Below are 52,300 nucleotides of genomic sequence, written 5' to 3' on the forward strand. Positions count from 1 at the left end.
GGTTTTTGCAACAAATAGTTTTTGGATTTTTCTGAGAAGGAAGAAAGGTTTGGAAATGCAGAAGAGAGAAGATGCAGAATGATTTCGAATGAAAGGTGGTGAATCCTGGAAATTGCCAACCTTATTTATACGTAAAAGGCATAAAACGATGTGGACCGTCCGATCAAAATAGTGCAAGATCCGAGGATAATGTTTCGAAAGATGAAACGGCAGCAAAAAGTTGGCCAGACCATTAATGCAATCCTCAAAACCCGAACAGATGCCAATTGTGGCATTCCACATGTCGAGTACTCAAGTAATGGGAAAACTTGGATAATATCAACAGGAGTTTAAAAGTCCCCACCGTGTAAGTCAGATAATGACATCCTACAACACGAGCAGGGACTTGGGGGGCAAATGTACATCCTGAAATTCAGCACGAGCCTTTTAGACAGCCCGGGTATAGCTGGCTAGCCAAGTTCATATTTCCTCTATAAAGACACCGCGATTCCCCAGGTAAATAACACGAGCTCACGCTACCCTCAGCTCAGGGTACGCTGGAGATCTGCCATTTCCTTGGATCTTTATAAACCTGGATACGTTATATAGACATGCATTGACAGGCATTACATGTCCACAAATCTCTGAAATCCTGGACACGTAAACTAATCGTGCATGATCAGACATCACATGTCCGGTTATCCCTGATGACCCATGATAAGTTTTACCTAATGATTAGACCATACCTTAATATAAATTGTAATATTCATCATTAGTGTGAGACAGGTCACACGAGGGATTTGGATTCACGTGATGACCCCAATGCCTATCCAGGGAATTTTCTCTATAAATACTAAGACCTTGGATAGGGAGAGGGGTGATTGTTTTTCTGTAATGGAAAAACTCTGTCAAAATAGAGAGAGATAAACAGTAATAATACAGACTTGTGGACTAGGGGGATTTTAACCTTCGAACCACGTAAAAAGGGACGAGTATTCTTGATATTTCGTTTTTAGTGTTTTTAAGTATCATTTTCTTATTACGGTTTACCATTAAGGACTAATTCATCCCAGCTATTTTCATAATTCATTGTTGGCGAAAAATCGCGTCAAAAAAATATATATGTATGATAATGTGAGTATAATTATATGCATGTTTATGAGTACTAAATGTTCATGTGGGCCCATTCTTGATAGTTGGGGCATATTTGTAATATTTGCCCGTTCCGAGCATAAATGTCAATATATGTGAGTAAATGATTGAGACCACATTATTATGTGGATATATTTGCAGTGTGAGCGGATTGGCAGAATAGTCACAACATGAATTAATACCCAGCTCAGGGCGAGCCTGTGATTATTTTGGGAAGTTAATGTATATTTGAGGTTTATTGAGTAATGAGTAAGTATTTGGTGATTAAATGGGCATGTTGTGATTAATTGGAAATTTATACGATTACTCGAGGAATTAGCGGGAAATGTGGGAAATGATAATTTTTCCCTTGGGACCATTTATGGTTAAGGGTATACTTAGGGGGAAACTTTGTCTTTTACTGACAATTGGATGGGTCTTGGATGGGGCTGAAAACTTTGAGAAACAATCAGAAAGTATCTAAGAGACACACTCTCTCTCTCTCTCTCTCTCTCTCTCTCTCTCTCTCTCTCTCTCTCTCTCTCTCTCTCTTGTGTTGGAAGCCTTGAAGTGCTGAAGGGAGGAGCTTGATTTTAAGCTAGGGAAAGTTTGGGAACTGAAGCTTAGGTGTTCAGGAGCTGAAGTTGGTGGTGGGCAAGAAGTCTCTAAGGATTGAAGTTTTAAATAGGGGTAAGAATCTAACTTGTAATAGCTGAATTCTGATGTATGGTCATTTGAGTTTAGAGTATGCATGAGAGTGGATTCTAAGCTAATTTTTGGTGTTTTTTATGTAACGCCCTGGATAGCCAAGACCGTTACACTGTGTGTTTATAAAGGTGCAAGACTTGCTAATCAAGTCATTCAATTAGAAACGTGTTACTGAAACTATAATTGAACTAGCGTTAAAAGATTTTGGTCATAAAGGATACATTCCATTTAAATAAACATTTCGTACATGGGATCCCAAAAGAAATAGATTTTAAAAGATAGTTTACAAAAATTTCTAGGTTATATATAGCTACTGGCCTCTTTAAAGGCAAAATAGACATTTAAGGTTCTCTTGTCCTGTACCACTCCTCGACCGTGGCAGTCGATCAGCTGACTATGTACATTCAGCCTCAAAGCTCTCCAACTCAAGACTGGTCCACCTTGCCCTTGCCTTTACCTGCACCACGTAGCACCCGTGAGCCAAGGCCCAGCAAGAAAACTATAATGCATAGCATAAGCGACAACCAACAGACAGATAATTCACAAATCATCAATCAGATATACAACAGATCATACTGCTCACATAAACAATGATACCAACCTACAAGTCATTAATCAGTTATTCAGATAACAAACTCGTCACAATCATCAGTTTAAACAACAGTAAACATATCACACCCAAATCTAGGGTCGACGCCCTTAGGCTGCACCCTATGAGTATCCCACTGACTCCGGCTCGCTTAGGCCAAGCTCAGTGATTATGTACTTAACCTCAGCTACCAGTGGCCGAGCCGCGCCCTGTGCCTAAATATTGATTACGACACTCTTAGGCCATTTATCACATGTCCCCATGGCATAATACCATCTCATGACATCACATGCAAATATAGGAAACCCTTAGTCCCAATACAATCACATAACCGGGTGCAGTTTCTTACCTTTGATTCTGAGCACTTTGCTTAATTGAAATGATCCTCGAGCACGATCCCGTCTGAGCCCTAGTGTACACCTAGTCACAAATGTAACATAGAATCCTAATTAGCCTTCAATCTCGTAACCTAACCTCGGGACCAATCCCGAGCCCTCGGGAAGCCCTAATTCCACCAAACAGGGTGGTGGAATCAAACCCTAAGCCCCCGAGCGAAAACCCTAAGAAAATACCCAAAAATCCATTTTTGAAGGCAGGATAGCGCTACAGCACCACAAGGTGGGCGCTACAGCGCTACAAACAGAAGCAAAAACACCCAAAAATGCCAGGCCTAGCGCTGTAGCGCCCTAAAGCTAGCGCTACTAATAGCACCAGAACACCCTGAGTTTTTTCCTTCGAATTTCCCTGAGCAAAAACTCTCTAAAATCCCTTCAAACCTCAACCACACTTCAAATTAAGCCTACCATCCACTACATCTCATCCCACATGGCTCAGTAACATCAAACTTGGCCACATGCACCATCAAACACAGAAGAACAAAGATTGAGTTTGAAACTCAAGAACTCATCAGAAAAACCATAAACAACCCAGAAACTTAAATGAACAAGTCCAGAATTGTTACCTTTAATGGGAAATTCGACCCTAGGTTTCCCTTTAAGCTCTTCCAGCCTTTAACTCCTCAGTTCCCAAAGCTCAACTCCTTGAATTCCCATCCAATGTTCAGATTCAAAGATCAACACAACAGAATTCAGCAATCCCAGAAAAAGCTAGAAACCTTACCTTAATTGAACACTAACTCCAGCTGAACCTTCTAGCTTCACCAAGAACCAAGGTCCCAGCTCTAGCCTAAGCTTCCTCTAAGTTACAACTTCAGAAATCCTCAAGGGAGAGTGAGAGAAGAAGTGATTGATAGGGAGAAAAATGAGTCTCTGTTTTTCCTCTTTTTTCTTTCCTTCAGTTTCTAACACATTCCACAAACCCCCCACTAAGTCTAAAAGAAGAAATGACCGTTGTCCCCTTTTAACCATCAAATGACAATTTTCCCCTCACATTTAAACCAAAGCTTTTAAAAACATTCGAAGGGCATTTTGGTTATTTGTTCCCAATTCCCGCTAATTCCTCAAGTGTTCCTAATATTTACCACTTAATTCCTGTCATCTAATTAATCACCAATTATTTTCCTCAATGTCAAATAGTCCCCAATATATTTTCCAAATTCCCAGAAATACCCCCAGGCTCCCCCGAGCCAGATATAAATCACCACCGTGACTTTTTTCGCTAAACTGCTCACTAGGATTGGCTCGAGTCACCAGCTGCAAATATATCCACATAATAATGTGGTCTCAACAATTTATCACAAATAATCATGTTTATGCCCTCAACGGGCCAAAATTACAAATATTCCCTTATAAGATAAGTAGGGCCTACATGCATACTAATACTCATAATCATGCATCTCATATATCCATACAATCATATAAGCATGCTTATCACATAATCATGCATTTAACCATTTAAATCACACATAAACCAATTATGCCCTCCCGACACACTAATCAAGGCCCTTAAGCCTTATTAGGAATTTTGGGTCATTACATGTGTAAGTGTAAGGAATGGTTTGTAAGCTAGTTATGATGTTTAGGTTATAGGGATAGGAACTCTGGGTTCAATTATGAGTTTGGCTGAAGATTGGGGTTGAATTTTAAGGTTCAGGCTCGAGTGAAACGCTGGAAAAAGGGTGGTTTTTCTGGGTTTGGGGGCTCGGGTCACTACCCTGTTCTTCAGCCATCGTGGCCCACATGCTCGAAGGGGCTGGGATGCCTCTGGTTTGCCCAGACGTGCCACGACCCAAGGGGTGCAAGTCGAGGCCCGTGTCCTCCAGTAGGGACGGCCTGGCATCTGTCTAAGGGGTGGGTCGCGACCCTAAAGGGCAAGTAGTGACCCTAAATGGGAAATAAAGGGAAGATAAGGTTTTTAGGCTCAGGGAATTTAACCAAAGCGCTTGAGACGATTTCTACTACCCGGTTTAGTAGAAATCGAGGTCCCAAAGGCTAGTATTTGATTCCAAAGCTTTTAAATGGTTTAGAATCTTACAGTTCTCCATTACCACAAGGGCTCAGAAATTAAGGATCGTGCTCGGGGCCATCATACACTAGCTGCTCAGGATCTGAGGTAAGAAAACTGCACCCGAGTTGTGATTGGGGCTTAAACCCCTTGTATCAATATATTATGAACATAAACATATCTGTACCTGAGAATATATGATTGGGCAGGCTTGTATACGCTGCCAATGATTACTTGATATGCATTGTGCATCTGTGATTATATATGTTTACAGGCCGGCCTAAGGGCTCGGGGGCCGATAGCAAGCGTGTGGAACGCAGCCCGGCCTAAGGGTGCGGAGGTCGGCTATAAAGCCAGTGGATTCGGCCTAAGGGCATCGGGCCTAGACATTATACAATAAACAAAAGTGTGGTTCACGCTTAACAATTTGTATTGATTCGTGAGATTGATTTATACACTTGATTAAGCTGAGTACATATATTGAGTTTGTTGTGTATATTCTATTGTTAGTTGAATCTGGTAAATTATATTACTGCTTTTATATTTTTGCCCGGTTGTGCATGTTGTTTTAAGTTTTCTTAATGGGCCTTAGCTCACGAGTGCTACGTGGTGTAGGTAAAGGAGTTGATAGTTGGACCAGCCATGAATTGGAGAGCTTCAGGGGTGGTGTGTACATATGCAGCCTGCTCGATCACCACGGTCGGGATAGCTTGGGAGGAACTAGGGTTAAACCTTGTTTTTGCAGCTTAGGATGGCTAAATTGTATCTGATTATCTTTTACAAGTCTGTAAACTAATTTTTGGGATCCCGTGTACAAACTTTATATTTTAATGAAAAATAATCATTTTGTTGACCAAATCTTTTATTACTTGACCTTGACTTAATCGTTAATAACACATCTAAGTTCAAATGACTTGCTTAGCAGGTTAATCACTATTTTAAACACACAGTGTAATTGTTGACAGTGAGAACTCGTCTACGAAGTTAAATTAGAAAAATCAAAGTGTAGAGCTTATCGATGAAAAACTTCAAAAAATCTAAACAGAAACTTAGAGAATAGTTGCCAAAAGAAAATGGTGTCAAGAACTTGTATTTCTTATGGTCTGATGCTATAGTTTTTTTCCAATCCCTTTGTTGGAGGGGTGAAAATCTATTTATATTGGGACTCTAATGGCTCCTGATACATTGTGGTCCCAGGGGACAAGATTGTACATAGGTACATTGTTAGGGTTGTGGCACAGGTCGTAGTGGTGTTGGAAGAGTGGTGGTCGGCTCTAGTACGTGTCAGGGGTTTGCAAAAGTACTTCTGTACTGGTACCACATTTCACCTCCACTACTTGTCGGGTATGGAACTCATAAGCGTGCTGAGGGAGTCATTATCATGTACCATTCTTGTACTACCACTACCTGTCTGGCGTGGACATTGTATCCATACTCTAACTCTTCTTGGTCTGTAGGTGCGCTTCGTACTTCTTCTGATTTCACGTTGAATTGTTATGAGGCTTCCCATATCTTTCCTTAATCGTGTGTTAAAGAGGTCCTTGATTTTACCTCTCGTGAGACCCTAAGGATGAGGGACACTTAGTGGAGGCTATGTCTCGCAATGCCCCCTAAGGACGAGGATGTGGCAAGGCCGTCTCTCACGAGGCTCCATGCGAAGGGGTTCAATAGGTCCCTATTTGGTGCCTCTTGATTGTTCTTATAAGATATATTGACCCCTTGGTTTCTAGTTATCCTTTTATATATTTTTGCTCGCGCTTATTATTTCTTGCGAGAAGCGTCCTTCTCGTTATTATTCATAGTACTATTTTTGCAAAGGTCTCTTTTAGGACCCTTTTTGGCTAGACGGCTTGGTGGCCGCTCCAGGCTTATTGGTGGGTGCTCTTCCTAAGGCCTTTCCTCTCATGGGAGCATCTTCCTTTATTTGGAGGCTTTTCTTGTAGGACCTTTTGGCCTCCTTAATGTTCACAAGGGTAGCTAATCCTTGTGAACTCAAGTGATGCCTTGCAAGGGTTTCTTCCTATTTATAAGGGTTCATCACACATTTTATATATATATGGGCCTCGTTTAGGGTCCTGATATAAGGGGTCCTTTTAGGATCCTCCTGATAGGGAGTCCCTTTTGGGTTCCCTCTGATATGAGGGGTCCTTGTAGGATCTTCCTGATAGGGGGTCCTTTTGGGTTCCCTCTGATATGAGGGGTCCTTTTTAGGTTCCCTCTGATATGAGGGGCCCTTTTAGGATCCTTTTGATATCAAGGGTCCTTTTCTTTGCTGTATATTTTTCCTCCTGTCCTACCCCTCCAAGTGCTTGGTGAAATTTATTTCAGCGGGCACTTTGGTGGATGCTATAGAGAAGAAGAATAACATGTGAAGTTGCGAACAGTTTCATTCATAGTGTGCGGGTTACAATGACATACATGAAAGGGTTACATCTAATTGGGAGGTTACCTAGGTAGCCTCTTTGATTCTTACCCACTAAGTTAACATAACAAGGAACAAACTAAACATGGGCCTCCTGTGCATCGGGTGCAGAAGTCTCACTAGTAGTATTTCTTGAGATGTTCTGCATTCCATGCTTGAGGTATAACGGTGTTATCCATGCGGGCCAGTTTGTAGGTGTTCGGTGGTATGCATTGAGCGACCTAGTAGGGTCCTTCCCAGTTCGCCCCTAGTACCCCCGCCCCCGGGTCTCGCGTGTTGGGGAGTACTTTCCTCAGTACCAAGTCTCCTACCCTAAACATTCTCTCTCGCACCCTTGAGTTGTAGTACCTCGCTGCTCATTGCCGATATGTGGCTAACCTCAGCTGTGCCCTTTCTCTTTTGGCTTCCAGCAGATCCAAATTCCCGACTAATGCTGTGATATTAGCCTGGTCATCATATGCTTGCGTGCGGATGGAGTTAATCTTCATTTCTATCATAAGGACAGCCTCGCAGCCGTAGGCCAAGGCGAAAGGCGTCTCCCCAGTGGTGGAACGAGGGGTGGTCTTGTAGGCCCAGAGTACATTGGGGAGTTCCTCGATCCAAGCCTCTTTCAACTTTTCCAACTTTGTTTTCAAGTTCCTTTTCGGGATCTTGTTGATGGCCTCTACTTGTCCATTGCCCCGTGGGTGTACTACTACAAAGAAACTCCTCTTGATTCCTTTCTCCTTGTAGTATTCCTCAAATACTCCTCCTTCAAACTGCGTTCCACTGTCGGAGATAATCTTGTAGGGTACTCCAAATCTGCAGACAATATACTTGTTGACAAAGGTAGTGATTTGCTTAGTCATTATGTTGACTAAGGGCTCTGCTTCCACCCACTTAGTGAAATAGTCGACTGCTACCACTACGTACTTAGCTCCTCCTCTTCCTATTGGCAGTGCTCCAATCAAGTCAATTCCCCACACAGTGAAGGTCCAAGGACTGGTCATGCTCACCAGCTCATTTGGTGACTGTCGGGGGTAATTCGCATGTCTCTGGTACTTGTCACACCTTCTTGTGAAGTCGCTCGCATCCTTCTCCATGGCTGGCCAATAATATCCCTGGCAGATGGCCTTTTTTTCCGTGGATTGCCCCCCAGCATGATTTCCACATTCCCATTTGTGTATCTCTTGCAAAAAATTTAAAGCCTCTTCCTTGTCTACGCACCGCAGGAGCGGGGTAAAGAAGCCTCTCTTATATAAGGTTCCATCTACTAGGGTGTACTGAGCAGCTTTGTAAGCCAGTTTACGGGCATCTTTTTTGTCCAAAGGCAAGGTCCCGTCATTTAATTACCTCACGATGGGTGCAAACCATGACTCCTCAGTGCTATTGACCATATTGATTCTTTCTTCTACTATGCTCGGCTTGGGGAGGTATTCGACCAGTATGGACTCGAGCATGTCCTCGTCTCGTGTGGAGGCAAGTTTCGCGAGTGCATCGGTGTTTGTGTTATGCTCCCTTGCGATCTGTTCTATGGTGTATTTTTCAAACTGATCCAAATACCCCTTCACCTTGGTGAGATATGCAGCCATTTTTGGACCTCTAGCTTGTTATTCACCCTTCACCTGAAACACTACCAGCTGTGAGTCACTAAAGACATGCAAGTGGGTTACCTTTAACTCCTTAGCTAGCCACAGGCCAGCCAACAGCGCCTCATATTCTGCCTCATTTTTGGAAGCTTCGAATCCAAATCTCAAGGCACAATACATCTTGTTCCCCTCAGGTCCCGTCATTACTATGCCAGTGCCGGCTCCACCTTCGTTAGATGCCCCGTCTACATGGAGGCTCCATTCTTTAGGGTGCTTTTCCTCTTCATGTGCCGGTTCATTCTCTCCTATTTCTCCCTCCTCATGGGGTCAGTATGCAAACTCGACTATAAAATCTGCAAGTACCTGCCCGTTGATTGAGGTTGTTGGGGTGTAAGTGATGTCGAACTGACTCAATTCAATCGACCATTTTAACAGCCTTCCCGAAGTCTCCGTCTTGTGCAAGACTTGACACAGGGGGGTGTTTGTGAGCACCTTAATAGCATGAGCATGAAAATAGGGCCTCAACTTTCGAGAAGCCACTATCAAGGCATATGCTAACTTCTCTATCTCTGGGTACCGAGCTTCTGCATCTATTAACCGTTTGCTCACATAGTACATGGGCTGCTGGTGCTTCTTTTCCCCCTTGACCAAGGCGACGCTTATGGCATGCTCTGACACAGCTAGATACAAATACAACTTTTCCCCTTTTTCTGGCTTGGCCAAAAGGGGTGATTTTCCAAGGTGTTCCTTTAGCTTGGTGAAGGCATCCTGGCATTCATCATTCCAAGCGAACTTTTTGTTCCCTTTTAGGATGTTGAAGAAAAGGAGGCATTTTTCAGTAGACCTGGAGATGAACCTATTGAGGGCTGCTACTCTCCCCGTTAAGCACTGCACCTTCTTTTTGCTTCGTGGTGGGATCATTTCTAGCAAGGCCTTGATTTTTTCAGGATTAGCTTCGATACCTCGGGAATTCACCATAAAACCCAGGAACTTTCCTGACGAAACTCCAAAGGTGCATTTGAGTGGATTCAGCTTCATTCTAAACTATTGAAGGGTGTCGAACATTTCAATGAGATCGTTGGTGAGCTCTTCCGCCTTCTTTGACTTTACCAACATGTCATCCACGTATACTTCCATGTTCCTTCCTATCTGATTTGCAAACATTTTGTTCACCAGCCTTTGATAAGTAGCACCTGCATTTTTTAAACCAAAGGGCATCACTTTATAGCAATACAGCCCCTTGTCTATTATGAACGAAGTGTGCTCTTCATCAGTCGGGTTCATGGGTATTTGGTTATACCCAAAATACGCATCCATGAAACTAAGTAGTTCGTGTCCCGCTGTGGCATCTACTAACTGGTCTATCCTAGGAAGCGTGAAGTTGTCCTTAGGGCAAGCCTTATTGAGGCTAGTAAAGTCCACAAAAGTCCTCCATTTTCCATTGGGCTTCGGGACTAGCACTGGGTTTGATACCCATAGTGGGTAAAATGCCTCTCGGATTAACCCATTTGCCTTCAACTTGTCAACCTCCTCTTTTAGGGCCGCGTATCTTTCTAGGTCCAACGCTCTCCTTTTCTCCCTCACAGGCCTTGCTTTTGGGTCGATGTTCAGATGGTGGAAAATGACTGCTGGATCTATTCCTACCATATCCTCATGATTCCAGGCGAATACGTCGAGGTTGGCTTTCAAGAATTCTACTAGCTTCTCCTTCACGTCACCCACAAGGTTTTTTCCTACCTTCAACTTTCTTAACAGCTCATTCATGACCGTGACTTCCTCCAACTCCTCTACTGGTTCAGCCCTGGGTTCTTCTGCAACTCGTGGGTCTAATTCGTGCGGGTTCGCGCCTTCATGCACAACCATTGCCATAGGCGTTGATGGCTTTGTGGCTGTGCGGAGGGATGTGTTATAGCATTCCCTCACTTCCTTCTGCTCTCCTTTCATGCATGCTATTCCCCCGGGAGTTGGGAATTTCATAGCTAAGTGGTATACAGAAGTTATCGCCTTCAATTCTCTTAGGGAATGTCTCCCTAATACCACATTGAAGGCTGAGGCGCAATCTACCACAAAAATTTTTGCCATTATGGTGGTTTGTCTGGGCTGTTCTCCCATAGTGAGGGCTAGCTCAATCGCCCCTAGGGGCTGTATTGAATCTCTCGTAAATCCATACAAAGAGGTATTACAAGTCTTTAGGTGTCGTATGTTTAGTCCCATCTTCTCCAGAGCTAGGCGATACAAAATGTCCACAGAGCTTCCGTTATCCACCAAGACCCGATGTACCCTCATGTTAGCAAGCTAGACAGTCAATACTAGAGGGTCGTTATGGGGGAAATGTACACCCCAGGCATCTTCCTCAGTGAAGGTTATTGAGTCATTTTCACCCTTAAAACTCTTCAGAGGGCATTGCTCCAGACTTAAGACACACGGTGGTGGACTTCGTCTGGCCTCTTTAGCATATTTGTCTCATCCCTTCCTTGATTTGCCCCCAAATCCTGGCCCTCCAAAGAAGGTCCTGACCTCTCCTTGTACTTCAAGAGCCACCTCTCGCGCCCGTGGCGAGGATGCTCCTTCTTCCGGCCTTTGGTTCTCCTTGCGGACATATCTGCCCAAATGTCCCCTGCGGATAAGCTCCTCAATTTCTACTTTCAAATGGTTGCATTCCGCGGTGGTGTGGCCGATATCTTTGTGATACTGGCAATATTTGCTGGGGTCTCTTTTGGACCAGTCTTTTTTCATTGGCGAGGGCCTTCTGAAAGGGGCCTGTTTTTCGTTCGTAACAAAAATATGCTCTCTCGCATGGGTGAGGTCAGTATAAAAGGTGCAGGGGCCCTGTCTGCGCTCATCAGTGCGTTGATGCTTCCGGGGTCGATCCTCCCTCGTTCCCCCATATACCCTTTTCTTCTTTGTACCACTTTGTCTTTCTCGGATTGAGGGCTTCGGTGGCGACTGGCCTTTTCCGGCCTTGAGGCTTTCGTGACCATCTTCCACGCAAATATACTTCTGCGCCCACCCGTAGAAGTCGTCCAAGTTTGTGACCTCCCTCTTGAGCATGTTATCCCATAACTTGCTTCCCGGGCATACTCCAGCTGTAATGGCCATTTTCAGCTCTCTACGGGTCAAACTCCCTACTTTGGCCGCCTCCATATTGAACCTATGAATGTAGCTCTTTAGACTCTCATTTTCTCCTTGCTTCACGTTGGTGAGGCTGGTGCCCAACATCATGTAGTCCCGCATAGCGTGGTGTTGCTGGAGAAACTCATCGGAGAATTGTTGCCAAGATCTGATAGACCCTGGTCTAAGTCTCTTAAACCATTTGTACGCGGGTCCTTTCAATGTGACAGCGAAGCAATGGAATCTGGCCCCGTTACTAATCCCCCTTAACTTCATTAGGTCGTTAAATGCATCCAGATGGTATTTAGGATCTGTGTTTCCTTCATATGGGGTCATATGGGGCTCCTTGAAGTTGGTCGGAAGTCAGATGGCTTGGATCTCCTTGATGAAGGGTGACTCATGGTCGAACTCATCCTCAAAGGTTTGTCCTCCAGAGGCGGTGATGATTTTGCTTCGTAGGCTCCTCATTTCTGTGTCCAGGACTTGTCTCCTCTTGTTCAAGGAGTCTCTCAGCGTGGATGGGTTAGGATCCCCCTTTCCTTTGCCTTCCCAGGGTGCCATAGGAGGCGTGGTCCTTTTACCCGCTCTCCTTTTGTTGAGTTCCTCTCGTAAATCTGAGGGTGTTCTCCTTGAGGTGACCTGACATCGTTACGAAGGGTAGCATTGGTCTTCAGATCTGGCCCCTGGGCAGCTTCGGTGGTCTGAGATGTTCGTGCTGCTTCATCCGGGGGGTGTTACTGGTGGAGAGTCGAGTCCTTCCGTCGTCTACTAGGACGGTGGTTTCCACCCCCTCTTGGCCTCTCTCTTTCCGCTTAGGGAGAGTTACGTTTGATCTCCCCTGCAACAGGCCATTTAGCACCTCTTGCATGTTTTCCAGGGTGGTTTCTAGCCTCTGATTCTTACGGTGAAGTTCCCGTATCTCGTCTTCGTAGAATCGAAACTTAGAACTCGAGCTCACGGAGTGGTCCCGAGGGTGCTTGTGAGGCCTGCGCATCGATGGGCCTGGATCCTTCCGACCAGAGTTTGGCACCTGCGGCGGCCTTGGAGGAAGGAACTCACCGGCACCCCTTGCTGGGGCAGCCATTGGCCTTGGAAGATCCTCCTCAAGTGGGACCGCCGGGGATGAGGCCTCCCTTTCATCTCCGTAAACCTCGGGCTCCTTTGGGGCCTCCACATTTGCAGGTGGAGGAGGATCCTTCATAAAGGCTTGTAGCTGTTCTCCGTCGAGATGGAGCTCCACCTCTCGTAGCTCTCTCAATCATTTCGAACATCATGGCATCTTTTTCTTATCGGAATCAACGGAAGAACAGTGGCTTGATACTTATTGTAAATGTTGAGTAATATCCTAAGAAATATTTGAAATGGTGTTCATTCTTGAAGGCTTTGCAAGGTCTGATGTGCCTACGCTAGGGTGATAAGCTCAAGTGTCGAGATGCATAGACACATGCATCCAAGTATAAGTCTTCAAGGGCTGTCATGTGAGGAACTCGCCATGTAAGGCTACCCTATGTCTCACTATGCGAGGCTGCCTTGTCCCGCGCAGTGCGAGGCTCCCACGCACACCCTAGTACCCGAACATGGGTACCCCGAGGCACCACCCTCGCTATACGAGGTTCAAGGCTAGCCTCCCGCGCACCGTGTCCACTCGAAGCATCGCACCCACCCTCCATGTGATCCGCATAGGCCAGCCTCGCTGCTTCTCACGGGTCCCGCGCCCATAGGCGCACGTGTCCGTGCCATTGGCCAGCCTCGCTATGCAAGGGTGCAGCCTCGCTGCTTCTCACGGGTCCCACGCCCATAGGTGCACACATCCGCACCATTGGCCAGCCTCGCTATGCGAGGGTGCACCCTTGCTACATCTCATGTGTACACTTTTCCCGCCACAAACACCCCGCACGCCTTGGTTTCTCATGACATGTAAAGTTTGGAGCCTCCTCGATATATGTACGAGGAACACATGGAAACACCAAACGGGTATGTTAAATAATCATTAGGCGACAAACATGAATTGATGAGGACGACTGGGTACAAGGTACATACACTAATATAGGATGTACGATCATGAAGAGGTCAGAGGCGTGGCCCTGTCATCCGCATCTAACGAGTAGTGGCGGTACGAACTTTTACGGAGAGTGGAGGCACTACCTAAGCACCCCCGACAATATTCCAGAGTCCACAGTACGATGTCCTACACCACTACTTTGGCATTGTCAGGGTAAACACCACTATGTCCTGAGCCACTACCCTAACCCTATACATGTATACGTCCATGTCCCTTGGGACCTACTTGTATCAGGGGCCAATAGAGCCCACCTATAAATAGGTTTCGACCCCTTAGGTTAAGGGGTTGGAAAACTAATTGTATGGGGAGACGTTTAAGAAATACACGACCTTTGTTCCATTGTAATTCTATATTTTCTATTGATTCAAGTTCTCTCCATCTTATTCTTAGCTATCTTTAGTAGAATAATCTGAGTTTTCTAACCTTAAATCGTTGACGAGTTCTTACCATCAACACTTATTCTTCCCACACACGGCGCCAAACTGTTGACAATGAGAACTCGTCAACGAAGTTAAATTAAAAAAATCAAAGTGTAGAGCTTATCGATGAAAAACTTCAAAAAATCTAAACAGAAACTTAGAGAATAGTTGCCGAAAGAAAATGGTGAAAAGAACTTGTATTTCTTATGGTCTGATGCTACAGTGTTTTTTCCAACCCCTTTGCTGGAGGGGTGAAAGTCTATTTATATTGGGGCTCTAATGGCTCCTGATACATTGTGGTCCCAGGGGACAAGATTGTACATAGGTACATTGTCAGGGTTGTGGCACAGGTCGTAGTGGTGTTGGAAGAGTGGTGGTCGGCTCTAGTACGTGTCAGGGGTCTACAAAAGTACTTCTGCATTGGTACCACATTTCACCTCCACTACTTGTCGGGTATGGACCTCATAAGCATGCTGAGGGAGTCCTTATCATGTACCATTCTTGTACTACCACTACCTGTCTGGCGTGGACATCGTATTCGTACTCTAACTCTTCTTGGTCTGTAGGTACGCTCCGTACTTCTTCTGATTTCGCGTTGAATCGCTATGAGCCTTCCCCAATCTTTCCTTAATCGTGTGTTAAAGAGTTCCTTGATTTTACCTCTTGTGAGGCCCCTAAGGACGAGGGACACTTAGTGGAGGCCATGTCTCGCGATGCCCCCTAAGGACGAGGTTGTGGCGATGTCGTCTCTCGCGAGGCTCCTAAGGACGCAACTGGTGTGTGAGACGAGGCCACCACGAGGACCACAGCGTGGCTGTTGCACGTGGTGTCTTGGGGCATCTTGGGGGCCGCGAGATGCTTGTCTCCTTCTGGTGTTGTGAGGCAAGATCCACGAGTCCCTACTGGTATCGTGGATCACCACACGACGTGAGCCGCGGGTGGTGTTGAGGCGTTGGCACGCGAGGCTCACAGGGTGTGCGAGGCACTGGCACAGAGGGTTCTTGACGAGGACCTACTGGGCGCGCGAGGCGCTGGCACGCGAAGCTCCTGACGAGGGCCTACTAGGCGTGCGAGGCGCTTGCACGTGAGGCTCCTGACAAGGGCCTAGTAGGTGTGCGAGGTGCTGGCACACAAGGCTCCTGACGAGGGCCTACTGGGCGCGTGACGCGTGGGCACGCGAGGCTCACTGGGTGCGTGAGGCGCTGGCACGCGAGGCTCCTGACGAGGGCCTACTAGGTGTGTGAGGCCGAGGCACCTTCACGAGAGCCAGGCGCGAGGCTCTGGTCATGGTAGAGGCATCTTCACGAGGCCCAGGCGCGAGGCACTGGGCGTGGCCAAGGCACCTTCACGAGACCCAGGCGCGAGGCACTTGATGCCTTGTGTGAGGGTCTTGCAATGCGAGTGGGTCGTACGGGGCTTTAGACTTGATCCCTTTGGACCTTCTACCGGTGTGGAATTATTGTCCCTCATTTGGCATGAAGTGACTTTGTGAGGCTTAGGGCCTTGCAAATATGTGGCCCCTTGGTGGCACGTGATGACCCTCTGACTCTATCGCGTACTTGGCGCCTTTAGTGCCCCTTAGCTGCTCACTTCAATAAGGGACTAGAAACTCTTTTTTTTTTGTGGATTTTTGAGCATCCACAGTAATGGTCTTGGTTATCCAGGGCGTTACATCTATCCTAGGCAAAGGATATTTTTTCTTAATGGTGACCTTATTGTGTTCTCTGTAATCGATGCACATTCTCATGCTTCCATCCTTCTTTTTCACAAGCAGCACTGGTGCCCCCCATGGCGAATGACTAGGTCTTATGAACCCCTTTTCCAACAATTCATGTAGCTGGGTCTTGAGTTCCTTGAACTCTACAGGTGTCATCTGATAGGGTGCTATAGATATTGGTTCTGTTTATGATGCAAGTTCGATCACGAATTTGATTTCTCTGTCATGCGGTAAATCTAATAATTCCTCAGGAAACACCTCCAGAAATTCACAAATGATATGAACATTCTCTGATTTCAACTCTATCTCCTTGGATTTATCCACCACACTAGCCAGATATGTCAAACACACATACTGCATCATATTTCGTGCATCTAGTGTTGATATTATGGGTGTATGAAAACCCGCCACTTCTCCCTTAAAAGAAAAGAGTTCTCCTTTTTCTGGTCTGAACTCCACGGTTTTTTTCCGACAATCAATCATCGCACCATATTTGGATAACCAATCCATGCCAAGTATGGCATCATAGTCTAGTAAGTCTAATTCCATAAGATCTGTCGGGCACTCCCTGTCCTCTATTGTTACAGGTGCTGACTGTAACCACCTAGTTGACAAAATCATGTCTCCTAACAGTAACATTGTACTAAAACGATGCTCAAATAGTTTGCAAGGCATACCCAATTTATCAATCACATTCATAGAAACATAAGAGTGAGTTGCTCTAGAATCAATAAGGACTCTACACATCATACCAAAAATAGGGAGTCGACTTGTGACCACGGTGTTACTATTGGTTGCCTCCTTTTGGGTCAATGCAAAAACCCTAGCTGGTACTTGGTTGTGTTACTGCCCTACCCCGCTTTCCACTATGGGCAATCCTTCTTCAGATGGCCTGCCTAACCGCACTTGTAACATTTGTTGGTGTCGGCCTGACATTCTCCCAAGTGTTGTCGCGAGCATTTAGGGCAGCTGGGGTGCTCAACTCTGTTGTTCTGGTGATTCGTGTGGTTAAGATCACTTCTGTGACTGTTGCGATTGTTGTGGTGGTTATGACTGTTGTGATTGATGTTATTTGTGGCCAGGGGTCTAGGCCTCTTGTCAATTCCACTGTTCTACCCTCATTTGCCCTCCTCTTATTGCCCTCATGGAAGCCCTTGTATCTGTTGGCCTCCTTTCTGGAAGCACTGTCCTTCCATATATGTTCCTCCGAGTATTCTGCTTTGAGTGCCTTATCCAATACCTCAGCATAACTAACCACCTCAGCACTGGTCATCTTGATGTCTCTACCAATCATGTAACAGAGAGGTTCCCCTTAACCAAAGTCACGAACTCATCCACCCTGGTTGCCAATACAGCTGCACTATAGTACTTCTTGCCAAATGCCTGAACAAAGTCTGCCTAGGCCATAGTATTCAGGTCACGAGTCTGCTTTACCACATCCTACCATATTCTTGCATCGAACTTGAGAAGGTGGGCTGCACATGAAATCCTTTAATGATCGTTCAACTCCATGTGATCAAAGATGGCTTCTACTGATTTCAGCCAATCCTCTGCCACCATAGGGTTAGCTTTCCCTTCAAAACTAGGTGGGGCTTGCTTTCTGAAGTGCTCATAGACTGGCTCAAATACATAAGCCAAAGGCAGTGGTGCAGGAGGAGGTGCTGGAGGCTCAGGCTATGCCACCGGTGTTAGAGAATATATGTTATTGCTCAATGGAAAAATGGAAAAATCAAAATACAACTCTATGCAAAAAAAAATACAATAGACAAGGTAATTGATTAAATAAATATTACAACTCAATTGCTCAAAATACAAGTAAATAGAAATAAGAGAATGAAGAGAATTATAAGACCTAAAACCCTAAAACAAAAGATACCAATGAATATTTAAATATAAATAGAAGTAGAGGATTACAAACTCAATACACTAATAATACAAGAAGAACAACAGAATGAAAAGAAAACCAATAAAAGGGACAAACTCTCACACAGCCAAAGTGTAGAGTAGTGGGGATCACCAACTTGAACAAGGTTCAAAACCTTTGTCCAAAAGCTTATTTCCCCCTATTCTCTAAGCACTAAGGGATCTCTCTAGGAAATAGATCTCTGGAATTATCAAGCCTCTATGGTGTATTTTCCAGCCAAGTGCTTCGTGGATGGAAAATGATGTGTCTTACAAGTGAGCATTAGGCTCCTATTTATAGAATTTGAGATACCCCTTTGAATTTCAAATTCCACCAACCCCCATGGCTGTTACCAATGTTTAATTGGATGTTTATGGAATTAAAATGGAGATTTGGGAGTTATTTGGGATGTTAGAACTGTTCAATTTGGAAAAAACTAAAAAACCATAACATTCAAAGTTTGTTAAAAAATTATTCCAAAATTCAAACATCCATAAAGTGTTTAATAACCATAATGAAAGCCAAAAGTTCTTAAGGGATCTTAAGAGAAGTCCTATTTTATTCGTTAACATTTATTGAAAGGAAATTCAAGACGGACTCTAGTCCTCAATCGTGGTTTTGTCCCCTGAGTTGTTGTCGAAAACATCCTCTGAAATGTGGAAGTAATCAAGAGCGTTACCCAACGTTCTAATCCTAGCGCTCACTTTTGGTATGGCGTGCACTACTTCTTGACACATCGTCTCCCCTTCTAAAATGTGCACCATCTCGTATCGTTCCTCCATCTCTTTGTCATCCTTCTTTACCGTGACTGGCTCCAAACGACTAAAATCGTAATTTCCAATGAGGTCGTAAATCGTGTATTCGAACGTACTGAATTCCAAATTGTATCGCCCCGCGTTTAGGGCACTGGGTAAACCCTAGTTCAAGTATTTTAATTCCCTGTATTATGTATTATTTCAGGAGAACATTTTTATGTTACAAGAAGTTATGATGTTTGAATGCTAGCCATACTATGGTAAGTGCGGTTTTTAAGAAACCGAGACCTTTGGTCATGGACCGGGTCAAAAATCCTAATTGGGTAAAAATCTCAGATTAATTAAATAGGAAATACTATGGCATAAAAATATTAATTTTTATGGCACTAGGAATTTATAGTCGAGCCAATAAGTTTAAGAAACATTGATTGAGGTTTGAACTTCAATCAACCGGGCATAAGAATGAGAATTTCTTGCACGAGCCTCTAAGGGCATTTTGGTCAATTTGATAAAATTACCAAAATTATGTGTTATGTGAAAAAAATTTATTTTTGGATCACATTTAATTTAATTAATTAGGCTTGGTGATATTTAAAAACTATAGGGTAAAATTTTAGGGAATTTTAGATAAGTAAAATTACCAAAGGGTCATTGAGTGTCTAAGGAGAGGGTAAAAGGAGCAAGGACATTAAGGTCTTTTCCAAGGGAGGAGAGAGAAAAGGGGGAGCGGTCAAGGTTGTGCCTAGGGCTCTCAAGAGCCAAGGACACCTTCCCTAGGAAGGGTAAGAGCCTCACCCACTCATTGGCTTAACCCTAATCATTCCACTCTTACACATCTAATCATTTTTTTTTTAATTTCCTTCTCTCTCATAAAAAACAAAAACACCTCTTCTATTTCCTCTCCCCCAAAAATGAACCCTAGCCCCATCTACTCTCCATTGCTGCCATTTTCTCTCCATGAGCCAAGGACACTCATTCCCCATTGAAGGAGGGAGGATCTCAAGAGCACACTAAGGATGGGTAAGTTTCGAACCCTACTCCACTTTTCTCCTCTCTTTCACTTCAAACCTGAAACCCTAAGGGTTATGTTGCATGCATGTGATCTAATAGAAAACTACCAAGAAGGGGGCTCAGTTTTGAGAGTGTAGAGAAGAAGGGGGAGTTTGAGGAAGCTAAGGAAAACACATCTCCAAGCTAGAACTATCAAACGTAGCAATTTTATGTTGTTCTTGAGTTTTATGATTTTATGTTGGTAGATCTAGTTGTAAAGGTTATTTTAATGATTTTTGGAGTTAATTTTATGCTTAAGGTTGAGGTGATATGATTTGATCATTTTCATGCATGCATGTGGCATCGCCTAGTTCTTTATGAAATTTTACAGAGATCTTTATACATATCTAAATTAGCTACCTAAACATTTTCATAATTTTTGGAATAATAAACGCAACCAAATGTTTAAAGCCATCTAGGAAGTGCTTGCTTCCCAGAAGTTTTGTTTCTAGATTTTAGGGAAAATTTTGAAAAATTATATCTCTTAAAACTTAGCATATTTTCCTCTATAATTTTAAATTGACCCTTATACATGTTTAAACTAAGACCTTACCAAATTTCATAACTTTTTGATTAGTTAAACTCGTTCAAAAATTAAAATAATTTGGGCAGTGCATGCTGCCCATAATTTTTCCAGATTTACAAGAAAATGCCAAAACGTGCATAACTTGGGTTTAAAAATACATTTTTAAAATTTTGCAAAGCCCAAACTCAAGTATTCACAACGAACTATGCAACTACATAAATATTTTTCATAATCAGTGGCATTAGGGTGCGATATGACCCGTTGGAAGCCAGACCACGAAATTTTGGCAGCATGCATTTTTACACAACCTAACAACAATAATCAATTCTACCATAACCCTAGATGGTGTAAGAGAAATAAATTTCAAAGTTGCTATAAAAACTGGGAAAAACTTTTGGGTAGCAGGCACTGCCCAGATTTCTTTAAAAATTAGAATGGGTTTTGCTATCCCAAAAATTATAAAATTTTGAAGGGAATTAGTTAGGAATATTCATACTAATTAATTCTCCATTCTTCTTGATATTAAGAGACTCCCACAGTCTACAAACTCTAATTATTATCGTTGAAATTGAATTAGTTAAGAGAGAAATTGTCACGCAGAGATACCGTTAATAGAGAAAACGTTATTAAAAAACAGAGAAAACGTTAACTAATGTAGATTTTGAGATTAACAAAGAATATATATAAAATCACAAAGAGATATTTATAAATAATTTTATTAATTTAAATAATATCTTTTAAATATCTTATTTAAATTTAAACTAATGTATATTTAAATTAATTAAAAATAAGAGTAAACACATATATTGTTAACAGGTATATATAATATTATTTATTTAACTAACATGTTTTAGGAAAAGTAAATTTTTAACACATGTATTTCAAGAAAAAATGTTCATATATAATATTATTAATTTCAATAATAACATGAGATATATTAATTTAAATAATAACATAAGATATTTCAACAACAATCTAAAATTGTTAAAATAATAACAACAAAACTGGCGGTATAATAATAATATTAGAATAGAAATATCTTATTAAATTAAACACGTTAATATTCTATTTGAATATCTTATTAAATTAAACTCATGATATATTCTATTTGTGCTTCTTTGTTGTTTTATATGGACGATATTTTCTCTTTTTTTTTTTTTGGTGCTTATTATTTAGAATTGTTATAATGGGAATGTACATAAATAATAACAAATATCTACAACTAAAGTATAAACAATAATTAAATTAATTAAAAAAAAGTAAGTTAACACTGCTTTAAATTTAAATTAGAAAGAGTGCTTTGAAGTAGTTAAGAGGTAGTATTATAATTAATTACTATAATTATTTTAATCCATAAATGAATTAAAATTTAAATTAAAAGAGAAAATAGAAAAAAGTATTTTGAAATAGTTAAGTAGTAGTATTATAATTTATTACTATTATTATTTTAATCCATAAAATGAATTAAAATATTAGATTAAAAGAGAATAAAAAAATGTCTTGAAGTAGTATTATAATGAATTACTATCATTACTTTAATCCATAAAATGAATTATAAAAATTAAATTAAAGGAGAAAATAGAAAAAAAATATTTTGAAAAAAATTTTAGAGTGTCACGTCATCTCCTTAAAAATCTCATTTATTTATTTATATATATTTCTTCTATATAACAAGTGTGTAGATAACGAAAATTTTTTGTTCTAATAATTTTTTATTTTTTTAATGTTAACTTTAACGAAATATTCTTATATTTAACGGTAGTTTACAAACACTTAAACTTAAATAAATTAAAATACTTTTAAGATATTTTACAATGATAATTATTTTAAAATAATAAATAATTAAACAAATTAAAATAAGATATTTTACAATAATAATTATTTTAAAATAATAAAAAATTAAACAAATTAAAATATGATATTTTTGAAATATTTTACAGTAATAATTATTTAAAAATAATAAAATCATATGTTTTATAACTTAAATAAAATTTAATTAAACTTAAACTCACTTATTACAATAAAATCATATTAAACATATAATATAATCTACTATGAATTAACAACAAATTTTTTTTTTTTTAAAACTAACAAAAAACTTAAATTTAAAATCCACTTAATCTCTTGTTGTCACTCCAAAATTCAAAAACTAAAACAAATATAAACTTAAACAATAATAAATAAATTATTTAATTAAAATAATATATTTATTTGAAATTTATGACATTAATATAAATTTAATAAAAATAATTAATAAATTCTATAAATGTATGTATATGTATATAGATATCTAGTATATAGTATAAATTTATATGAGGTTATTTGTTTCTAGTATATATATATATATATATATAGATTGTCATAATTTTCTTCCCCCAAGATAGATAGATTACAAGGCAGGGAGACGAGTCTAAAAAACTATATTTCAAGTGTGAACCCAAAATAAACCGGCCAAAAATGGTGTAAACCTTACTTCAAAACAAGAATTCAAATTCTATTTTTAAAGATCCAAGAATCAAGTTTCACGTCATGACTACTTTGCTTCATGAATCCTCTTTTATAACGGAAAAAACTGATTCCATTGCTCACCACAAGGGAGAAGCAGCATCTTTTAGCAAAAGGAACACAGGAACTCACCCTGTTCTATATCTCTGAGAATCACAATGCTGGGGAAAGTCACAATTGCAGGGATTCGTTCTAACCTGAAAAGTACATAAATTTAACCACCGGAGAATCATGAATGAATGTTGGAATTGTATTTTTAAAAATGCAAAATTAAATTAATAAAGGTTGGTCGTCTAATTGAAGAATATGACAAGATTGATAGACAGCCATCACGATCAAGAGTAAACAGAAAGACTCAAATTCTGCAATTGTGATCATCTTATGTTATCATAATACCTATTTTTTTAAAAACAAAAATGCATTCTTATCGTTGTGGATCTGCAATTACAACTTTAGAAAGAGTGGACATGAGTCGCCTCACACTTTGCCCACCATATTTCCAACTCTAGAAATAAATTAATATCCTTCACAATAGAAGCTACATCAGAACATGATTGAGGGCAAGAGATAGCTTTCATCACCAGTAATGATTCAAACTCAATAACAGAAGAAGAAACACCAAAATCCATGGCAAGTAGAATACCTTCCCCAATAGCAAGCACGTTATTTGTAAGAACATAAAACTTTCCAAGGAGAGTGATTGCCCAGCAAACATGGTAGAGATAATAGGCCACCACACCAAGATGATCCCTAATCAGTCCACCAATACCAATAACGTCAAGCTCAGAATGATAAGAGTGTGGAGTTCAATCCGACATCTTGTATTTTGGAACTCAGTAAGGTAGCTCAGCTCCCCATCTACAATATATAATGCATCATACTTCTTACCCTCCTTGTCCGAAAAGTGTTTATCATTCTGTCTCTTCCAAAATATAGAATGAGCTACCAATAATATTCACACAAATATAACTTACTGTAGTTAAAGAGTTTAAGCAACTCTACTAATTCGTTGCTGCGAGTGCAAGTGATAACACACTAATCTAATGAAATTCCTCAGTGACACTTCCCAAGTGCACACTGGACAGACAAGCTGTCAAAAAGAAATTCAGACCCAAATTCACAAATATAAGGGCACTCAGTATCCCTCTAACTAATCAAGAAAATGCATCAGCTGTTATTAGACACCTCTTCCGGTCCTACCAGTAAAACTCATTGAATCACCACCGCACTGGCACTCAACTTAGCTAGTAAAACACTTATAACTCACATTCGCACAGGCACATCGACTCTGCCAATAAAACATTCACAACTTACATCTGCGCAGGCACATCAGCACCAACAGTAGAACAATTATAACTCACATCCGCGCAGGCACATCGGCTCTGCCGATAAAACATTTATAACTTACATCAGCTCAGGCACATCGATTCTAGCAGAACATTTATAACTCACATCCATGCAAGCATATCAGATCTGTCAATAAAACATTTATAACTTACATCCGCACAGGCATATCGACTCTAGCAGTATAATACTTATAACTCACATCCACACAGGCACGTTGACACTGCTGGTAAAACACTTACAACTGGCATTCAGGCCTTACAGATAAAAAGTTTAGTTAGAACTCAGTCCCAATTAGCATCCGCTAGAATAATGGTCTCTTGCCTAGACTTTCTACAGCTTCGTGTATACATGTGCTCATGTTCTAACAAACAAGCATCAAGTGTTTAGATGTTGTAGCCAAACAAAAAAAAAATTAAACTTACTTTGTAAGTTGCTTAAGCGTTTAGTGAGTTCCCTTTTGACAGTTTTAGCATTGACTTACTCGGTTTGTTTTCATAAGAACATATTTAAATTACTTATTATGACAAATTTAATCTTATAATAGACATCCAAAGTTCACTTGCTTATATAACAAACCTTAACCAATTTCTCCACATATTCTTAATTTTCTTTGTCTTATGATTTTTTTTTTAACACTTGTATCATCCAACCATTTAAACTTGCTTTATGTTCCTATGGTTGCCTTAAGTCTAGACAATACCTTAAAGAAAGCTTTCAATTTGGCAGCTTTAGCATAAAGGCTTGAAATGGACATAATACGTAAATTCGTAATTTAAAAAGCATAGATAAGATTTAATTGGTTTTTAACCAAAAATTTCTATTTTAAAACCTCTTTAAAGTTAAATTTTGTTATAAATGCAGTACTGTACTTTTTCCAATTAAAGGAATTATTCTTTATACAATTTTTACTTTTGAAACTTAAATTTCAACTTAGAGCATTAGACCCCAAAACAGTCCGCTTACTAAATTTTTAGCCACTAAACTACAACGACTCTTAGTTGATTTCCTCCACAAAACTTGATTATTTATAAGTCTAGCTTAATTATAAAATATGTCCAAAAATTAAAAAAATTATTTGGTTGGTCAAACGTCCTTGTTCATGCTTTATAGTCAAAACCCAGATTTTTCAGATTGGATCAACTTACAAAAATTGTAGGATTCAACTACTTTATTGGATTATTCTAAAACTTTCCAGATCACTATTTTAACATGTTAAGAACACCACATAAAAATTTCAGGGCCAAAAGATCGTACATGTATATATTTTTCTAAGTTAGTTGATCAAAATGACTCTTTCAAAAAACAAATTTGCACAATTTTTGCAAGGGTCATAACTTGAAGAAAAATGAACGTTTTTAAGTTGTTTCAAAAGCTTAAACTCATCTACTTTTGTTGAAAAATGGCTGGATCTAAAAATATAGCACATACAAGATAGAAAAATTAGGATTTGACCCTTTAGAAACCAATCCACATGTAGAGAGGACATTTGACCAACACAACTATTTTTATGACTTTTGGACATATTTTATAATTAAACTAAACTAAAAAATGAACAAGTTTTGTGGTGGAAACCAAATGAGGTTCGTTGTAGTTTGGTAATTATAAATTTTGCAATATGACTGTGTTAGGCCTCCTATACATTTTACATACAGCAGAAGAGCTAAGAGAGCGAGTAAGGGCAGGGGTGTCTTTTGTTGTGTAAGGGGTAGTTTGGTAATTGCTGAGGTAGTTAGGGTCCTTTTGTATTGGGACCAGGGGGAATGTCAAGGGTATGTTGGAGCTGATTGCTTTAGCATCTCTGGAGAGTACAAGCATCTCTGGAGAGTACAGGACTCTCGAATTTCCTGGTGTACTGCTTTCCAATTCCATTACTGTATATTCAATACAAGTGCATTTTTCATCACCTTCTGGATTCTGGGTTTTGTTATTGGCTAGCGTATACTATTACAATGAAGTTTACAGGGAAGTGGGCACATCAATTGGTATCAGAGCCATCCTTGCTGGCGAATGCCTCCGAAGTGCATAGAGTCGAGAGTTGAGTCCGTGGAGGGTGCGATGAGTGTCCTATAGGGTGAGCTCTCGGAGTTGCGAGCAAAGCAAGACCGACAGTTTGAAGACCTAAATGCTTGGATCTGATGTTGAAGTCCCTCTCGACTGGGCCACGGTCGCCTACTGGCAAAGGCGTTGCAGGGTCGACAGACACGCCGTCTCCTGGTCCACCGCCCGCGAGTGGCTCCTCAGTTCGAGAGGCCGAGGAGTTCCGCCGCCAGGAGTTCACACTGCTAAAGATTGAATTACCAGTGTTCACAAGCGACGATCCCGACGACTAGACTTATCGGGCCGAGAGGTATTTTAGTCTGCAGCGGTTGTCACCACCGAAGCAGTTAGAAGCAAAGGTGTTGTGTTTGGAGGGGAGTGCATTACGCTAGTTCCGGTGGGAGCATCATCGACAACCCATTCAGCATTGGCTAGAGTTGAAGTCCCTGCTACTACATCGCTTCCGTCCCTCCCATGAAGGATCCATTTATGAGCACTTCTTGGGCGTGAAGCAAACCACGACTGTTGATGAGTATCGGCGCCAATTTGAGCTTCTAGCATCCTCCTTGGGTCCAGTAGCAGAACCCCTATTGGAGTCCACTTTTCCAAGGGCTTGAAGCCCAAAATTTTGGGCCCATTACATATGTTAGAGCCTGCGGGCTTGGGGAAGGCCATGGACTTGGCCCAGACCATTGAAGCTAATCAAACCATGCTCCGAGCCCATAGGGCAGTGGTCGGCCCTTTCAATCCACCTGCCTCTCGTTCCACTGGTTCCAATGGTCTCGTATCGTCTCCCAAGGGCACAACATTAGCCCCCTCTCTTTCCCCAACCCCGTCGGACAAACAGGGAGGGTTTCAGCGACTTACAGAGGCAGAAGTTTGGGAGAAAAAAGCCCGAGGGGTTTCTTTTAAGTGTGATGGGAAGTGGCATGCGGGTCATCAATGTACGTTTCCCGAATTGCAAGTCATCTTGCCACAGGAGGCAGATTTTGGAGCTGTCGAGGGCACTGTTGAGGAGGAGATCGAGACAGGCCCGGAGGAAGAGGTGGTTGAGGCACACATTGTTGAAGTTTCTTTGAATTCTGTCGTGGGCTTAACCTCTCCCAAAACCATGAAGCTGATGGGCACCATTAATGGACAGGACGTGGTGGTCCTCGTTGATAGTGGGGCCACCCACAACTTTATCGCCACTGATCTCGCAACCAAATTGGACCTTCCTATCTCAACCACAGACGCGTATGGGGTTCAGATGAGGACAAGACAAGCTGTTAAGGGTGAGGTTGCGTGTCAGGATGTGTAGATTTGTGTGAATAATACTTCTAATCTGATTTTATTGATGAATAGTATGGCCTATATATAGGCTGAATACAAAGAGCTAGACAAAAAATACAACCTAAACATAGCTGTCAATTACAACCTAACTTAGCTGTAAATTACAACCTAAAATTAGTTGTACAAAATGTATTTACAAAGATATTTCTACACTCCCCCTCAAGCTGAGTTGTATATGTTATACAAACCCAGCTTGGAATTAAATTCTTCAAAACTTGTTCTTGATAGTGCTTTTGTTAGAATGTCGGCAATTTGTTTCTTTGTAAGAATGTAGTTGAGCTCAATGATCTTTAAATTCACCTTCTCAGAAATGAAGTATCTGTCTATTTCAACATGTTTAGTTCTATCGTGGTGAACCGGATTTTTAGCAATACTAATTGCTGCTTGACTATCACTGTACATTTTAAAAGACTTAGGAGAGTCAAACCTCAATTCATTCATGAGTCTTTTGATCCACATCCCTTCACAAATACCCAAGGCTAAAGCACGATATTCTGACTCTGCACTACTCCTTGAGACCACAGACTGCTTTTTACTACGCCAAGTAACTAAATTACCCCATACATAGGTGCAATAACCACTAGTTGATCATCTATCAGTCAGCTCTCCAGCCCAACTAGAGTCTGTGTAAACTTCCAAGTCTCGGTTGTTGTGTTTTTTGAAGTGCAAACCAAGACCTGGTGTCATTTTCAAATATCTTAGAATACGATACACTGCTTCCAAGTGTCCTCACAAGGACTGTGCATATGTTGACTAACAACGCTGACAGGGAAGGCGATATCAGGTCTAGTATGAGAGAGATAGATTAGCTTTCCTAATAATCTATGATAGCTCCCCCTCTCTACTGGAGTTGAATCCTTTCTTCGATTAACTTTTAAGTTTGGATACATGGGAGTGTCAACCGGCTTGCTCCCAATCATTCCAGTTTCCTTTAGAAGATCTAGGATATACTTTCGCTGAGATATAACAATTCCTTCTTTCGATCGGGCTACTTCCATACCAAGAAAGTATTTGAGGGTTCCTAGATCTTTGATTTCAAATTTGGAGGCAAGAAGTCTTTTGAGATCTGAAATTTCTCCTAAGTCATCTCCAGTTAAGATTATGTCATCCACATAGACAATGAGAATTGCTAGCTTCCCAGTTGAAGAGAACTTGAAAAATAGAGTATGATCAGCCTGACTTTGAGTATATCCATGTTTGACAACTAACTTTGCAAATTTGTCAAACCATGCTCGAGGTGACTGTTTCAAGCCATAAAGAGATTTGAGAAGTTTGCACACTACTCGACCACTGGAGTGTTTCTTCATACCTGGTGAAATTTCCATATAGACTTCTTCGAGATCCCCATCCAAAAAAGCATTCTTCACATCCAACTGATATAAAGGCCACTCACAATTTACAACAAGTGATAATAAAACTCTTACTGTATTAAGTTTGGCAACAGGAGCAAAGGTCTCCTGATAGTCAACACCATATGATTGAGTGAACCCCTTGGCAACTAATCGAGCCTTGAATCTGTTGATACTCCCATCTGAATTATATTTGACAGTGAAAATCCACTTGCAACCAACTGTCTGTTTTCCTTTAGGTAACTCAGTGAGAACCCAAGTACCATTTTTCTCAAGAGCATTCATTTCTTCATCGACTGCAGTCTTCCATTTTGGATCTTTCAAGGCTTCATAAATGTCTGTGGGAATCTGAATAAGATTAAGAGAAGAGACAAAAGCTCGGTACATAGGTGTTAGTTTCCCATAAGCAACATATTTTTCAATGGGGTGATTGGTACAAGTTCTAACACCCTTTCGATGAGCAATAGGTAGGTCGAGATCATCAATAGTAGGAAAAACTAACTCATGAACCACAGAATCCTTACCTTCATGATTTTCGAGGTTGAAAGGGCTTTGATGAGTGTTTGAGCAGTTCTTGTCTTGCATGTTGACCTCTATATTTCCAACTTTTCTCCTACTATAAACACGAAGTTCTTTGTTACCTATATCAAATTGTGCTTGAGTTTGAGGTGGTGGTAAAGTTGAAGGAGTGTTTGGGTTTTCTGAGGAGAAAGGTGAGAGCGGATTGACTATAGAGAAGGACGGGTTGGGTGTGTTTTCTGGACTGATATCTGGTTGGATAGGAAAAGTGGGTAAGGAAGGACCAGTTAATTGATCTGGTTGGATAGGCAAAGAGGGCAAAGACTGAGCACTTTGATGTTTGTGTGTCACAACATTGGGTTGAGGAAATGCAGCTTGATGATCCTAAAGAGTTTCCCAAAGCTGATATTCCTGAGAATGCTCCCCCTGAATACCAGATTTGCGAAAGAAAGATTGATGTTCAAAAAAGGTGACATCCATAGTGTTATAGATCCTTTTTGTAATTGGGGAGTAACATTTATACCATTTTTGAGTGTTGGAGTACCCGATGAAGAGACACTTGTGAGACTTTGGATCAAGTTTGGTTCGTTTGTGATCATAAATATGGACAAAAGCCATACATCCGAAGACTTTAAATGGAAGATCGGAGGAGAAAGCTGAGATATGAGGGAATGTGGCAAGTAACAGATTTCTGGGAGCTTTGAATTGTAGTACACGGCTAGGCATACGATTGATGAGATAGGTGGTTGTGAGTAAGGCTTCCCCCCAAAACTGTTTAGGAACATGATTTGAAAACATGATGGATCTAGAAACTTCAAGAAGATGTCTGTTTTTTCGCTCAGCCACTCCATTTTGTTGCGGAGTATCAACACATGAACTAATGTGAACAATACCTTGATCTAACAAGTATGGACCAAGAATAGAGTTAAAATATTCCTTTCCATTATCAGTTTTCAGGATTTGGATTTTTCGGCGAAATTGATTTTGAATCATGAAATGAAAATTTATAAAAATAGAAGCAGTATCAGATTTTTCTTTCATAAGGAATGTCCATGTTGTCCTAGTATGATCATCAATAAAGGATACAAACCATCTAGATCCATTAATATTAGTTACTCGTGAGGGTCCCCAAGTATCACTATATATCATCGAAAAGGTTGTGAAGGTTTATAAGGAAGACTGGGATAAGAGTTTCGAGTATGCTTAGCAAGTTGACATACTTCACAATGAAAGAATTTTGGTCTTTTGTGGACAAATAACTGAAGAAATAGTTTTTTAAGATAACCAAAATTTGGATGTCCTAGTCGAAAATGCCACAACATAACACGATTTTCATTCGAAACAGACACAGAATTGGAAACAGAATCTAAATTGGAATGATTACCACAACTGGATTTGTGAACTTGTTTACTTTTAGGAGAATCCTTGAGAATATAAAGCCCATCATGCATTTCAGCACTGCCAATCACCTTCTCCGAGCCCTCAACCTGAAATTCACAAAGATTTGGATAGAATTTAGTTACACAATTCAGATCTCGAGTAAGTTTGCTTATTGAAAGAAGATTGCAATTTAGTTTAGGGACAAATAGAACAGATGAAAGGTGAAGTTCATCTGATAAAGTTACAGAACCGGTCCCTATCACTTTTGAGAGAGAACCATCGGCAATTCTGATGGTGTGGGATTCAGCACATGGTTTGAAGGTGCTAAAGACTTGTAAATCACCTGTCATGTGGTCGGAAGCCCCCGAATCAACAATCCAAGTACCTTTGTTGGAGGTTGCAGTAAATGTGTGAGACGTAGAACCTTGATGACACATTATGCTGACATTTGCCTCGGTTGAAGATGGATTTGGCTGCTACATACACTGCCCAAGAGGTGTTGGAGATACATTGATTTTGTCCTTTGAGAAGTCTTGAAAATAGAGGACTTTATGAGAAGAATTGGTGACAAGAGCAGCTGATTGAGGAATGGGTTTGGCTGATTGGAGAAGTTGAGGAAAAGCCATTGATTTGAGAAGGTGATATGTTTGAGATTAGCTTTTAGATGAGGAGTTGGCTGTAACAGCCATTGATAAGAACAGGGAAATGTAGCAAGGAGTGCCGAGGAAGACGCTGCCGGAAAAAGCTCGCCGTCGGGGTGCTGCACGCGCCACGCATGTGGGAGATGGGGCCGAAGATGGAGGCGGCGCGTGAGGCTCACGCGCGGCTCTGCTGAGTGCCGAACTTCAGGGTTTGGCCGACCGGAGGTGCAGGAAGCTTCCTGTGAAGGAGGTGATAGTAGAAGATTGCCCTAAAATAATTTTCTAAGGTTGAGCTAAAAAGTGCAAAAACCCTAATTTTTTTTACTGAAAGAGGGCAGAAAAGATTGGAAAGAGTTTTCAATTTTTAGACTACTTTGATACCATGTAGATTTGTGTGAATAATACTTCTAATCTGATTTTATTGATGAATAGTATGGCCTATACATAGGCTGAATACAAAGAGCTAGACAAAAAATACAACCTAAACATAGCTGTCAATTACAACCTAACTTAGCTGTAAATTACAACCTAAAATTAGCTGTACAAAATGTATTTACAAAGATATTTCTACAGGATGTGCATTTAGGCTTGCAGGCATTGGCAATTATAGCTGATTTCCTTCCTCGTCCCTTGGGCAGTACCGACGTCATTCTTGGGATTCAATGGTTGGAAACTTTGAGTGGAACCTATCATAATTGGAAGGCCATGTGATGAAGTTGAAGGTGGGTGAGAAGTTGGTTACCTTGACCGGCGACCCCTCCTTGCATAAAACGCGAGTTTCGTTGAAGGCGATGATGCGAACTTTACAGCTGGAGAAACAAGGCATATGGATCGAATTGGGGAATATGGCAGCCGAGGTGTCTCCATCCTCGGTACCCAAGGAGATTGTCGAGTTATTACAACAGTACCACGGGGTGTTTTAGATGCCTAATTCTTTGCCGCCACCACATAGCCATGACCATGCCATCACCCTCAAAGAAGGCACTGCCTGATTAGTGTTCAACCCTATCGCTATCCCCACAATCAAAAAACTGAGATTGAGAAGCTTGTGGGCGAAATGTTGGCAGAACTGAGTATCAGCCCATTCTCTAGCCCAGTGTTATTGGTGAAGAACAAAGATGGAAGTTGGTGTTTCTGTGTTGATTACCGAGCCCTAAATCGTGAGACGGTTCCCGACAAGTTTCCCATTCTTGTTATCGATGAGTTGATCGACAAGTTACATGGGGCCAAGATATTCTCAAAACTGAACTTGAAATCGGGATATCACCAAATTCGGGTGTGCCTATCTGATGTGCATAAGGCGGCATTCCGGACTCATGAGGGTCACTATGAGTTCCTGGTGATGCCATTTAGTCTCACTAATGCACCGGTCACGTTTCAGACTCTCATGAACGATGTGTTCAAACCTTACCTCCTCCACTTTGTGTTGGTTTTCTCCGATGACATCTTGGTGTATAGCCCGGATTTGGTTTCTCATGTGCGGCATCTCACTGTAGGGCTACAAACCCTGGCTTCCAATCACTTGTATGCCAATATGAAGAAATGCCAGTTTGCTCAGGATCGCGTAGAGTACCTCGATCATATCCTTTCCGGGGATAGGGTGGCAGTGGATCCTTCAAAGATTGCAGCTATGGAAGCATGGCTCATTCCAAGGAATCTCAAGGAACTTAGGGGGCTCCTCGTCCTTACCGGTTACTATCGCAAGTTTGTGGCAAGTTATGGAGCACTTGCTAGGCCACTCACTGACCAATTGAAGACGAACCAGTTTGGTTGAAATGAGACCGTGACTACAACTTTCACGGCTTTGTAGAGGGCAATGACTTCGATTCCCGTGCTCGCCCTACCGGATTTTGAGAAGTTGTTTGTAGTTGAGACCAATGCCTCGGGCCAGGGGATTGGCGCTGTGTTGATGCAGGAGGGACGCCCAATTGCTTATTTCAACCAGGTGTCAAAGCCTCGTGCTCAACTCAAGTCCATTTATGAGGAGTTGATGGCCATCATGTTGGCAGTGCTAAAATGGCGCCCTTATTTGTTAGGAAGGCGGTTTTTAGTTCGGACAGACTAGAAAAGCCTTAAGTTCCTCTTGGAACAAGTGGTCACTCCAGAGACACAGAAATGGGTGGTGAAGTTGTTGGGTTTTGACTTTGAGATTCACTACCAGCTTGGAGAGGGAGTAGTGGAGTGCTCAGCACTATCATCTGTTCAGTGGCTCGATTGGGAGGTATTACACAAGGAAGTCTTGCAAGATGCTTTTCTAGCTCAGGTGCGTGAGGATTTGAAGCAAGGGCAGGTGGTTCCAGGTTTTTCAGTGGAGCATGACAGATTATTATATAAGGGTAGGTTGGTGCTTTCTGCCACATCTTCTTTTCTTTGACTCCTTTGTTCTTACACGAGTATCATGCCTCTAGTATTGGGGGTCATTCAGGCGAGACTAGAACTTATCAACGACTTGCAGGAGATGTGTTTTGGAAGGGTATGAAGAAGATGGTTGTCGAATATGTGCAGCGGTATGAGGTTTGTCAACGAAACAAAGCCTTAGCTATGTCGCTATCTAGTTTGCTTCAGCCACTGGCGTTGCTCGACCTAGTGTGGGAGGATCTTACTATGGATTTTATTGAGGGATTACCAAGGTCGGAAGGGGTGGATACGATTTTTGTGGTTGTGGATCGATTAAGTAAGTACAGTCACTTTATGCCACTCCGACATCCCTTTACTGCGAAGAGTGTTGCTGAAATTTTTTTTAAGAATATGGTGAAATTGCATGGCATCCCGAGGACCATTGTGTCTGACAGGGACAAGGTTTTTCTCAGCCATTTCTGGGCTGAATTTTCGACTACAAGGCACGGAGTTGTGCCATAGCACCACCTACCACCCTGAGACGAATCGCCAATCCGAGATAGTTAATGGCTGCCTAGAGACTTATTTGCGCTGTTTTGCCTCCGATATGCCCAGGGCGTGGGCCAAGTGGCTCTCATGGGCCGAATACTAGTATAATACCAATTTCCACTCTTCCTTGGGGTGCACTCTTTTCCGAGTTCTTTATGGGCGTGATCCTCCACCATTGGTCAGATATACAGCGAATACTTCCTCAGTAGTGGTCGTGGATCAATGGTTGTTGGATAGAGATGTTTTTCTTGAGGACCTTAAAATGCATTTGCTTCGAGCCCAGCAGAAAATGAAGATGGCAGCTGATTCTAAACGCCGACCGGTGGAATTCCAAGTCGATGACTTGGTTTTTGTGAAGCTACGACCATACTGGCAGAAGACCTTGGCAAGGCGAAAGAATGAGAAGTTGGCAGCCCGTTTCTATGGGCCTTTCAAGATCCTTCGGCACATTGGCCCTATTGCTTATCACTTGGATTTACCAGCGAACTCTAGTGCTCATCCAGTCTTCCATGTGTCCCTTCTTCGTGCAGCTCGGGGGGTCGCTAACTCATCTCCCATTTTACCACCGCAGTTGTCTGCTAACTTGGAGTTGCTCATGGAACCAGCAGTCGTGTTAGATGTGTGTCTTGCGAGTCAGAACCAAGGGAAGGAAGTGCTCATTCAGTGGAAGGAAATGCCTCCGTTTGAAGCCACTTAGGAAAGCTTTGATGTCATTCGAAACCAATTTCCAGATTTTCACCTCGAGGACAAGATGAAAGAGTTTTTTTTTTTTGGGGGGGGGGGGGGGGGGGGGCTCCTATACGTTTTACATACAGCAGAAGAGCTAAGAGAGCGAGTAAGTAAGAGCAGGGGTGTCTTTTGTTGTGTAAGGGGTAGTTTGGTAACTGCTGAGGTAGTTAGGATCCTTTTGTATTGGGATTAGGGGAATGTCAAAGTTGATTATTTTTGCATCTCTGGAGAGTACAGGACTCGAATTTCCTTGTGTACTGATTTCCAATTCCATTACAGTATATTCAATACAAGTGCATTTTTCATCATCTTCTGGATATTGGGTTTTGTTATTGGCTAGCGTATACTGTTACATTGAATTTTACAGGGAAGTGGGCACATCATACTGTTTTAGGGTCCAATGGCCCTAACTTGAGGTTTAGGTTTGGACAGACGAAGTAATTGAAGCCGTTCAAATTCAGCCAACCACTACAACAAAAGAAAAAGAGGATTTGTTAATCAAGGAAGACCCAAACCCAACAAACAGATTAAGCATGATTCTAAATATTGTCCAAGTTGTACTAAGCGCCACCCAAGAGAGTGTGTAGGTGGGTTTTAGTTGCTACAAATGTGGAGGGCTAGGACATTTCGCTAGAATTGCCCAGATCAAGGGTGATGCTGAACATGAAGATGAGCATAACTGATAGGAGGAGTGCCTCGAGCATATTTGCCCACTCAAGAAGAGAAAGGTGTTGGACTTTCAAAGATGGTATCAGGTCAACTTTCAATTACTCAAACCTCAACTTACGTATTAACGGATACTAGAGCATGAAATACTTCGTTGCCACTACATTCGTAGGAATCATAATAAAATGCATGAGCCTATTGTTGAAAATCAAAGAAAATCAAATCTCACGATTTGGTTGTAGTTGTAAATTAATAGTTTCCTTATTTAGATGATTTGTAGCTATATTTGTGATTTGTTGATTATTCTGTAATTAAGAGGATTAAGTGTGAAAATTGTATAAATAGAGTTGTGTTCACCGATTGTATACACAAAAAATAAGAAATAAAATTTTTCCTAGAGAATTTTGTATAGCTAACTTTAGGTTGTATTTTTTCTTTATCTTTTGTCTAGCTGTAACGCCCCGTGTCATATTGGCTGCTTCCTGGAATGACGACTGACCCTGCAAACCAACACGAGTTTTTTCAGCGTGCTTTGTTCTCACTCGCACGCTTCCTGGGAAAACTTCTCAGGAGGTCACCCATCATAAGATTGCTCCAGGTCAAGCATGCTTAACTTTGGAGTTCTCAAGTGATGGGCTACAAAAAAAAAGATGCATCTTGTTGGCATAAGTAGTACCCATCAATCCATTTAAACAATCTTCAACTGTGTAGTCTCATACCTACACAGTCTTAGAATCATCACACTTAACCTTCCCCAGGCGATGTGGGATTGCACAGCTTTACCCACTTTCTCCTTACGGATCACGGGATACTGATTGTCACAATCCTCAACTGTGTAGTCTCATATCTATACAGTCTTAGAATCATCACACTTAACCTTCCCCAGGCAATGTGGGATTGCACAGCTTTACCCACTCTTTCTCCTTACGGATCACGGGATACTGATTGTCACAATCCCCCCCTTTGGGATCCGACATCCTCGTCGGCCACATTTCCGGCTGGGTCAAGGCTCTGATACCAACTGTAACGCGCCACGTCACATTGGCTACTTCCTAGAATGACGACTGGCCCTGCAAACCAACACGAGTCATTCCAACGTACTTTGTCCTCGCCCGCACGCTTCCTGCGAAAACTTCCCAGGAGGTCACCCATCATGAGACTACTCCAGGTCAAGCATGCTTAACTTTGGAGCTCTCAAGTGATGGGCTACCGAAAAGAAGATGCATCTTGTTGGCATAGGTAGCACCCATCAATCTATTTAAGTCATCTTCAACTGTGTAATCCCATACCTACACAGTCTTAGAATCATCACACTTAACATTCCCCAGACGATGTGGGATTGCACAGCTTTACCCGGTCTTTCCCCTTACAGATCACGAGATACTGACTGTCACACTAGCTCTTTGTATTCAATCTATATATAGGTCATACTATTCATCAATAAAAATATATTAAAAGTATTATTTACAAAATCCAACATGGTATCAGAGCATTTGTAGTCCAAAATTGGAAATATTTCAAATTTTTTTCTGCCCTTTCTTAAAAAAAAAATAGAGTTTAGTTCTTTGAGGTTCAATCTTAGAAAACTATTTTAAAGTTGTCTTCTAATCTCACCTCCTACCCAGAAAGCTTGCCCCACCCCCGATCAGCAAAACCCCAAAGTTTGGGGTCCAGAATAGTGGCACATGAGTCACACATCCCGCCTCAACCTCCGGCGGCTTCTCCAACGCGCCGCGTGCGTGTAGGTGCGTGGCGGCACCTCTAGCCACCTTTCTCCACCAGCATCTTCCTCCTCGGCATTCCCTGCTTCGGTTGTGACTCTTTATCTGGGTTTCTCCCTCGATTTCATCAAAAAGTTGCATCTTTAGGCTAGTTTTTTTCTTCTTCGAAGTGTGCATCAATTTTTTTTTTGAAAATATTTTTCTGTCTTTGCTGCATAATCTCATAAAAAAAAAACTCTAGTTCATGACTGCTCTAGCCAACTCCTCTTCCTCAGAAATACCATCCTCAAAAATTCAATTTCCAAATTCAATGACTACTCAATCTCAGTCCACAAATCTCATAAATCTTTCTCAAATTCATGGGAGTCCTCTATCAACCATTTGGCACAACGTCAGCCCCTTCTCAAAGGACCAAAGTTAGCAACCTCTCAAACCACATTCGAATCCTCTTCGAGTTTATACAGTAGCCAAACCCACCCTGAACCGAGGCAAATGTCAGTATAGTGTGTCATCAAGGTTCTCCATCTCACACATTTACTGCAACCTCCAACAAAAGTACTTGGATAGTTGATTCAGGGGCTTCCGACCACATGACAGGTGATTTCCAAGTCTTCACTACCTTCAAACCATGTGCTCATTCCCACACAGTCGGAATTGATGATGGATCTCTCTCAAAAGTGATAGGGACTGGCTCTGTAACATTATCAGATGTCCTTTCATCTGTTCTATTTGTCCCTAAACTAAATTGCAATCTTCTTTCAAAGTAAACTTACTCGAGATCTGAATTGTGTAACTAAATTCTATCCATATCTTTGTGAATTTCAAGTTGAGGGCTCGAAGAAGATGATTGGCAGAGCTAAAATGCATGACGGGCTCTACATTCTCAAGGATTTTCCTAAAAGTAAATAAGTTCACAAATCAGGTTGGGGTAACCATTTCAATTTAGATTCTGATTTTGTAAGTTTGGATCATTGTATCGTATATTTTATTAATTGTTGCTGGAAGGCAATAAAATAGATACAAGGCTTTGCCAAAAAATTACACAAACATAGGAACAAACTAACACTCTAACAACTTAGACTTTATCTTATCCTGGTTGTATGACTAACAATAGGATAAACTAAGATTAATTTAAATCTTATTTTACAGATTTCTACACTCCCCTAAAGTTGGAGCATGAATATCATACATGCCCAACTTGCTTACAAGTCCCTCAAACACAGATTTAAATAATCATTTTGTCAGAATATCTATTGTCTCTTCTCTGGTTGTAACAAATGGAGTACAAATAATCCTGCTTCAAGCTTTTCTTTTATAAATGTCGATCAATCTCGATATGCTTCGTCCGGTCATGTTGTACTGGATTTAGTGCAATACTGATCGCAGCTTTGTTATCACAAAACAGTTTGAGAGGCCATGGATCTAAACTCAGCCTCTACACTACTTCTTGCTCAACATTCTATTTTTTACTCCTCCAAGTTACAAGATTCCCCCAGACATAAGTGCAGTAGTCCAAAGTCGACTTTCTATCACTTGACCCTGCCTAATCTGTCTGTAAATGCCTCTACTGATTTGCTATCAGTTTTCTTGAAAAAAAACCATTTCCTTGGTCAACTCTTTAGAAATCTGAGTATTCTATAAGTAGCCCCAAGGTGTTCCTCACATGGACAGTGCATAAACTGACTCACGGTGAAGGCAATGTCAAGCCTAGTGTGTGCCAAGTAAATCAATCTTCCAACTAATCTCTGGTATTGCTCCACATTAACTGGAGTTCCATCTTTGATGGCTCCAAGCTTCTGATTTGGATCAATCGAAGTATCAACTTGTTTACAAGCACTCATCCCAATATCACTAAGTAGATCTAGAATATATTTTCATTGTGAGACAACGATACCTTGTTTAGATCTGGCAATTTCCATACCAAGAAAATACCTTAATTCTCCTAAATCCTTCACTTCGAATTCTTTAGCAATCTTTCCTTTCAAAATCTCCATAGATTGTACCCTTCTTCACCTTCCTTCTTCACGTCTCCAGTGAGATATCCCAACTTTCCTATTCCACCAATAGCAAGCTTTATTGACAGAGACCACTCTAAATAGTTGTTACCCTTTAATCTATGCCCTGTGATGTGCATAGACAAAGGAGCAGTTTCACTAGTAATGGGAGAAGATTTTTTTGGGATGGCTACAAGGATTGTAGTTCCTGTCTCCATCGTGTTTGTCTTTAGGATGGTGCTATTAGGGTTGGGTAGTGTTTAGGTTAAGCTCTAATATCATGTAAGTTTGGATAATTGTATCGTATATTTCATTAATTGTTGCTGGAAACCAATTAAATAGATACAAGGGCTTTGCAAAAAATTACACAAATATAGGAACAAACTAACGGCCTTAGACTAACACTCTAACAACGTAGACTTTATCTTATCCTAGCTGTATGACTAACAATACAATAAACTAGCATTAATTTAAATCTTATTTTACAGATTTCTATAGTTTTCAATTCTGTCTGTTTCGAATGCAAATCTCGTCATGTTGTGGCATTTTTGACTTAGACATCCACATTTTGGTTATCTTGAAAAACTATTTCCTCAGTTATTTATCCACAAAAGACCAAAATTCTTTCATTGGGAAGTCTATCAACTTGCTAAACATTCTCGAAACTCTTATCCCAGTCTTCCTTACAAACCTTCACAACATTTTTCGATGATACATAGTGATATTTGGGGACCCTCACGAATAACAAATATTAGTAGATCTAGATGGTTTGTATCTTTTATTGATGATTATACTAGGAAAACATGGACATTCTTTATGAAAGAAAAATCTGAAACTGCTTTCATTTTTAAAAAAATTCATTCCATGATTCAAAATCAATTTAACCGAAAGATCCAAATCCTGAAAACTGATAATGGAAAGGAATACTTTAACTCAATTCTTGGTTGATACTTGTTAGATCAAGGAATTGTTCACATTAGTTCATGTGTTGATACTCCGCAACAAAATGGAGTGGCTAAGAGAAAAAACAGACATCTTCTTGAAGTTTCTAGACATATCATGTTCTCAAATCATGTTCCTAAACAGTTTTGAGGGAAGCTTTACTCACAACCACCTATCTCATCAATCATATGCCTAGCCGTGTACTACAATTCAAAGCACCAAGAAATTTGTCACTTGCAACATTCCCTCATATCTCAGCCTTCTCCTCAGGTCTTCCCTTCAAAGTCTTCAGATGTACAACTTTTGTCCATGCTTATAATCACAAAAGAATAAAATTTGATCCAAAGTCTCACAAGTATCTCTTCATCAGGTATTCCAACACTCAAAAATGGTACAAATATTACTCTCCAATTACAAAAAGGGTCTATAACACTATAGATGCCACCTTTTCTGAACATCAGTCTTTCTTTCCCAAATCTGGTATTCAGGGGGAGCATACACAGGAATATCAGGTTTGGGAAACTCTTCAGGTTTATCAAGTTGCATTTCCTCAACCTAATGTTGTCGCACACGAACATCAAAGTGCTCAGTCTTTGCCATCTTTGCCTATCCAACCAGATCAATCAACTTGTCATTCCTTGCCTTCTTTTCCTATCCAACCAGATCAATCAACTAGTCCTTCCTTGCCTTCTTTTCCTATCCAGCCAAATATCAATCTAGAAAACACATCTAACACATCCATAAAACCAGAAAAATAACTAGGAAATAAAGGGAAAAAACTTTGTTGAAATACCAAAAAAATAAAGTAACACTCCCAGGATATTTAAGAGACCCGGTTTCTTTCTAGCCTAGGGCTCCATTTCATCAATCCAAGCATGCTCTAACCCTTCCCATCTCATCCTATTTAATCCCTTAAACTCTCCAAACAAAATTGAAATCAAAACAGAAACAAAACAAATAAAATAGGTAACTAAAATCACCAACTTCCCCTAAATGTCACATTCCCAAATCTGTCATTAATCACCATATCTCCCTATCATAGATGTAAAGACTGGTGGCATATCAAATACATGGTCGAAGAGAAAGAATGTTAGTTTGAGGTGATATTCTCAAGGTGTATGAATAAAAGTGAACGAATTTACATACATGGTCGGAAAGAAAGAACGTTAATTTGAGGTATTTGAGGTCATATAGAGAAATAATCACCTTGGCTTTCAAATTTCTCTCGAGAGTTTCTAAATATATGCACACCCATAATCTTTCAAAACACAAAGAAGTTTTTCTCTAAATCATTAGCAAACAACAAGAAGTTTTAACCTTAAAAAATACGCACCTTACGAAACGTGAAAGACACTCTCCTTGCCCCTCTTCTTATCACTTCATCATTCACCATGTCAATCTGTCAAACAAGCATCTTTTAATGTTTACTGTAATGATAATAATTAAATAATGACTAATATTACTTGTGCAAACTTCTATGACGTAGAAGCATGCAATAATTGACACTTAATTGAATTATGTGTATGATACTCTAGTAAAACCTACTTGAACAGTTTCATTTGTTTTTTATTATTTATTTATGTTAATGAAAAAGTACCACGTTTTTGGTATCTTGCGTTGTACATGAATTTGAGCATAAATCAAGTGTGCAAGAGGAGTATGTTCACATCTCACATAGGTGTATGTGCAAGCATGCATATCTGGAAGTACGAATTAGATTCTCTAATTTGAGGCTAAAAGCCATCATAAAATATTTAGCTTCTATTTCTCTACCCTCCAACAATGTACAAGATCAATGGAAAGCTCAACATAGATATTCAAAAGTATTGATAAATTTTAAGATGAATAAACACTAATTAGCAATTTTCAGAGCAAACATCAAGAAACTGATTAGTGTTTTTCAATGTTTCTTTAGATATTCCAATTACAATATTATGATAGAGCACCCTTAACCTATGTGTACGCACGCAGGGGCAAGAAAGGTAATGGTGGGGAAGCAGCAGAGGAGAAGTAGTTGTAGGTGGTTATTAAGTTGTTATGTGAGTTGGATTAGTGTGAGAGAGGGTACACGGTATCAGCCTAGGAGTTAGTATAAAAGTCAGCAGGAGTCACTTTGTAAGGTGCACAGTAATTGATAGGGTGTAACCCCTTGTGGGAGAGAACTAAGCTATCAATACAAAAACTCACCATTTCTATTCAATTTGCTTGTTTTACTAACCAAATTGCAGGTTACTCCTATCAAAGTGGTATCAGAGCATTTGGTCAAGATGGGGCCAAAGAAGGGTTCACAATTGGAGATTTTGGATGAGATGTTTGAAGCTATTACATCGGAGTTTCACAGGGGATTGACTGATGTCCAATCGGATTTTCAGCAGCTACCTAAGGACTTCGAGCTGCTCAAATCGAAGGTTCAACGTTTACCAGCAATAGAAAAGAAACTGGACTACCTGGTTGCTCACTTAGCTCAGCTTGTGCAAGCCACGGGGAAGGCTACGACGAAGTCGACCGCAGCTAGTGCAGATCAGCAACGACGAGCGGTGAAAGGGGAAGTATCGTCTGCTCTGACTTTGAATTCTCCTGCAATTCTGCCACCACCAGCGATTGAGCACATTCCGCCACCGTCCACTACTCTGTCAGAGTCGTACTTCACAGCATCAGGCTATGGTCAGAATTACCAACCCCCAAGAATGGAGCTGCCATTGTTCTCAGGCGATAATCCCGAAGGGTGGATCTACAAAGCTGAGAGGTACTTCCTTTTGACTCAGCTTTCAGAACCTCAAATGCTTGAGGCGGCTGTTGTGGGTTTAGAAGGCCCTTACGTGATTTTAATGGGAGAATCAAAGGCACCCAATTACTTCTTGGGCATTGAAGCAGCGATTACTTCTCTGATTTTGGGTCATTTCCGTTGGTTCAATGTCGGAGGAGTTCATGTCAATGGTTCAGACCACCACTGTCAGGGATTGCCGATTGAGGTGTGGGGCTTTGGCTTCGCGTGTTCCAAATGTCCCTGAGCACATATTGGAGGGAAACTTTGCAAAGGGCCTCAAGGAAGATATCAAGGGAGCCCCTCATATCCTTCAGCCCACGAGCCTAGCCCAAATTATGGAGGCGGCCCAACGTATTGAAGAGGGGCACCAGTTGTTTGCAACGGGCCAGGGGCCACGGGTATCAGTTAATAGACCCAACCTTAGTCCGATTACACCATATAGGGCGGTGATGAACCCTTTCATCGCCAAATCACTTCCACCTGCTTCAGTGACCACCATTCCACCACCAGTTGTTCACATCACAACTGCTTCGAAGACTACGAAACCTCTGCCGACACGTCACATGACAGAAGCCGAGTATCAAGACAAAAGGGCAAGAGGGGACTGTTTTAAGTGTGATAAGAGGTTCCACTGTGGGCACGTGTGAACAAAAATTTCTGCAAGTGATGCGAACTATGGATGAAGAGCCTATATCACCATCGAAATCCCCATCACTGACACCAGATTCTGAGGAGACAATGGCTTAAGAAGAAACGTTAGCCATATTATCTTTAAATTCCTTGGTGGGTATCTCCTCAGCTCACACGATGAAGTTAGCTGGTCACATTAGGCAACAACCAGTCACGATCCTAATTGACAGTGGGGCAACTCACAACTTCATTTCCATGGATGTGGAATCAACTAGTCGTTCCACAACCAGTGGCAGATCTCCTTCAGCGTTATGGTACCATCTTCTCAATGCCAACAGAACTGCGACCAAGTAGAGCCCGAGAGCATTCAATTACCTTACAAGAGGGAGTTGGATCAATCTCTGTGAGGCCATACCGATACGCGCAGGTGCAGAAGGATGAGATTGGGAGGCTGGTCATGGAAATGATTCAGGTAGGGATTATTAGGCCGAGCACAAGTCCCTTCTCTAGCCCCGTCTTGTTGGTAAAGAAAAAGGATGGTAGTTGGAGGTTTTGCGTGGAATATCGAGCCTTGAACAGGGAGACAGTGGCCGACAAGTTTCCGATTCCGGTGATTGATGAATTGTTAGATGAGTTGCATAGTACTCAAGTATTTTCCAAGTTGGATTTGAAGTCAGGATCTCATCAGAATCGGGTCGCAGCTCAGAACATTGAGAAAACAGCGTTCCGCACGCACGAAGGGCATTATGTGTTGAAGGTTCGGCCAGGAACGCAAAAGACAATGCCACAAGCACTCATCAAATGGGCCAACCTGCCTGAATTTGAGGCAACTTGGGAGGAATTCTGAGTCATACAAGAGCAGTTCCCTCATTTACACCTTGAGGACAAGGTGAGACTTCTGGCCAGCAGTATTGATAGACCACCCTTGACTTATGTGTATGCACACAAGGGAAAGAAAGGTAATGGTGGGGAAGCAACAGAGGATAAGTAGTTGTAGGTGGTTATTAAGTTGTTATGCGAGCTGGATTAGTGTGAGAGAGGGTACACAGTATCAGCCTAGGAGTTGGTATAAAAGTGAGCAGGGGAGTCATTTTGTTGGGTGTGTAGTAATTGGTAGGGTAACCCCTTGTGACAAAGAACTAGGCTCTCTAATTCCTAGCTATCAATACAGATGCTCACCATTTCTATTCAATTTGCTTGTTTTACTAACCAAATGGCAGGTTACTCCTATCATATTACTACTATCATTGATGTCATACAAATGTTGCATCAACATCACATCAAAACAATGTACGTGAATACTTTCACATGTTTATACTCTTGATAGGAAGGAAGGCTTATATAGTTATATGATTAAAACAAAACGGGGTAGATAACCAATTAGCAAGAGTACAATGAACCCATTTCACAGTATGAAAAGTCAGGATGACCTCCATTGAATTGCACGTTAGTAAATAGCTAGTTGATAATCATTGATCATTAAACATACCTTATGGTGTGGTATGTAGTGATGCCAAGCATAGCGTGCCTCACCAGATAACAGTAGCATAGACCGAGGAGGAAGATGGATAACTCTCCTTACAAAATTTGAATCAGTTTTGTTATCTTCCACATCAGAACCAAGTGAAGCTTTAGAATGCCAATCACCATCTACGTATCTTCTGAACTCCATAATGCAAGGCCCTGCCAGTGAAAGGCTCAAAATTAATCCTTCAAAAGCAGAATGGGTGTCGATATGTGGGGACAAACCCACCCCAAGCGGATACTCATTAACCTGTAATATATAAAAAAGTTTTTTTAGTCTTTAACTTATAAGCATATTATGAATTCAATCCTCAGTTACAACACAAAAGAGCAGATAAATAATGTGCATGTATGTCTACTCTAAGTTTTAGGATGGAAAACTATACAGCAAACATAATGTGCAGAAATCAGTAACTTCATACCGTCAATTGATCCAAAACTATATGTGCAGGAATATCAAGCTTTGCAAACATCGACAGTTTCTTTAGCACAGGACAAATAAATGATGGAAGTTCACCCAACTTCTTCTTTGCATTAATATTCCTTGTCTGTACGGACAAATAGAAAATGGAGAGAACATTAATCCGACTTAGAAGTCTGAAAAAAAAGATATATAAATTTGAACATCTCAAATAACAGAAGAGACTAGCTGCACTAGCACAAGGAACAAAAAAAAGGATACGTATAAGAATTGCATAACAGATCACTTTTGTTTGTTTTCCTTCAATTTTAATGGAAATATCTCAAGAATATTTTAGGTTGGGAGACAGATCAATCTCGTATTTCAAAACACAAAATTTAAGTTCAAAACTCTTTATTACCTAATTGAAACATCATTAAATTTACCAAGCTTTCAACAATAAGACCCTGACATACTCCCACATCAAGTGAGGACACGAGAATCGTTTAATCATGTAAACACAATGATGACCGAGGACTGGCACAATAATGGTATCTCATAGATAGCATATTTTCCAACGTAGTCCTACATTGAATTCATAAATTGAGATAGCTTAAACAGGTAAATGCAAAAATGGAAAAGAGTCCAGCAAAAATACTCCTAAACTTACTTCATAGCAAAATTCATATCCATAATGTTGAACCCTCCTTTTTGAAAGATTATTCCAGGGCATTTCATCAACTGCTGCAATCAACTCCTAAGAAACCAAAAGTAAGAATACATTACAAGGAATGATATCCATAACAATGAGAGTGAACAAAGCATGAGTCAACATCGACACCCTCTCTTCTTCAAGGCTGACAAAGTCATGCAACAAGTAAAGGCCCGAAATGTTCAACTCTGAAGCCGTTAAAGCTACTGGAAGAGGATCATTGACCTGTCCCTGGATAAGAAAAAAAAAGGAAAGAAGCTTTCTAACGTGAGAACAAGAGTATTCTGTATTCAGAATCAGCATTCATCTCTGGGCACTGCTATCATACCAGTGAAAGGGTTTGAAGAAAGGAATACTGAATATGCAAAAAACGGCCTCCAAGTTGAAGACAAGGACGAGCATGGAGTGATTCCAAGGCGTTTCGGGCAGAACCCTCTTCAGCAAACGACACAATAACTCGAACGCCGCTGCCATCAGCAGGATTCACTGCTTTCACCTCACCAAATGACCCGAATACTGAAGCTATGGTGTCATACGAGAGCCCCACAGCAGGACCACAGTTGGCCACGTAAAGATTAGGACTCGACTGCGATTTCCCTCCCTTTGGACGCGTGAATCTCGATGATGGGAGTGGCGGACCCATCACCTTCACCTTCAAATATGAACTATTGAAAAGTTTTGCAGAGAAAATTTTATGAACAACTGAGAAACTGTTTTTTTTATTTATTTTTTGTAATTTCCCTCCAAATGCTTTTCTTCTAAATATTATAATAATAATTCCACAATTTCAAACAGAGCCTTAGTGAAGCATGGTTCGAGACAGAGACACAACAACAAATGCCATCAGAAAGCCATAACTCAGAACCCCTTTTACATATTGCCCAAATATCAGAACCCTAATTAGCCCCTATATTAGTAAAAACACGAATAGTCGATGATGATTAGGGGCTGATTCGTTATATTTCACGACTCAAACTAGAGGAGCACGCAAGTCTGCCAACGAAATAATGGAGAGAGATCTATATGGGTAGTAGGGTAGGAAGTAAAACAACAGATGCGAAATCAGTGATACCATCCAAAGAGGGTGGTGCACTGCTCGTGGCGTTTGGTTGGTTAGTATTAGGGTTGTTTGCGGTTCGGGCGTAAGCTGTTTGAGTAATTTTTTAAATCACACCCGCCACCACGGCCGCCACATTACACATAAATCGTTGCAGTTACAGGTGTTCATAAAACCGCCGACACCGTACAAACCACTTACACCGCACCGCAATTTGCAGTTTAGAACCTTTCGTGATACGGTTGTGGTTTGTATTTTTGTCAAACCTTGCAATGAGGTGCGATTTGTGGTTTTAAATTTTATAAATGTGGTTCAAATCACACTGTACCACATCATTATATATATTAGGGAATTTACTCATTTAAATCACACCCGCCACCGCGGCCGCGGCCGCCACCGCATAAACATTACACATAAATCGTTGCAGTTAGGGGTGTTCATAAAACCGCCGACACCGTACAAACCACTTACACCGCACCGCAATTTGCAGTTTAGAACCTTTCGTGATACGGTTGTGGTTTGTATTTTTGCCAAACCTTGCAATGAGGTGCGATTTGTGGTTTTAAATTTTATAAATGTGGTTCAAATCACACTGCACCACATTATTATATATATTAAGGAATTACTCATTTAGTACCTTATGTTTTTGCAAAGTATCATTTTGGTACCCTCTATTTTCAATAATGCTCATATGATACCCTGTATTTTAAAATTATACATATTTGATACTCTAGACTCATATTTGATAAATAAAATTTTGTCAATATAATCAAACTGTCATCAGTTATATGTAATTAAGTAATTAAATTTCAATTTTGAACTTACATAATTGACAGCAGTTTGATTAAATTGGGAAAATTTTATTAATTAAATTTGAGTTTAGGGTACCAAATATATACGATTTTAAAATACAGGGTACCATATGAGCATTATTGAAAACAGAGGTACCAAAATGATACTTTGCAAAAACACAGGTACCAAATGGTTACCTCCCCTATATATTAACTTTTTTATATTATTTTTTTCAATTTTACTATATTTAAAGTTAATGCATAAATATTTATATAGTATAATATAATATACACAATATCTAGAAAAAAAATATAATATTTCATAGGATGCTAACACATATTCTACTTCAATCTAAAGATATTTCTCATTAATTAAAATAATATTTATTTTTATACTACATTTTTTCTTTGTTATTAGTTTGTTATACTTTTATTGTTTTGCTTAAAGTTTGTTAGCTTGTTGTATATTTAATTATTTTGTTAAACACTCTATGGTTATGAGATTTATTATGAATCTTTCTTAATTATAATATTTAATTGTTAAATTATTTGGTGATAGGTATAAACCGCCCACACCGCACCGCACCATACCACATTTTTGCGGTGCAGTTTATGTTGTTTGAGGTCTATGCGGGGCAAGTTGCGGTTTGGAAAATTGTTCAAACCGCATATGCAATATGGTCCAAAAAAATTAGAGAAAAACCGCATCACCCGCACCACGAACACCCCTAGTTGCAGTGTAGGTGATTTATTCGTATAGTCAAATAATTTTAACAATTAAATATAATAATTAATAAAAATTTATAATAAAACTCTTAACTAAAAAGTATGTAATAAAATAATAAATATACAAAAAATTAATAATTTTTTAGCAAAATAATAAAAATTAGAGAAAAACCGCACCACCCGCACCACGAACACCCCTAGTTGCAGTGTAGGTGATTTATTCGTATAGTCAAATAATTTTAACAATTAAATATAATAATTAATAAAAATTTATAATAAAACTCTTAACTAAAAAGTATGTAATAAAATAATAAATATACAAAAAATTAATAATTTTTTAGCAAAATAATAAAAATACAACAAACTACAAAAAATGTGATACAGAACTAAAGATTTTAATTAAAGAGAAATATGTAAATAATGAAATAAAATATGTGTTAGCATCTTATAAAACATAATAATTTTTCTAGATATTGTGTATATTACAATATATAAACATATATATGTATTAAGATTAAATGTAGTAAAATTAAAATATATATAACAATGCGGTGCGGTTTGAACCGCATCTATAAAATTCAAAACGGCAAATCACACTGCACCGCACAGTTTGGCAAAAATGCAAACCGCACCGCGAAGGGTTCCAAACCATAAATTGTTGTATGGTGTGGTACGGTTTGTGTGGTATGGGTGGTTTGATGAACACCCCTAGTTAGTATGAAATAGAATAGTAATTAATAGGAAAGAGTGGGAGTGGAATGCATTAATAATGTTAATAGGAATTAAATTTTATTGTTAGATTTTTTTTTTGGTTTGATAACAACACAATGTTGTATAACTTAAGAAATCTAAATATCTCAAAGAAAATGAGAGATATGTTATAACTAAACAAGTTGTCTATTCATCTTAAGAGCATGCTTATCTAAACCATGAGCAGCCACGTTGGCTCAATGACGAACATGAATTAGGGACACTTTTATAAATTTGGATAACATACCCGTTATTGTTGGGATTAGTGCCCTTTTAAAGCATATGTTTTAAACAATATTTTGTGAAATAAATAATTGAAATGAATTTTTGCATATATTGTTTGTTTATTATTATTATTAGAATAATATTATATGAATATTATAAAATTCTCAAATTCGCTATTGCGACTACAATCTTGTATTGGTACAAAAGGATTAAGAATGTAGGGAACGAATTAAAACAGTTTGTAGTAAAACAAAGTTATATGGAATCTTTGGATTAAATATTATAAGTACGATTCACTAGTATTATAAATACATGTAATCTAGATCCGTATTACTAATATACTAGGACATCTTAGTGGAGATACTATGTATAAGGAGTCTAATGATGAACCCAAAACGGGTATGTTTAAAAATTTATAAATCGCAAGCGCACGAATCATTCATATAGAATAGTGATCGTGTAAGCAAGGATGTCGAACCCAAGGGAGTTGTCTAAAATCGAAAAGAGAAAAACTATTTTAAACCAAAATTAATAAATTCTAACCTATCTCCAAAGATTGATGAATTTTAATATTATGAACATAAAATAAAAGATTGAAAAATAAAGCTATTTAAGAGAATAAAAATAAAGCAATAATGAGTTGACAATAAGTGTTAAAAGAAAAGATTATTAAGATACTAGAATCCACAAAATGTAAGTTTAATAATATTTATTAGTATATTGATTCTCAAGTTTTAGTGATAGTTAAAATAATTTAAACTATCATTTTCCAAAAATATTTATAATTTTAAGCACAAATTTCTTATAAAAAGATAGGATTTTTCTTCACTTTTCAAAATTATAATTTCAAAGCATTTAGTGTAAATCAATCTAATGAAATAACAAATAAATCAATGAACATTATTTATAAGGCAAAACATAATATGTTTGTTCTAAGCATGGATGTGTACAATTTAATGACACATCTTACACAAAGAATATTATGCTTATGCACTAATGAAGAACAAAGTGTAAATATGTGCTAACAATCCAAAATACATGATATTTAAGATGAAAAAAGATATTTGAAGAAGAAAATTCCATAAACTTTGTTGCACAAAATGGGTAATCAACATACAAAATAAACACTATCTAGTTACAAATTGTTTCATCATCACCTTAATAATCTTAAAAAGATTAGAAACTCATAACTAGAATACCAAATACACACTAAAAATTACAAACATAAATAGGAAAATTTGGAGGAGAAACCCCCAAATTTTTCCTCTAAAAATACATAGAAAATAACCAAAAAGAAGAAAAAGATGAAGAGAATTGAGAGGTTTTGAATGTGTAGAAATTATGGTATAGTAACCTCTCTCTCAAAATGGACACCCCAAATCCCTTATTTATAGCCAAAAAATGGGAATTAAAATAATCAATTTAAAATAATTGAATTGATTAAATTAATTTAATTAATTATAATATGGCAAATAGGGGTAAATTATAAGGTGTAATAATTATGTTTTTGGGTAAAATATGTAAAAAGTATGGTAAAAAGTGGTATTTTTGTCATAGGGGACAAATGGTACAAAATTGCATTTTGTTGGGCTCAATAAATGGTGGCTTTGGTTCACTTGGGCGGCTGTGATGTTGTGAGCATGGGGCTGGGAAATGGTTTCGGCAGTGGAAGGAAATGGTCAAGTCACTTTTGGGGTGGTGCTGAAGCAAGGAGGAAGGCTTCATTGATGCATGGCTGTGAGGAGTGGTCATGTTGGCACGTTGATCAGGTGATTGGCCTGGGCAGATGGCCAGCCGTGGGCTTTGGTCTGCTGGTGGGCCTTGGAGCTTGGGCCTTGGCTGAATGTGTTTCAATAATGCCACTTTCCACCTTTTTTCAGCTTTTTATCATTTTTTTTCCACACAAAAATACAATAAAATCCATACAAAATAAATATAAAATAAATCATAATAAAATATTTTCAACTATAAAATAAATCAATTTAATTATTTGAAAATATTAATTATAACTTAATTTATATTTAACACTTAAGCTCAATAATATAACTTTTTTTTTACCACAAATTAAACTACAATAATTCAAATAATTAAACTATAATATATTACAACAAAATAACTATAAAAACACGCAAAAATATATAAAATCAAAAGAAGACTAATAAATTCAAAATTATTTAAAAACTTAATAAATCAATTAAAAACTCAAGAATTAAGCAACAATTAGCACATAAAAAGTAGTAAAATAACTCTATTTTGTAGAGTTATCATCTAACACCCCAAATTTGCTAATAAGGCTTAGTGCCTTGATTAGTGTATCGAGATGGCAT

General features: G+C 39.9%; 1 protein-coding gene across 9 annotated transcripts; it reads right to left on the bottom strand.

Moving 5' to 3' along the window:
* Positions 1–22,746: 22,746 nt before the first annotated feature.
* Positions 22,747–47,533, bottom strand: LOC133777437 (alkylated DNA repair protein ALKBH8 homolog). Of its 9 annotated transcripts, XR_009868562.1 has the most exons (9): positions 46,753–47,533; positions 46,554–46,655; positions 46,383–46,469; positions 45,735–45,860; positions 45,278–45,562; positions 41,725–41,790; positions 30,817–30,919; positions 23,492–23,706; positions 22,747–23,045 (listed from the first exon to the last, which is right to left on the bottom strand). XR_009868562.1 is itself a non-coding variant. In XM_062217018.1 (8 exons), the coding sequence occupies exons 1-8, from the start codon at positions 47,065–47,067 to the stop codon at positions 23,041–23,043; spliced, it is 1,089 nt and encodes a 362-aa protein (XP_062073002.1). In that variant the 5' UTR covers positions 47,068–47,532; the 3' UTR covers positions 22,747–23,040. The 9 variants fall into 9 exon arrangements, 8 of the variants coding, with proteins under 8 accessions (XP_062073002.1, XP_062073004.1, XP_062073009.1 ...); XM_062217018.1 differs by lacking the exon at positions 23,492–23,706 and having other exon boundaries at positions 46,753–47,532; XM_062217020.1 differs by lacking the exons at positions 23,492–23,706; positions 30,817–30,919 and having other exon boundaries at positions 46,753–47,530.
* Positions 47,534–52,300: the final 4,767 nt, after the last annotated feature.

Source organism: Humulus lupulus, chromosome 5, assembly GCF_963169125.1.
Source record: "Humulus lupulus chromosome 5, drHumLupu1.1, whole genome shotgun sequence".
Classification (NCBI taxonomy): Eukaryota; Viridiplantae; Streptophyta; class Magnoliopsida; order Rosales; family Cannabaceae; genus Humulus; species Humulus lupulus.

What these genes read in the sequence shown, in the direction of transcription:
- LOC133777437 (XM_062217018.1), bottom strand. Translation starts at nt 47,067, where the DNA reads ATGGGTCCGCCACTCCCATCATCGAGATTCACGCGTCCAAAGGGAGGG. An exon ending in GATATGAATTTTGCTATGAA is followed by an intron (nt 45,861 to 46,382) that starts GTAAGTTTAGGA and finishes TTGTCCGTACAG; the next exon opens with ACAAGGAATATTAATGCAAA. An exon ending in TAGTTTTGGATCAATTGACG is followed by an intron (nt 45,563 to 45,734) that starts GTATGAAGTTAC and finishes TATATATTACAG; the next exon opens with GTTAATGAGTATCCGCTTGG.